Source organism: Bufo bufo, chromosome 5 (assembly GCF_905171765.1).
Source record: "Bufo bufo chromosome 5, aBufBuf1.1, whole genome shotgun sequence".
NCBI classification, from domain to species: Eukaryota; Metazoa; Chordata; class Amphibia; order Anura; family Bufonidae; genus Bufo; species Bufo bufo.
In genome coordinates, this window is record NC_053393.1 from 407,434,359 (window position 1) to 407,506,447 (window position 72,089).

The following is a 72,089-nucleotide window of genomic DNA, read 5'->3' on the forward strand; positions in this document are numbered from 1 at the left end:
CATCGCGCTGCCTTCCATGCCATCGGGTCCCCCCTACAGCCGCATGGGGACCCGATGGCACCGCCGCCCGCCCGCCGCATAAGGTAAAACCGCAGGTCTGAATTGACCTGCGGTTTGTGGCGATAACAGGTTCCCTTTTAATTCATGACTTAAAAGATGCATTGAATTGTTTGTAAAAATTATATTCCTATATAGGCAAGGTAGACAAAGAGCCATGTGTTGTATCACTAATAAACAAATGTGAATGAAGATTTGTGGCTTTCAAACTCCTATTACTTAATTTTTTCAAATTGTCTATTTCAGCCCAGGGAATTACACTGAGATATAATTGCAAGCAATATAATATACTGAGTACCCATTTTAAGTTCATGATCCCTTGAGCCGTGAAAGTTGGAACAGCTGCAGCAGATTTTATGTCTACTGACTGCCAGGTCTACAATATCATTCAGCAATATACAGAATAATAAAGCAAAATCCATTGATGTACAGCCATATTGTTTTTCAATAAAGACTACTGGTGCGGCAAATGAGCTAGGGCTCTGCATTTTAGAACAGATTTCATATCAGAAGCTCCTTCACCACATTTTTAGATAATGAGGTGTAGGCTATAACTCATTTATTGAATCCTTTACTGTTCTTTTTTTTTTTTTTTTCTGGAACCCATACAGTCAGGTCTTGTTATGAGTTGTAAATATTTTAGTACTATCTGTGGTTGATTTACTATATTCTTTTCATTAGAGATGGCCTTGCGGTTCGCCCGGCGGTCATTTCGCTGGGAACTTTGCTCGTTCACGATTTGCCGTACATGAGAACATATAGCAATATTCGCACGAGCCATATTTTTTTGCATAGCTCCAAACTTTGACCCATGACACATCCATTAGGTGGGACAGGACAGCCAATTGAGATGTTTCAGCAGATGGACATACCCCCTACCTTATAAATAAACCCAATCTGGCCGCCATTTTACATTCTGTTTTTTGCCAGTGTAGGGAGAGGTTGCTGTGTGGAGCAGGAACAGACTGTTAGGGACACCAAACGCTAGCTAATAAGGCCACAAAAGTCCTTTAAGGACTGGTATAGGTGTGTTATCGATAGGTGTGACATACTTAGGGGTGTGATATACTTATAATGTACTTTCTAGCATAGAAAGTATATTATAGTGCATTTGTATTATGCAGAAGTTGTTCACGGTTCTGCTGCGATACTGCAGCTAGATAGAGGGACAATCACTATTGGAATAACTAATTGCAACTGGTGTGATATACCTGTTGCCCCCCCAAAAAAAAACTGATTGAGGGGTGTGATATACCTATAATATACCTTCTAACATAGAAAGTATATTATAGTGCATTTGTATTGTGCAGCAGTTGTGTGCGTTTCTGCTGAGATACCGCAGCTAGATAGAGGGACAAACGCTATTTGAAGTAACAAATTGCAAATGGTGTGATATACCTGTTAACGGAAAAAAAAATGATTGAGGGGTGTGATATACAGGTACCTATAATATACCTTCTAACATAGAAAGTATATTATAGTACATTTGTATTGTGCAGCAGTTGTGTGCAGTTCTGCTGAGATACCGCAGCTAGATAGAGGTACAAACAGTATTGGAATAACTAATCGCAACTGGTGTGATATACCTGTTGCCCCAAAAAAAACTGATTATGGGGTGCGATATACCTGCTTCGACAAAATATTGATTGACCGGTGTGATACACCTGTTTCCACAAAATACTGATAGAGGGTATTGATATACTGGCTTCCACCAAATATTGATTGAGGCCTGCGATACATCGGCTTCCACCGAATATTGATTAAGGGGTTTGATATACTAGCTTCCAGCAAATACTCATTAAGGGGTTCTATATACCTGTTTTCACAAAATACTGATAGAGGGGATTGATATACAGCTTCCACCAAATATTGATTGAGGCCTGCAATATACCTGCTTTCACAAATACTGCTCTTCTATAGGGACTTTGTCAAAGGGTCATTTTGAAAATGACAGGCAGAGGAAGAGGCAGCCCATTCCACAGGGGTTGTAGGGGTAGGGCGGGTGCACCAGGCCGGAGCCTAAGTGGGAAGTTGAAGAAGGTGCGTGCGATTATGTCAAATGACGCACCAGAGTTGGCTCATTCAGCCTTACGCTTCTACACCCTCCTCATCCTCTGTATCTGCACCCTTCTCCCTCTCTGCTGTGTGCACCCCCCAAAGACACCACCACCATAGCCCCTCCACTCGAGTCAGAGGAATTATTTTCCCATCCATTCCCAGTCCTTACCGATGCCAGCCATTCTTGGCATCGGATGAGGAAGAGGAAGTAGCAATGGCTGCCACCCAGCGGTCTGACAACAGTACCCAGATCAGCAAAAGGAGGGAGGTCACTGCTGTTTCAGCCTATTCCGAGATCTCTAATGTCAATGGTGGTGAAGGTGACGATGATGACATGTCGATGGATGTCATGTGGGTGCCCACAAGAGAGGAAGAGGAAGGGAGTTCAGAGGGAGAGACAGAGCAGCAGATAGGGGGTAGAAGGAGGAGAAGCAGGCAGGACTCGCAGTGCACAGGAGGCAAAAAGCAGACTGCAAATGTATCTGGAGCAAGACATCCACCCTGAGCGGTCACATCTGGTGCTCCCAGCATGCCGGCACATGGCTCTGCAGTGTGGGCTTTTTTTAACTGTCAACTGCTGACAACAGTGTTGTCATCTGCAGCCTGTGCTGTCAACGCATAAGTCATGGTAAGCCCAACACTCACTTATGGACGAATACCTTAAAAAGGCACCTGGCCTCCCGTCACCGAGCCCAGTTAGAGCAACACCATCAAAACCCCTCTACAGCAAGTAGTTGAGGAGCCAACCCGGAAGGAGGCCATTTTAGATTTAGTATTCACAAATGGGAATTTGGTATATGATATTACTGTAGGGGAAAGCTTGGGATCTAGTGATCACCAGTCAGTGTGGTTTACTATAAGTACAGTGACTGAGTTACACCACACAAAAACAAAAGTTTTAGATTTTAGAAAAACTGACTTTTCTAAAATTAGATTAGTGGTATACGAGTCCCTATCAGATTGGAACAGTTTCATTGGAGTCCAGGAGAAATGGGACTACTTAAAAGAGGCACTATTGAAGGCAACAGAAAATTGCATTAGGCTTGTCAGTAAAAGCAAAAAAAGGAAAAGACCACTGTGGTACTCAGCAGAAGTGGCCAAAATCATTAAAAACAAAAAGATAGCATTTAGAAATTATAAAAAAAAAAAAAAAAACACGAGGATGACAGGCTAATTTACAAGATTAGGCAGAGAGAGGCCAAACAAGTTATAAGAGCTTCTAAAGCACAGGCAGAAGAGAAATTAGCTCAGTCAGGGAAAAAAGGCGATAAGGCATTCTTCAGATACATAAATGAAAAAAGGAAACTAAAACAAGGAATTACAAAATTAAAAACAAAAGAAGGAAGGTATATGGAAGAAGATAAAGAACTAGCTGACTGCCTCAATGAATACTTCTGTTCAGTCTTTACGAAGGAAAATGAAGGAAAAGGACCTCAGTTAGGAAAGAAGACTAATGAATCTTTTGATGCATGTGTCTTTACAGAGGAAGAGGTTCTAAGTCAGCTGTCTAAAATCAATACAAATAAGTAACAGGGGCCTGATGGGATACACCCAAAGCTATTAAAAGAGCTCAGCGGTGAACTAGCAAAACCATTAACAGATTTATTTAACCAATCACTGGCAACAGGAGTCGTCCCAGAAGATTAGAAATTAGCAAATGTTGTGCCGATTCACAAGAAAGGTAGTAGGGAGGAATCGGGCAACTATAGGCCAGTAAGCCTGACATCAATAGTGGGGAAATTAATGGAAACCATACTTAAGGAGAGGATTGTGGAACATCTAAAATCCCATGGATTGAAAGATGAAAAACAGCATGGGTTTACTTCGGGGAGATCATGTCAAACTAATCTTATAGATTTTTTTGATTAGGTGACTAAAACAATAGATGGCGGTTGTGCAGTAGACATAGCTTATCTAGACTTCAGTAAGCTTCAGTAGGCTTTCGATACTGTCCCACACAGAAGGCTTATCAATAAATTGCAGTCTTTGGGCTTGGACTCCCATATTGTTGAATGGATTAGGCAGTGGCTGAGGGACAGGCGACAGAGGGTTGTAGTCAATGGAGTATATTCAGACTAAGGTCTTGTTACCAGTGGGGTACCTCAGGGATCTGTTCTGGGACCCATATTGTTTAATATCTTTATCAGCGAAATTGCAGAAGGCCTCGATGGTAAGGTGTGTCTTTTTGCTGATGACACAAAGATTTGTAACAGGGTTGATGTTCCTGGAGGGATACACCAAATGGAAAAGGATTTAGGAAAACTAGAGGAATGGTCAAAAATCTGGCAACTAAAATTTAATGTGGATAAGTGCAAAATAATGCACCTGGGGCGTAAAAACCCAAGAGCAGAATATAAAATTAGTGATACAGTCCTAACCTCAGTATCTGAGGAAAGAGATTTAGGGGTAATTATTTCAGAAGACTTAAAGGTAGGCAGACAATGTCATAGAGCAGCAGGAAATGCTAGCAGAATGCTTGGGTGTATAGGGAGAGGCATTACTAGTAGAAAGAGGGAGGTGCTCATGCCGCTCTACAGAGCACTAGTGAGACCTCATTTGGAGTATTGTGCTCAGTACTGGAGACCATATCTCCAGAAGGATATTGATACTTTGGAGAGAGTTCAGAGAAGAGCTACTAAACTGGTACATGGATTGCAGGATAAAACTTACCAGGAAAGATTAAAGGACCTTAACATGTATAGCTTGGAAGAAAGACGAGACAGAGGGGATATGATAGAAACTTTTAAATACATAAAGGGAATCAACAAGGTAAAAGAGGAGAGAATATTTAAAAGAAGAAAAACTGCTACAAGAGGACATAGTTTTAAATTAGAGGGGCAAAGGTTTAAAAGTAATATCAGGAAGTATTACTTTACTGAGAGAGTAGTGGATGCATGGAATAGCCTTCCTGCAGAAGTGGTAGCTGCAAATACAGTGAAGGAGTTTAAGCATGCATGGGATAGGCATAAGCCCATCCTTCATATAAGATAGGGCCAGGGGCTATCCATAGTACTCAGTATATTGGGCAGACTAGATGGGCCAAATGGTTCTTATCTGCCGACACATTCTATGTTTCTAAGAACCCACAAAGCCACACTCTCGGCGCTCAACATCCTGCGTTTTTTCCTTCTCCTCTCTCCTCCCATTTGTCCTCCACTTCATCTTCCACCGTGCAGTCATCGCGTTCATCTGGCAAAAGGCAGGCTTCCGTGGCCCAAATGTTCTAACGCAAAAAGTTTATGACGCCGGATAACCCTCTTGCCCAATGGCTGACCGCTGGCTTGTCGGAACTGCTAGCCCCCCAGCTACTACCATATAAACTGGTGGACTCGGGGGCCTTTAGAAAATTTGTGGCCATTGGCACACCGCAATAGAAGGTCCCCGGAAGGAAATATTTCTCTCAGAAAGGCATCCTAGATCTATATTGCCACGTTAAGTGGCAAGTGAATGTATATCTAGCACACAGTGTCGGTGCCAAGATACATCCAACCACAGACACATTGTCTAGCAAACATGGGCAGGGAAGGTACATAACTTTTACTGCCCACTGGGTGAACCTTCTGACGGCTGTCAAGCATGCAACCTGTGGCACCCGTGTGGATTTGGTGTTACCGCCACGGATTGCATGCAGGCCTGCCTCTTATTCTCCTCCTACATCCTCTGTCTCCTCCTCGGCTGACTCCTCCTTTTCCACTGCTAAAGCTTCTTCATCTGCACCACCAAGCTCCCCAGAACCTATTTGACGTGCCAGGTGAGACGTTGCCATGCTCTGCTGTGGCTGTTGTGCCTGGAAGCCAAGTGCCACACCGGTCCTGCACTGCTTTCAGCTCTGCGGTCACAGGCCGATCAGTGGCTAACCCCGCTCAATTTTACAGTTGGTAAAGTTGTGTGTGACAACTGTGTCAATCTGCTGAGTGCTCTGAAACAGGGCAAAATGACACACGCGCCATGCATGGCACACGTCCTGAACTTAGTCGAGCAGCGATTCGTTGCCAAATACCCCGGGGTCCAGGACGTCTTGCGGCAAGCCAGGAAAATCTCTGGCCATTTCAGAAAATCTTACACGGCCATGGCTCGCCTTGCTGACGTTCAGCGGCTACACCATCTGCCCGTCAGACATCGGATTTGTGACAGCCCGACGTGCTGGATCTCCACCTTGTATATGCTTGATAGGCTGCTCCAGCAGCAATGTGCTGTTGAGGCCTCCTGCACACGAACGCGTGCTTCCCGTTGCCGTATTGCGGACCACATTTGCGCAATACACCAGTGCCATTCCGTGGGTATTCCGCATCACAAATGCAGACCCATTCAATCCGCAGATACGAAGATGCGGATTGGTACGGAACGGAAGCACGGAATGGAACCCTACGGAAGCACTACGGAGGGCTTCCGTGGGGTTTTGTCCCGTACTTCCGTTCCGCAAAAAAATAGATCATGCCCTTTATTTTTGCGGAAAGGCCGGATCGCGGACCCATTCAAGTGAATGGGTCCGCGATCCGCTGCGGCTGCCCCACGGACTGTGTTCGTGCATTGCAGCCCGCAATTTGCGGGCCGCAGCACGACCACGGGGTGCACACTTTCGTGTGCAAGGGGCCTAATTCTGCGGCAGGACAGGTTCTGGGGAGCTTGGTTTCTTTTCACTGCGTCAGTGGCTGATCATGCGCGATGCATGCAGACTTCGGCGGCCATTTGATGAGATCACCAAACTGGTCAGCCGGTCGCAGCCAGGGTGCCCTCAGTGACATTGTGCCTTATGAGTTCTTTCTGGAGCGTGCATTGCTTTGTGTCATTGATCAAGCCATCGAGGAGCAGGAGCTGGAAGATGAGGAAGTAACAATGCTGAATTAATTCCCAGGGGGGGCTACTCCATCTGAGACAAGTCAGCAGGAGTCTGAAGAGGAGTCAAAGGAGGATGGTGCCTGGGTGGAGGAGGAGGAGGAGGTGGAGCTACAAGAGCAGGTTTTAAACTTTTGGCGGATCCCTGGTGTTGTCCGTGGATGGGAAGAGGAGACCGAGGATGACATTCTCCTGGTCGATGAGCAGGAGTCAGGGCGCTCCACCGCTTCCAATTTAGTGAAAATGGGGGCCTTCATGCTTCAATGTTTAAAGAGAGACCCCCGTATTAAAAGCATAAAGGGCAAGGACCAGTACTGGGTGGCAATGTACTTAGACCCTCGGTACAAACACAAAATGGCAGACATGTTATCAGCATCACAGAGGGATGTCAGAATGCAGCATTTCCAGGCCTTGCTGCGAGAGATGCTGCATTCTGCTGTTGCGGGCCCTAACAGAGGAATTTCCACCCACAGAGAAACAGTTGCGGGTACCAATCCTACCACGCATGGAAAAAGAGGGCGGTTTGAAGATGTTGGTCATTACAGATATAAGATCATTCTTTCAGCCAACCCATCGACAGCCGCCCTCTGGATCCAGCCTCAGGGAATGCCTAGAGCGACAGGTGTCCGACTACATCGGGTTAACGACCGATGTGGACGCTCTGAGAAGCGAGGAACCCCTGGACTAATGGGTGTGCAGGCTTGACCTGTGGCCAAAGCTGGCACAATTTGCCATGGAACTCTTGGCTTGCCCCTCGTCGAGTGTCCTGTCCGAAATGTCGTTCAGCGCAGCAGGGGGGATTGTGACCGATAAGCGCACTCGCCTAGCTCACGACAGTGTGGACTACCTCACATTTCTAAAAATTAATGAGGCATGTATCTCAGAGGAATTCAACACCTCTGACGACCACGTTTAATTGAATTTCCTCATGCCAGTCCACACATATCCGCCACCACCCAGAACAATGAATGGTCACTGTCTTATGTAAATACAGCAGCATAAAAGGCCTTTTCTGTCCGGTGAATGCCTAATGTTTGGGGCCTGTACTCCACTGGCCTGCAGTAAAATTTATATCTATTGACCTTCTAATATACCCCCAGCCACATAATCACTTGATCTTTTCTGTACGATGAATGCATAATTTCTGGGGCCTGTAATCTAATCGGCCAACAGTAAAATTGTTATACGTTGACCGCCTAATGTACCTCCAGCCACATAATCACTTGTTCTTTTCTGTCCGGTGAATGCCTAATGTTTGGGGCCTGTATTCCACTGGCCTGCAGTAAATTTTATATCCAATGACCGTCTAATATACCTCCAGCCTCATAATCACTTGATCTTTTCTGTACTGTTACTGCCTCATGTTTAGGGCCTGTACTACAGTGGGCTACAGTAAAATTGTTGTTTAGTGACCGCAAAATTTACCTCGAGCCACATAATCACAATTTCTTTTATGTCAGGTAAATGCCTAATTTTTAGGGCCCGCACTCTCGTGGCCTAAAATCTATTTTTTATAGGCTGCAGCAGTGCCCATTTTTGAGAATTTCCCTTTACGACGCATAAAAATGACCCATGATTAAAATATATATTTTTTGTGGGAATTTGTCATTGATCCCCCTCTTATATGTCACTGTCCATGTTGTGGGAGTATTTGTGCACTTCTAGTAAGTATTTGGTGGCTGCAAATATGACCTGTATGTTTTACAGGTTCGCCTGCCATTAAAGTGAATAGGGCCCACGGCGAACTTGTGGTTCTCGAACATTTGATTGCGTTTGTGATAAATGGCATTTTCTAATGTGAGACAATCCCTTTAAAAGGGCCTAGGGTAGCACTATAGACCGCCCCTTTGTGCCAGTGACGTCACTGGGCACTGGGATAACTGCTAGGTGGAAGCCTCTGCCTAGAATAGTGAGGAAGTAAACAAAACAGACGTTGCCCTGTGCGATGCAGTGCAGGGCAAGTAGGAGCATTGGAGCAAGAAATGCTCCGATGCTCCACTCATACAAGCTAAATGAGTGAACATGAGGTTATGTCTGGGTTCAGCTCTGAACCCGGACAACCCCTTTAACATATCTGCCATTTAAATACAGTGGCTACATAATCTAATTGTGATGCTGGCTAGTTTTGCAGATCCCTGTGACTTCACTGTTACTTATACTGCTACTACATTAACCCATAGATGCCATTGTCAATAGCTGCATTTAGGGGTTTAGATGGAGGCATAGAGTGCCATCTGTCACCCATTGGCCTCCAAAAAATGGAATTGCGACAGTTCCTGTGTATTGTAATGGCAAATGCAGGCCTAGCAAATTACCCTAGTCTTACCATGGCTGTGTGGCTATTAGGGTGTGGCAAAGGCATGACCTAAAAGATTGCCTGTCAGTTTCTTACAGATGTGGCAGCATCTTTTTCCTGTTTGGCTGAATTATAGTCAATAGTCACAAACGGTCGGGACCCGAGTGGAAAAATCTGCAGCTCGTGGAGCGAGAGAGGGTGAGTCTTATGTAAAAGAGCTTTCTTCCATAGGTTAGCACCATGACATAATTAGATCAAATGCCCGGAGAACCCCTTTAATGTAGTGTTTAACATTATAAAGGTTGTTAGGTGTGAAGTATATCATTTCAGTTAGATGAGTAAAACTTAATTCCAAATATTTGAGATTATAAATTTTTCAATGTTGATTATGTGGAAAACAACTTTGTAAATGTTGAGCTAAATAAATTTAAGAAAATGGATCAGAATTGTGTTTTGAAGCATGCTTTCAAAAAAATTCAAGACAAATTTAAAAAATAATAGTTGTTTTCATGTTTTTCATCAAAGTATGGCTTATTTTTCACTATGATGAATCTTTTACAGGGAGATAATATACTGTATAAAACGAGATGCAAACCAGACAACAAAAAAGAGTATTCCCAGTAAATATATTTTAAAGTAATGTAAAGCAACTACAATGTCAGTAAAGAATTATATGTTATATTTTTTCCTGTAGAATTCATCCTACCACACTGGACATGGGAAAGATAAGGAGAGAGTTGTCTCAGGAGAATAGAAAATAAATTATAGACAAACATTTTAAAGGTAAAGGCTATAAGACCATCTCCAAAAAACTTGATGTTCCTGTTACTAGATTTGCACATATTATTCAGAAGTTTAAGGTCTGTCGGACTGTAGCCAACCTACCTGGATGTGGCCACAATAGGATAATTGATAACAAATTAAAGAGTCGGATAATACAAATGGTAACCAAAGAGCCCAGAACAACTTCCAAAGAGATTAGAGGTGAACTCTAAGGTCAAGGTACACCAGTGTCAGATCGCACCATCCATCGCTGTCTTAGCCAAATGAACTTAATGGAAGACGACCAAGGAGGAAACCACTGTCTAAAGCAAATCATCAAAAAGTGAGACTGGAACTTGCCAAAGTGCATACTGACAAGCCACAAAGCATCTGGGAGAATGTCCTTTAGACAGGTGAGACAAAACTGGAGCTTTTTGGCAAGTCACATTAACTCTATGTTCACAGATGCAAAAATGAAGCATACAAAAAAGAACATTGTACCTACTATGAAACATGGAGGAGGCTTGGTTATGTTTTGGGGATGCTTTGCTGCATCTGGAGTAGAGTGTCTTGAATTTGTGCAGGGTACAATGAAATCTCAAGACTATCAAGGCATTCAGGAGCACAATGTGCTGCCTAGTGTAAGAAAGCTTGATCTCATTTGCAGGTCATGGGTCCTCCAACAGGATAATGACCCAAAACACACAGCAAAAAACATTCAAGAATGGCTAAGAGCAAAGCATTGGACTATTCGTATATGGCCTTCTATAAGTCTAAATCTTATTTAACATCTGTGGAAAGAGCTGAAACATTCAGTCTTGAAAAGACACCCTTCAAACCTGAGACAGCTGTAGCAGTTTGCTCTCGGGTTGTGGGCCGAAATACCTGTGGACAGGTGCAGAAGTCTCATTGAGAGTTACAGAAATCACTTGATTGCAGTGATTGCCTCAAAAGTTTGTGCAATAATATATAAAGTTAAAGATACCAGTGTTTTTGTCCAGGCCAGTTTCATTAGTTTGTTTTGTACATTATTCTGTTGAAAACAATTAAAAAACAATGTCTTATTTTTATTAGCAGATTTTCAGTAAATATTCATTATTACATTTGTTAGTTTTGAGTTATTTCTTTGAATATTGTGAGTTTTTATTTATTTAACAGAAGGTACCAACTAGAGATAAGCGAATCGAATCAGACGAAGTGTAATTCGATCCAAATTTCAGGAAAAATTTGATTTGCAACGAATGAGAATTTCATCGCGCTTTGTGGTAACAAATCACAATTTTTCCTAAAATGGTGGCTACATTGGCGGCTACACTTGTGAGGACATGGGGCAAGGAACTCTGGGAAAGCGGGCTGACCCATAATGCCATGCATGCAGCCAATGAGCAGCCAGCCAGCCCTGTGATGTCACAGCCCTATAAATATGGCGGACATCTTAGTGTCAGACATTTTACAGTGTTCTAACTGTAGGGACAGACGTGAGAAAGCGCTAGGGACAGCAATAGGAAAAGCCTCATTGTGAAACTAAAAAAACTGAAAAAACGATTTATAAGTGCAGGGAATGGATAGAGAGGAATCCTGTCACTGCATCTTAGTGCAGGGAGAGACGTCAGAAAGTGCTAGGAACGGTGCCAAAAAAGTGATTTACAAGTGCAGGGAAAGGATAGGGAGGAATCATTTCAAAGCATCTTAGTGCAGGGGGAGATGTCTGAAGTCGCTGGGGACACTGCTACAAAAACCTCATTGTGAAAAAAAAAATGCAATTTACAAGTGCAGGGAAACATTATTTGGTGATCCAAATAGCCATTATACAGCTCTGGCATTCCGGCAATTTGTTCTTGTTATTGGGATGCAAGTCCTATGTTGAAAAGCCTTTAGTGGCTTATATTTGTGGAAAAAGAAACATATATACGCATTTTACTTCTGCAGTTATTTGTGTTGAAAAAGTTTAGTGGCCTATTTCAGTACAAAAAGGAAAAAATATACACACTTCACTGTTGCATTTAATTGTGGTGAAAGAGTTTAGTGACTTATTTCAGTACAAAAAGGAAAAATATATATGCATTTCACTTCTGCAGTTATATGTGGTGAAAGCGTTCAGTGTCCTATTTCAGTACTCCTATTTCAGTACAAAAAGGAAAAAAATGTACGCACTTCGCTGTTGCATTTATTTGTGGTGAAAGACTTTAGTGGCCTATTTCAGTATAAAACTAAAAATATATACACATTTCACTTCTGCAGTTATATGTGGTGAAAGACTTTAGTGGACAATTTCAGTACAGAAAGAAAAAGAAATGCACTTCACTGTTGCAGTTATTTGTGGCCAATGCGTTTAGTGGCCTATTTCATTACAAAAAGAAAAATATATTCTCAGTTCACGTCGGCGGTTATATGTGTTGAAAGCGTTTAGTGGCCTATTTCAGTACAAAAAGAAACATATATTCTCAGTTCACGTCATTGGTTATTTGTGTTGAAAGCGTTTAGTGGCCTATTTCAGTACAAAAAGAAACATATATTCTCAGTTCACGTCGGCAGTTCTATGTGTTATTTTGTATTTCAGTACAAAAAAATATAAAATTCTCAATTCACTTTGGCTGTTATTTGTGTTGAAAGCATTTAGTGGCCTATTTCAGTAAAAAAGAAAAATACATTCTCAGTTCACTTTGGCGGATATATGTGTTGAAAGCGTTTAGTGGCCTATTTCAGTACAAAAAGAAAAATATATTCTCAGTTCACTTTGGCGGTTATGTGTTGAAAGCATTTAGTGGCCTATTTCAGTACAAAAAGAAAAATATATTCTATATTGGCGGTTATATGTGTTGAAATCATGGCTTGGAGACAGAAGGATTGCAGCAGTGAGAGGTCGGGAGCCAAAAATGCCCGGGGCAGACCGCCTGCTTCTCAGCATCCTACCTGTCCGGGAAGTAATGGTGCAGGGGTTCACGGAAGCATTGGCGGTAGCAGTCAGTCAGTGAGGCAGTTATATGTGTTATTTTGTATTTCAGTACAAAAAGAAAAATATATTCTCAGTTCACTTTGGCGGTTATTTGTGTTGAAAGCGTTTAGTGGCCTATTTTGGTACAAACAGATAAATACATTCTCAGTTCATGTCGGCAGTTATATGTGTTGAAAGCGTTTAGTGGCCTATTTCAGTACATAAAGAAAAATATATTCTCAGTTCATGTCGGCGGTTATATGTGTTGAAAGCATGGCTGGGAGTCAGCAGGGTGGCAGCAGTGAGAGGTCGGGAGCCAAACGTGCCCGGGGTAGACTGCCTGCTTCTCAGCAGCCTACCTGCCGGGAAGTAGTGGTGCAGGGGTTCAAGGAAGCATTGGCAGTAGCAGTCATTCAGTGAGGCAGTTATATGTGTTATATTGTATTTCAGTACAAAAAGAAAAATATATTCTCAGTTCACTTTGGGGGTTATTTGTGTTGAAAGCATTTAGTGGACTATTTCAGTACAAAACGAAAAATATATTCTCAGTTCACGTCGGCGGTTATATGTGTTGAAAGCATGGCTGGGAGTCAGCAGGGTGGCAGCAGTGGGAGGTCAGGAGCCAAACGTGCCCGGGGTAGACCGCCTGCTTCTCAGCTGCCTACCTGCCCGGGAAGTAGTGGTACAGGGGTTCACGGAAGCAGCGGCGCTAGCAGTCAGTCAGTGAAGCAGTTATATGTGAAATTTTGCATTTCAGTACAAAAAGAAAAATACATTCTCAGTTCACTTCGGCGGTTTTATATGTTGAAAGCATGACTGGGAGTCAGCAGGGTGGCAGCAGTGGGAGGTTGGGAGCCAAATGTGCCCAGGGTAGACCACCTGCTTCGCAGAAGCCTACCTGCCCGTATGTAGTGGTGCAGGGGTTCACGGAAGCAGCGGCAGTAGCAATCAGTCAATGCGGACTGTTGGGGGGAAAATCACCTACTCGGCTGTGTGGCAGTTTTTTGTTAAGCCGCCGGAGGAGGCTTACATGGCCATATGTAGAATATGTGGGCAGAAGGTGAAGCGTGGCCAAGGTGCCAATGTTGACACCAAGGCCCTGCATCAACATATGCAGCGTCACCATATGTGGTAGCCTGATGCTGCTTCTGCTGCTGCTGCCATTTCCACACTATGTCACCCTGCCACTCTGCGGTATCCTGATGCTGCTGCTGCTAGTGCCATCTCCACACTATGTTACTTTGCCACTCTGTGGTATCCTCCTGCTGCTGCCATCTCCATGCTGTGTCACCTTGCCACTCTGTGGTATCTTCCCGCTGCCATATCCACCCTATATCACCTTGCCACTCTGTGGCATCCTCCTCCTTCTGCTGCCATATCCACACTATGTCACCTTGCCACTCTGTGGTATCTTCCTTATGCCGCTGCTGCTACTACCATCTCCACACTATGTCACCTTGCCACTCTGTGGTATCCTGATGCTGCTACTGCCATCTCCACACTTGGTCACCTTGCCACTCTGTGGTATCCTCTTGATGCTGCTGCTGAGCAACTGTCATCTCAACACTGTCACCTTGCCACTCTGTGGTATCCTGATGCTGCTGCTGCTGACATCTCCACACTATGTCACCTTGCTACTCTGTAGTATCCTGATGCTAGTACTGCCATCTCCACACTATGTTACCTTGCCACTCCGTGGTATCCTGATGCTGCTACTGCCATCTCCACGCTATGTCAGCTTGCCATCGGTGGCCACCTTCTGATGCTGCTGCTGCCGCCACCTCCAGACTCAGACTCGGTCATTGTGCCACTCTGTGGTCTACTTATGCTGCTGCCAACTCCAGACTCTGTTATTGTGTCACTCGGTGGCCTCCTCATACTGCTGTCAATTCCAGACTCAGTCATTGTGCCACTCAGTGACCTCCTCATACTGCTGCCAACTCCAGACTCTGTCAGTGTGCCACTCGGTGGCCTCCTCATAATGCTGACACCTCCACACTTTGATGTGGTGCCACTCTATGGCCTCCTCATGCTGCTGCAACCTCCACAATCTCTCGTTGTCGTGCTACTCTGGCCTCCTCATGCTGCTGACACCTCCACACTATGGGCCAGATTTATCATTACGCTTACATCTTACTCCATTTTTACATATGTCCAAAGTCACTTTTGACTAAGTCAGATTTATTAATGGTCCTTTAATACTGGGATAAATGTGGTTTGACGGTAGCAGTTTATCCTTCAGTACGCGACTTTACAAAAGTCGCACGTCTGTACGAAAACGTTGCATGTTCTATTAAAAAGTCGCATAAGATAAGCATGGTCCTCACTAGAGTGAAATTACGCAATTTTTTGGCGACTTTTTAAATTGTTGCAATAGTATATCTGTCTAGAGATTAATTTACATAAGAAAACATGCCCACTTTCAGAAAACTGCCGTGCATAGCGCAATTTGTTTTTACTTTTTCACTGTATTATTTTGACTTGAGCTAATGAAAAAACTGTCCCTTTGTCTTCGTGCCACTCAGTGGCCTCCTCATGCTGCTGCCACCTCCACAATCTCTTGTCGTCGTACTCAGTCATTGTGCCATTGGGTGGCCTCCTCATACTGCCGCCAACTCCAGACTCTGTCATTGTGCCACTCGGTAACTAGAGATGGCCTTGCGGTTCGCCCGGCGGTCGTTTCGCGGCGAACTTTGCGTATTCGCGATTCGCCGAACATGTGAACATATGGAGAAATTTGCGCCCGCCATATTCTTTTACATTGTGAAGAACTTTGACCCATGACACATCCATCAGGTGGTACAGGACAGCCAATTAAGACGTTTCAGCACATACCCCCTACCTTATAAATAAACCTCATCTGGCCACCATTTTACATTCAGTGTTTTGCCAGTGTAGGGAGAGGTTGCAGTGTGGGGCAAGGACAGGCTGTTAGGGACACCAAACGCTAGCTAATAGGGCCACAAAAGTCCTTTTAAGGACTGGTATAGGTGTGCTATCGATAGGTGTGATACACAGAGGGGTGCGATATACTTATAATATACTTTTATAATGAGTCAAAAACACATAGATCTATATAGTGATCAGCTGGAAGTCAGGGGCTTACTAGGGCCATTTTTATATAGGGTAAGGTTCCGGACAGGGTCGCTCTTATCAGGGTGGGTGTTCTGTGGTTAGGCTATCAGGGCCAGAATAGCACACCCCTGTAGGGCAATATCAGGGATTAAATGGCCAAAGAGAAAAGGGGAGAAGGCGCTCATAGGTGGTGGTTGACAAGATATGTTGTTATTTGTTCCTAGCCAGGGTGAGTGGTTGCTACTCACCTTGGTTAGGTTGTACTTTCGGTAGTATAGTTCTGGTGGAGGTAAAATCGTGGGGTGATGTGGGTTGGTGCAGCCGATTAACGTCCAAGTTGACCATGGGTGGGAGCCAAGCCGCCACTTTGGTGCGAATTGTGGTGTATGGGGAGGGGGCTCGTCTGCACTGGGTTCATGCAGTGAGCGGGTGGACACAAGGCGCAATTCACAACCCAGTTGAGGATACAAAGTATTTTTTATAAACTGGGTTGTGAATTGCGCCTTGTGTCCACCCACTCACTGCATGAACCCAGGGCAATATCAGGGACAGTTTTTTGCCCACCCTGTCCTTCAATACCACATCATCATCTAGTTCAGGGATAGATGTTTTTTGCTTTCCCTCCGGGATTTATGGATATGCACTGGAACCCCCCGGATTGTGGTAGGACATATGGTTTCTGATTTGGTGCCGCCGAGCACTTGATTTAGTGCCACCAAGCACTTGTTATTGACTACCACATCTATGCTTTTTGCTTAACTTTAATAATTTTATTTATTTTCATTTTGAGGGATATCTTTTCCATTCACATGTCCGCAAAATGGGTCCGCATCTGTTCTGCAATTTTGCGGAACGGGTGCAGACCCATTCATTTTCAATGGGGCCGGAATGTGCTGTCCGCATCCGCATTTCCGGATCTGCACTTCCCCATTAGTGCTTCCGTTTCCGGAAAAAAATAGAACATGTCCTATTCTTGTTCACAATTGCAGACAAGATTAGGCATTTTCTATTATAGTGCCGGTGATGTGCGGTCCGCAAATTGCGGAATGCACATTGCCGGTGTCCGTGTTTTGAGGATTCGCAAAACATTTACGGACGTGTGAATGGACCCTCATAGTAACATTATTAAAGGTTAAATTTTATCTTTGTTTATTCTAATGGATTGCCTTCCTTGTACAATATTATAATATACTTTCTATGTTAGAAAGTATATTATAGTGCATTTGTATTGTGCGGCAGTTGTGTGCGGTTCTGCTGCGATACTGCAGGTATATAGAGGGACAAGTGTTATTGGAACAAATAATTTCTACTGGTGTGATATACCAGTCATCCCCCAAAAATACTGATTGAAGCAGGGTGTTATATACCAATATACTTTCTTTATAGTGCATTTGGGTACTGTTTAGTACATTTGCGCTTGCGCGTACGCGAAAATTATATTGCCGATATTTTGCATTGAAAAAAATAATACAGGGAGTGCAGAATTATTAGGCAAGTTGTATTTTTGAGGATTAATTTTATTATTGAACAACAACCATGTTCTCAATGAACCCAAAAAACTCATTAATATCAAAGCTGAATATTTTTGGAAGTAGTTTTTAGTTTGTTTTTAGTTTTAGCTATTTTAGGGGGATATCTGTGTGTGCAGGTGACTATTACTGTGCAAAATTATTAGGCAACTTAACAAAAAACAAATATATACCCATTTCAATTATTTATTTTTACCAGTGAAACCAATATAACATCTCAACATTCACAAATATACATTTCTGACATTCAAAAACAAAACAAAAACAAATCAGTGACCAATATAGCCACCTTTCTTTGCAAGGATACTCAAAAGCCTGCCATCCATGGATTCTGTCAGTGTTTTGATCTGTTCACCATCAACATTGCGTGCAGCAGCAACCACAGCCTCCCAGACACTGTTCAGAGAGGTGTACTGTTTTCCCTCCTTGTAAATCTCACATTTGATGATGGACCACAGGTTCTCAATGGGGTTCAGATCAGGTGAACAAGGAGGCCATGTCATTAGATTTTCTTCTTTTATACCCTTTCTTGCCAGCCACGCTGTGGAGTACTTGGACGCGTGTGATGGAGCATTGTCCTGCATGAAAATCATGTTTTTCTTGAAGGATGCAGACTTCTTCCTGTACCACTGCTTGAAGAAGGTGTCTTCCAGAAACTGGCAGTAGGACTGGGAGTTGAGCTTGACTCCATCCTCAACCCGAAAAGGCCCCACAAGCTCATCTTTGATGATACCAGCCCAAACCAGTACTCCACCTCCACCTTGCTGGCGTCTGAGTCGGACTGGAGCTCTCTGCCCTTTACCAATCCAGCCACGGGCCCATCCATCTGGCCCATCAAGACTCACTCTTATTTCATCAGTCCATAAAACCTTAGAAAAATCAGTCTTGAGATATTTCTTGCCCTAGTCTTGAAGTTTCAGCTTGTGTGTCTTTTTCAGTGGTGGTCGTCTTTCAGCCTTTCTTACCTTGGCCATGTCTCTGAGTATTGCACACCTTGTGCTTTTGGGCACTCCAGTGATGTTGCAGCTCTGAAATATGGCCAAACTGGTGGCAAGTGGCATCTTGGCAGCTGCACGCTTGACTTTTCTCAGTTCATGGGCAGTTATTTTGCGCCTTGGTTTTTCCATACGCTTCTTGCGACCCTGTTGACTATTTTGAATGAAACACTTGATTGTTCGATGATCACGCTTCAGAAGCTTTGCAATTTTAAGAGTGCTGCATCCCTCTGCAAGATATCTCACTATTTTTGACTTTTCTGAGCCTGTCAAGTCCTTCTTTTGACCCATTTTGCCAAAGGAAAGGAAGTTGCCTAATAATTATGCACACTTAATATAGGGTGTTGATGTCATTAGACCACACCCCTTCTCATTACAGAGATGCACATCACCTAATATGCTTAATTGGTAGTAGGCTTTCGAGCCTATACAACTTGGAGTAAGACAACATGCATAAAGAGGATGATGTGGTCAAAATACTCATTTGCCTAATAATTCTGCACGCAGTGTAAATGGAGATCGCAGATTCGAATAATACATCTGGTATGTCACTGGCCATGTTGTGGGACTATATGTGCACAGTAATTATTTCTTGACTGCATATATGAGCTGAAGGTTTTTCAGATTCACCTGCCATTAAAATTAATGGGACCCGCCGCAAACTTGCGGTTCGCAAACATTTGATCGCGATTGCAATCTCGAACCGTCCCTGCAGATGTTCGTCCATCACTATCGGTAACCTCCTCATACTGCTGCCAACTCCTGACTTGGTCATTGTACCACTCGGTGGCCTCCTCATACTTCTGCCAACTCCAGACTTGGTCATTGTACCACTCGGTGGCCTCCTCATACTTCTGCCAACTCCAGACTCTGTCTTTGTGCCACTCTGTGGCCTCCTCATACTGTTTCCACCACCACAATTGCTCATTGTCGTGCTACTCTGGCCTCCTCATGCTGCTGCCACCTCAACAATCTCTCATCATCATGCCAATTTGTCGCCTCCTGATGCTGCCGCCACCTCCACAGCTGTTCCCACCCTCCCGACTTCATGACTGGGCCACTATTTTGCCTTTCGGCCTGGCTGACATCATGATTTACTTGACCTTTCTTATTATCTGTCAGAAGGAAGCAAAAATGGGACGCACAACGGATCCTGTCTGTGTAGCAGCTGTAAGTCCCATCCCATCAGAATTGGCGAATTATTTGGTAGCCAAAAGCAGGAGTGGGTACAAAATACAGAAGACATGCAAATATTCCATTCACGTGTCATCTCTTCTTTAGATGCACTCCTGTTTCTTTTGGGCATTAGCAATACTGATGGATTATTGAGCAAATGCTGACTGCTCCACAGACAGGATAAATTTTTTCTGGGTTATTGTTCTGACGAATCAGAGTAAGGGCAAATTAATCAGTGATGTCAACACAAACTTACTGCTGACACCCTCTTCACTCTGTCCGGGGGGCTCTACTTGTATGCACGTTTAATAGAACAGGTTCTGTAGACATCTATGTGGAATCAGCTGGTGACGGTGTAAAAGGAGTGCGCTTCTACTTGGCGCTAACATTGACCTGTAAGGCTGAGTTCATACTTGAGTTATTTGGTCAGTTTTAGCCTGTGACTGCTCTAATAAGTGAAGTGTGCAGTGATTCTTAGAGCGACGCCTGTCATCTGCATGTCATACGGACTCACAGTATTATTTCACTACCAAAGAAGGCTCCCTATGTGTGTTACTACAAGGCACAGTGTTCTACACCACTATATAGGCTCTCAGCAGCCAGGAATCAGTCGTTTTTAACATAATTTGCCACAAATATATTCGGATCAAACCAAATTTTTCCAGAGAAATTTGGCGAACCGGCAAATCAATTTTTTTTTAAATTTGTTCATCTAGTACCAACAATTTCGTCTAGGTGATCTAATCTGTCTTTAAAATACACTTTCATCTCATCGATAGATTTTATTTTGTCTTGTCCCCAATGAGGCTCACAATATACACTCTCACACTTTAGGACTAAGGTTATTGGAAAAACTATTGGCATGTTTTTGGGGTGTGGGAGGAAAATGGAGTACCCACATGATACCAATAACTGACAAAAGAGGCAAATATATGCTGTATAGTATATTTTTTATTTCATTTAAAGGAATGAGATATAACAAGACTGACCTAAACATGGCTCATAGTCAACACTGACCACCTGCAAGAAATTAAACATGGAGGTATTGAAATGGACTTCAACTGTCAAGATGACCTATTTGGCACAATAGGGTTTTCAAAGAAAGCAGGAAGAGCTTAGGGAAAGGGGTTGGGGTCACCACAACCTGATGAAGTGCAGTGTAATGAACAGGAAACAGTGCTGGCATGGAGCACCATCTCCTCTTCAAACCAAGACCCCCGCTGATCAGATATTGATGACCTATCCTGATTACAGGCAGTAGCATATTATAAATTTTAATAGCCGTTAGACAGGTGCACTCTTGTCTTAGTGGCCGCTAAAAATGGTCCCATTTATTGATAGGCTGAATAGGATTTTAACATAAAGATTTATGACAAATTAATTAGTAAGGAATCAAGTTTCTGGTGATGCTGACGAATCAAATTTTTCAAAACTTCGCTTATCTCTAGTCATCAATAAACAGCTGGTAAACCCCTTTATAGTGCTTCATCTGAAGAATGAAGCAGCAGATAATTAACTGAAAGGTATCATTACATTCAGCTGAGCTAGTCCTGCAAGGCGCTGCACCTGGTCTAACAGTGAATTTCCTGGTGACAGACCCCCTTTATTTAAAAAAATACTATATAGTAAAACTGATATATTGCATGTTTAGTGTTACTATATATACACTGCTTTAATCAATAAGCCTGGTTCAGAATAAAGGCTATGAAAAGTGGTGTTAATATATGCAATTACTATTTCTTCTTTCCATGCTCATGAGCATTTCCATGTATTTATTTCCTTTTAGAGTATTCTAGAAATGAACTCATGCAGACAGCAATACATAAAGAAGCTCATGATTTTAAAAGACAGCCTCTGATGTTAATGCTGGAATAAGTATCAGATGATTGGAGGCTGAATCTGTGTTGTACATCAGAGATTTGCATCTTAAACTGGAATGTAATATAAAGATGTCGACTTACTTTGATGGTGGAAATGTAGTACTTCTCCTCTCACTCTGCCATACTGTTCATGTAATACTTTAATTTGTCAATAAATGGAAAGGCTGTCACAAAGGGTAATCACAACAGATTTATTAAAAGTTATTAAAATTCAGTACTTCAGCAAGCTTTAACAAAATCACTTTCATGAACCCTCACTGAAAACCAAGTATACATCTCATGTTATTAAAGTCCCCTGACAGGAAATAAATTGGCAGTGTTTTCTAAAATGATTTCAATTTCATTCTATAATATGATGGCATATTGAAACAGAAAAATTGTATGAGTTGATGATGCAAGAGAATATTTACTAAGGTGGAAAACATAAAAAGGTAAATGTAAAAAAATAAAGAATTCATTAAGTCAAATGTCATGAAATACTAATTCATTTTATTATTGTAAGGTCTATGAATCTTCCTATATAATAGGGTAATTTTATATATTATAGGTATTTCTCAGCTCACCCGCAGTCAGTGTATTCCATGCACGGAGCTCCCGGACCAAGACATCTTGTAATAAGTCATCCAGCACTGGCGTTCACTTTTATTCAAGAATAAAAGTACAGAAACTCTAGCCAATAAAGGTTGACATGTTTAGACATTAAGCCCTAATAATAACCTGCTGTTGGCCTTCTTTTTTAAACTACTATGCCTCTTATAACGTATATATTCACATATGTCTGCATAATCAGTTTAATTAACTTGTTCTGTGTCAAACTGTCAGAATTGAAAAAAATCAATTACAAAAATAAAAGAAACCAAGTTTAAATGCGATTTAAATGATCACCTTACGGATAAGGTGTATACTAGGAGAGAACGAAAATGGATTAGGCCCGAAACAATCTTAACAAAAAAATGAAGGGTGTTGAGTAGAGTGGAGCGAACACCTGGATGTTCGGGTTCGAGAAGTTCGGCCGAACTTCACGGAAATGTTCGGGTTCGGGATCCGAACCCGAACCGAACTTCGTCCCGAACCCGAACCCCATTGAAGTCAATGGGGACCCGAACTTTTGGACACTAAAAAGGCTGTAAAACAGCCCAGGAAAGAGCTAGAGGGCTGCAAAAGGCAGCAACATGTAGGTAAATCCCCTGCAAACAAATGTGGATAGGGAAATGAATTAAAATAAAAATTTAAAAAATAAAAATGACCCAATATCAATTGGACAGAGGTCCCATAGCAGAGAATCTGGCTTCACGTCAGCAGAGAATCAGTCTCTTCATGCCATAGCAAAGAATCTGGCTTCATGTCAGCACAGAATCAGTCTCTTCATGCCATAGCAGAGAATCTGGCTTCATGTCAGCACAGAATCAGTCTTCATGTCATAGCAGAGAATCAGGCTTCACGTCACCCACCACTGGAACAGGCCACTGTCACACATTTAGGCCCCGGCACCCAGACAGAGGAGAGAGGTCCTGTAACAGAGAATCTGGCCTTATGTCAGCACAGAATCTGTCTTCATGTCATAGCAGAGAATCAGGCATCACGTCACCCACTGTCACGGAACCATGAACCAGACGTACAACAAGAGATAAGTGAAAATAAGAAGGCTTTATTGAAAATAAAGCTGTAAAGCAAAGTCCAAACGGATGGTGAAACCGAGCAGAGTCTTTGCGAAGCCAGAGGTCAGGAACCAGAAGGGTAGTCAGACGAAGCCAGGATCAGGAACCAGCAGGGTAGTCAGACGAAGCCAGGATCAGGAACCAGCAGGGTAGTCAGACGAAGCCAGGATCAGGAACCAGAAGCAGCAGCAGTCTTAGAAGCATGTGAACACAAGAGGACCAAGCAAGGAACTGAAGCCACAGACCTCCTATATATATGAGCTAGGCATCCAGCTCCTCCCAGTGGGAAGGAGGAGCCGCAGGGTGGAAGGCTACAAGAAACCCAGAAACCAAGATGGCCGCCAGCACATGTCAAACGAAGGAGAACAGCAAGAAGGTAAGACCATGACAGTACCTCCCCCTCAAGGGCCCCTCCTCCGCGGAGCACAAAACGGTTTCTGAGGGAAGCGTGCGTGGAAGGCTCGGAGCAAGGCAGGAGCATGGACATCTGCGGAGGGAACCCAGGAACGCTCCTCTGGACCATAACCACGCCAATGGACCAAAAACTGCAACCGACCGCGGACCAGGCGTGAGTCCAGGATATTGCTCACCTCATATTCCTCACGATTGCCCACTTGGACCGGACGAGGCCGAGGAACCGAGGAAGTGAAACGATTACACACCAGTGGCTTCAACAGGGAGACATGAAACACGTTGGAGATCCGCATGCCAGGATGAAGCGCAAGGGCATAGGCTACAGGGTTTACCCTGCGAAGCACTCGGAAGGGACCAACAAAGCGAGGCGCCAGCTTGGGAGTGGGCACTCGAAGGTTGAGGTTGCGGGTGGACAACCATACACGGTCTCCGACCTGGTAGGAAGGAGCAGGCGCTCGTCTGCGATCAGCCTGGAGTCTCTGGCGCTGCGCAGAGACCTCAAGGGACTTCTGGATCTGTACCCAAGAAGCACGTAGGACGGAAAGGTGATCCTCCACAGCCGGAATATCCTGGGGAGAGAATACCTCCGGTAACACGGCAGGTTGGAACCCATAATTGGCCATGAAGGGAGACGTCCCAGAGGAAGAGTTCACCGCCGTGTTCCTGGCAAACTCAGCCCAAGGCAGGAGGTCAACCCAATTGTCTTGGTGATCGGAGACATAGCAACGAAGGAATTGCTCCAAGGCCTGATTGGATCGTTCTGCGGCCCCATTGGACTGAGGGTGGTAGGCCGAGGAGAAGGAGAGATGAATCCCCAACTGGGAGCAAAAGGCGCGCCAGAACCTGGACACAAACTGACTCCCCCGATCCGACACAATCTCCTTGGGCAAACCGTGCAACCGGAAGACCTCCCTGGCAAAAATCGTGGCCAACTCTTGTGCAGAGGGTAACTTCTTGAGAGGAACACAGTGGCACATTTTGGAAAACCGATCCACAATCATGAGAATGACCGTATGGCCTCGGGATGCAGGGAGGTCCACAATGAAATCCATCCCCAGGTGTGACCATGGGCGCTCCCCGGTGGCTATGGGTTGCAGAAGGCCCAACGGAAGGTGCCGAGGGGACTTACTCTGGGCACAAACGGAGCATGCCGCTACATATGCGGCGATGTCGGAACGTAGGGAAGGCCACCAGAACAGACGTGAAACAGCCCAGGACAGCTGATTCTTTCCAGGATGCCCCGCGGTCTTGGAGTTATGGTAGGTTCGCAACAACCGAGTGCGCAACTCCTCAGGCACAAAACATCTGCCGTTGGGTTTCCCAGAGGGAGCACCAGATTGAGCCGCCAAAATCTGCTCACCCAGGGGAGAGGTCAGGCTGGTGCGAATGGCGGCCAGGATCTGATTCGGAGGTATGACCGAAGTCGGAATCGACTCCTCCCTGGACAGCTCGGAGTACTGCCGTGATAAGGCATCCGCCCTGATGTTCTTGGAACCGGGTAGGTAGGAGACCACGTAATTAAAACGTGACAAGAACAGAGCCCATCTGGCCTGACGTGGTGTCAATCTCTTGGCCTCAGAAAGGTAGGTCAGATTCTTGTGGTCCGTCAGGATGAGAACCGGAACCACCGAACCCTCGAGCAAGTGCCTCCATTCTTTAAGGGCCTGCACGATGGCCAATAACTCCCTGTCACCAATCTGATAGTTGCACTCCGCGGAAGACAGTTTCCGGGAGTAAAACCCACAAGGAAGCAGAGGACCCTCTGGTGTTCTACGCTGAGACAGAAGGGCGCCTACTCCCGTCTCAGACGCGTCCACCTCGAGGACAAAGGGCAACCCAGGGTTGGGATGCGACAGAATCGGAGCCGACACAAAGGCGGACTTTAGGGCCTCAAAAGCTCGGATGGCCTCGAGCGGCCAGACCTGGGAATTACTGCCCTTCCTGGTCAGATCCGTGAGAGGCTTGGCCAGCATGGAAAAGTCCCTGATGAACTTCCGATAATAATTGGCGAAGCCCAAAAAGCACTGCAGGGAACGAAGACCACTGGGCTGGGGCCACTGTAAGACAGCCGAAACCTTCTCAGGATCCATGGAGAACCCCTCAGCGGAAATGATGTAACCTAAGAAGGTTACCTGGGATCGGTGAAATTCGCATTTCTCAAGCTTACCGAACAGCTTGTTCTCTCGTAACCGTTGCAACACTCGTCTGACATCCAGAATGTGGGCCTCCATGGATTCAGAATATACCAAGATGTCATCCAAATAGACCACCACACACTGCTGCAACAGGTCACGGAAAACATCGTTGATGAATTCCTGAAAGACTGCGGGCGCATTGCACAACCCAAAGGGCATAACCAAGGATTCATAATGACCGGTCCTGGTGTTAAACGCGGTCTTCCACTCATCGCCCGCCTTGATCCTTACCAGGTTATATGCCGCCCTCAGGTCGAGTTTGGTAAAGACCGTGGCCCCTTTAAGGCGATCGAACAGCTCGGAAATCAAGGGTATCGGGTAAGCGTTCTTGATCGTGATGCGATTGAGACCCCTGTAATCGATGCAAGGCCTCAACTCACCGCCCTTCTTTTTCACAAAGAAAAATCCAGCCCCTGCCGGGGACGAAGATTTGCGAATGTGTCCGCGTGAAAGCGCCTCCCTCACGTACTCCTCCATGGCCTCATTCTCTGCTACCGACAGTGGATAGACTTTGCCACGAGGAGGAACGGCACCAGATTGTAACTCTATGGCACAATCGTATGGGCGGTGCGGAGGTAGGGCAACCGCGCGCACCTTATCGAATACATCCCGGTACTCCTCGTATTCAGGAGGCAACAGAGAGTCCGAGGAAGTACACAGCAACTTGACAGACCCATGGATGCAACTAGCCCCACACTGCGGTGACCACGAGAGGATCTCGACCGATCTCCAATCGAAAGTCGGATTATGCTTCTGGAGCCAGGGGTACCCCAAGACCACCGAGTAGTGTGGAGACGAAATAACCTGGAGGCAGACCGACTCTCTGTGAACGGCACCAATGGCTATCCCCACTGGAAGGGTCTCATGAGTCACGTGTGGCGGCAGAAGGGGTCTGCCGTCTATCGCCTCAAGAGCCAGTGGGGAACCTCGAGCCTGCAGAGGAATGGAATTGGCGGCAGCGAACACACTATCAATGAACAAACCACCAGCACCAGAGTCCACCAACGCCTGGGTCATCACCGAGCCCCCGACCCAGGAGAGGACAACAGTGATCAGTGGTTTGTCAACACGGGAAACCGGGGACGAGGAGACTCCACCCAAGATCTGCCCCCGACAGGATCTCAGGTACGAGCGTTTTCCCGGACGGTTCGGACATGCCAACCGAAAATGCCCACCGAGACCACAGTACATGCATCGGCCCTCGCGTCTCCGGAGTACCCTCTCCCCCTCGGACAGGCGAGCAAACCCCAGCTGCATGGGTTCACCCCCAGACAAGTCATCCCCAGGAGGCGTGGGAGGAGAGGGAGGCACGGGTGGGACAGCAAACGTAGGCACCAATCTGTTAGAAGACCTCCGCAGGTTCTCCTAAAAGGAAGGTCTCTCCCTGAGTCTGGTGTCAATCAAAATCAGGAAAGAAATAAGAGACTCGAGCTCAACTGGTAGGTCCTTAGCTGCAACCTCATCCTTCAAGGCATCCGAGAGACCATGAGAGAAAGCAGTGACCAGAGCCTCATTATTCCAGCCCACCTCTGCTGCCAGGGTACGAAACTCAATGGCGTATTCAGCTACGGATCGTGAACCCTGTCTGATGGACATAAGGAGCTTCGCAGCAGAGGCAGCACGAGCCGGCACATCGAATACCTTCCGAAGAGAAGCAACAAAACCGGAAAACTCGGCAACCACCGGATTGTTGTTCTCCCATAAAGGGCTGGCCCAGGCCAAGGCCTTGTCCGAGAGCAGCGAGATCAAGAAGCCCACCTTTGATCTCTCAGTGGGAAAGGCATGTGGCAGCAACTCGAAATAAATGCCCACCTGGTTAAGGAAACCTCGGCACTGAGTTGGCTCTCCCCCAAAGCGCTGTGGAAGAGGGGCAGAACCGGTCATACCCCGAAACACCGCAGGCGCAACAACAGGTGTCGGGGTAGACTCTGGCGCAACAACCGGAGCGGCAGTAGGAGCGAGCCCAGGAGCGACAACCGACCCATCGGCAACGGGAGCGAAATGAGCCGTGCATTCAAGCAGGGTTTGCAACGCCACAGCGAACTGACCCAACAGGTGATCCTGCTGATCAAGTCTGGCAACCAGCGTGGGTAGCGAGGATGGCCCTGTACCGTCAGAATTCATGGCTTGGTCCTAATGTCACGGAACCATGAACCAGACGTACAACAAGAGATAAGTGAAAATAAGAAGGCTTTATTTAAAATAAAGCTGCAAAGCAAAGTCCAAACGGATGGTGAAACCGAGCAGAGTCTTTGCGAAGCCAGAGGTCAGGAACCAGAAGGGTAGTCAGACGAAGCCAGGATCAGGAACCAGCAGGGTAGTCAGACGAAGCCAGGATCAGGAACCAGCAGGGTAGTCAGACGAAGCCAGGATCAGGAACCAGAAGCAGCAGCAGTCTTAGAAGCATGTGAACACAAGAGGACCAAGCAAGGAACTGAAGCCACAGACCTCCTATATATATGAGCTAGGCATCCAGCTCCTCCCAGTGGGAAGGAGGAGCCGCAGGGTGAAAGGCTACAAGAAACCCAGAAACCAAGATGGCCGCCAGCACATGTCAAACGAAGGAGAACAGCAAGAAGGTAAGACCATGACACCCACCACTGGAACAGGCCACTGTCACACATTTAGGCCCCGGCACCCAGACAGAGGAGAGAGATCCTGTAACAGAGAATCTGGCCTTATGTCAGCACAGAATCTGTCTTCATGTCATAGCAGAGAATCAGGCTTCACGTCACCCACCACTGGAACAGGCCACTGTCAAACATTTAAGCCCAGGCAGAGGAGAGAGGTCCCGTAACAGAGAATCTGGCCTTATGTCAGCGCAGAATCAGTCTTCATGTCATAGCAGAGAATCAGGCTTCACGTCACCCACCACTGGAACAGGCCACTGTCACATATTTAGGCCCAGGCACCCAGGCAGAGGAGAGAGGTCGCGTAACAGAGAATCTGGCTTCATGTCAGCACAGAATAAGTCTTCATGTCATAGCAGAGAATCAGGCATCACCTCACCCACCACTGGAACAGGCCACTGTCACACATTTAGGCCCCGGCACCCAGACAGAGGAGAGAGGTCCTGTAACAGAGAATCTGGTCTTATGTCAGCACAGAATCTGTCTTCATGTCATAGCAGAGAATCAGGCATCACGTCACCCACCACTGGAACAGGCCACTGTCACACATTTAGGCCCCGGCACCCAGACAGAGGAGAGAGGTCCTGTAACAGAGAATCTGGCCTTATGTCAGCACAGAATCTGTCTTCATGACATAGCAGAGAATCAGGCATCACGTCACCCACCACTGGAACAGGCCACTGTCACACATTTAGGCCCAGGCACCCAGGCAGAGGAGAGAGGTCCCATAACAGAGAATCTGGCCTTATGTCAGCGCAGAATCAGTCTTCATGTCATAGCAGAGAATCAGGCTTCACGTCACCCACCACTGGAACAGGCCACTGTCACATATTTAGGCCCAGGCACCCAGGCAGAGGAGAGAGGTCGCGTAACAGAGAATCTGGCCTTATGTCAGCGCAGAATCAGTCTTCATGTCATAGCAGAGAATCAGGCTTCACGTCACCCACCACTGGAACAGGCCACTGTCACATATTTAGGCCCAGGCACCCAGGCAGAGGAGAGAGGTCGCGTAACAGAGAATCTGGCCTTATGTCAGCGCAGAATCAGTCTTCATGTCATAGCAGAGAATCAGGCTTCACGTCACCCACCACTGGAACAGGCCACTGTAACACATTTAGGCCCCGGCACCCAGACAGAGGAGAGGTTCATTCAACTTTGGGTTGCCCCGCAATATAATGGTAAAATGAAATTAAAAATAGTATTGAATGAGGAAGTGCCCTGGAGTAGAATAATATATTGTTAAGGGGAGGTAGTTAATATCTAATCTGCACAAGGGATGGACAGGTCCTGTGGTATCCATGCCTGGTTCATTTTTATGAACGTCAGCTTGTCCACATTGGCTGTAGACAGGCGGCTGCGTTTGTCTGTAAAGACGCCCCCCTGCCGTGCTGAATACACGTTCAGACAAAACGCTGGCCGCCGGGCAGGTCAGCACCTCCAAGGCATAAAAGGCTAGCTCTGGCCACGTGGACAATTTGGAGACCCAGAAGTTGAATGGGGCCGAACCATCAGTCAGTACGTGGAGGGGTGTGCACAGGTACTGTTCCACCATGTTAGTGAAATGTTGCCTCCTGCTAACACGTTCCGTATCAGGTGGTGGTGCACTTAGCTGTGGCGTGTTGACAAAACTTTTCCACATCTCTGCCATGCTAACCCTGCCCTCAGAGGAGCTGGCCGTGACACAGCTGCGTTGGCGACCTCTTGCTCCTCCTCTGCCTTCGCCTTGGGCTTCCACTGGTTCCCCTGTGACATTTGGGAATGCTCTCAGTAGCGCGTCTACCAACGTGCGCTTGTACTCACGCATCTTCCTATCACGCTCCAGTGTAGGAAGTAAGGTGGGCACATTGTCTTTGTACCGGGGATCCAGCAGGGTGGCAACCCAGTAGTCCGCACACGTTAAAATGTGGGCAACTCTGCTGTCGTTGTGCAGGCACTGCAGCATGTAGTCGCTCATGTGTGCCAGGCTGCCCAGAGTTAAGGACAAGCTGTCCTCTGTGGGAGGCGTATCGTCATCGTCCTGTGTTTCCCCCCAGCCACGCACCAGTGATGGGCCCGAGCTGCTTTGGGTGCCACCCCGCTGTGAACATGCTTCATCCTCATCCTCCTCCACCTCGTCCTCCTCGTCCTCCAGTAGTGGGCCCTGTCTGGCCACATTTGTACCTGGCCTCTGGTGTTGTAAAAAACCTCCCTCTGAGTCACTTCGAAGAGACTGGCCTGAAAGTGCTAAAAATGACCCCTCTTCCTCCTCTTCCTCCTGGGCCACCTCCTCTTCCATCATCGCCCTAAGTGTTTTCTCAAGGAGACATAGAAGTGGTATTGTAACGCTGATAACGGCGTCATCGCCACTGGCCATGTTGGTGGAGTACTCGAAACAGCGCAACAGGGCACACAGGTCTCGCATGGAGGCCCAGTCATTGGTGGTGAAGTGTGTCTGATCCACAGTGCGACTGACCCGTGCGTGCTGCAGCTGAAACTCCACTATGGCCTGCTGCTGCTCGCACAGTCTGTCCAGCATATGCAAGGTGGAGTTCCACCTGGTGGGTACGTCGCATATGAAGCGGTGAGCGGGAAGGCGGAAGTTATGCTGTAGCACAGACAGGCGAGCAGCGGCAGGGTGTGAATGCCGGAAGCGCGAACAGACGGCCCGCACTTTATGCAGCAGCTCTGACATGTCGGGGTAGTTGCGAATGAACTTCTGCACCACCAAATTCAGCACATGCGCCAGGCAAGGGATGTGCGTCAAACCGGCTAGTCCCAGAGCTGCAACGAGATTTCGCCCATTATCGCACACCACCAGGCCGGGCTTGAGGCTCACCGGCAGCAACCACTCGTCGGTCTGTTGTTCTATACCCCGCCACAACTCCTGTGCGGTGTGGTGCCTGTCCCCCAAACATATGAGTTTCAGAATGGCCTGCTGACGTTTACCCCGTGCTATGATGAAGTTGGTGGTGAAGGTGTGTGGCTGACTGGATGAGCAGGTGGAAGAAGAGGAGGAGGAAGCTGAGTAGGAGGAGGAGGAGACAGGAGGCAAAGAATGTTGCCCTGCGATCCTTGGCGGCGGAAGGACGTGCGCCAAACAGCTCTCCGCCTGGGGCCCAGCCGCCACTACATTTACCCAGTGTGCAGTTAGGGAGATATAGCGTCCCTGGCCGTGCTTGCTTGTCCACGTATCTGTGGTTAGGTGGACCTTGCCACAGATGGCATTGCGCAGTGCACACTTGATTTTATCGGAAACTTGTTTGTGCAGGGAAGGCACGGCTCTCTTGGAGAAGTAGTGGCGGCTGGGAACAACATACTGTGGGACAGCAAGTGACATGAGCTGTTTGAAGCTGTGTGTGTCCACCAGCCTAAATGACAGCATTTCATAGGCCAGTAGTTTAGAAATGCTGGCATTGAGGGCCAGGGATCGAGGGTGGCTAGGTGGGAATTTACGCTTTCTCTCAAATGTTTGTGAGATGGAGAGCTGAACGCTGCCGTGTGACATGGTTGAGATGCTTGGTGTTGCAGGTGGTGGTGTTGGTGGTACATCCCATGTTTGCTGGGCGGCAGGTGCCAACTTTCTCCAGAGGCAGAGGAAGAGGCCGAGGCGGCGGCAGCAGCAGCAGAGGAGGCCGAGGCGGCGGCAGCAGCAGAAGAGGCCGAGGCGGCAGCAGCAGAAGAGGCAGCAGGGGGAGCCTGAGTGACTTCCTTGTTTTTAAGGTGTTTACTCCACTGCAGTTCATGCTTTGCATGCAGGTGCCTGGTCATGCAGGTTGTGCTAAGGTTCAGAACGTTAATGCCTCGCTTCAGGCTCTGATGGCACAGCGTGCAAACCACTCGGGTCTTGTCGTCAGCACATTGTTTGAAGAAGTGCCATGCCAGGGAACTCCTTGAAGCTGCCTTTGGTGTGCTCGGTCCCAGATGGCGGCGGTCAGTAGCAGGCGGAGTCTCTTGGCGGCGGGTGTTCTGATTTTGCCCACTGCTCCCTCTTTTGCTACGCTGTTGGCTCGGTCTCACCACTGCCTCTTCCTCCGAACTCTGAAAGTCAGTGGCACGACCTTCATTCCATGTGGGGTCTAGGACCTCATCGTCCCCTGCATCGTCTTCCACCCAGTCTTGACCCCTGACCTCCTGTTCAGTCTGCACACTGCAGAAAGACGCAGCAGTTGGCACCTGTGTTTCGTCATCATCAGAGACGTGCTGAGGTGGTATTCCCATGTCCTCATCATCAGGAAACATAAGTGGTTGTGCGTTAGTTCATTCTATCTCTTCCAACCCTGGTGAAGAGCTAGGTGGATGCCCTTGGGAAACCCTGGCAGCAGAGTCTTCAAACAGCATAAGAGACTGCTGCATAACTCGAGGCTCAGACAGTTTCCCTGATATGCATGGGGGTGATGTGACAGACTGATGGGCTTGGTTTTCATGCGCCATCTGTGCGCTTTCTGCAGAAGACTGGGTGGGAGATAATGTGAATGTGCTGGATGCACTGTCGGCCACCCAATTGACTAATGCCTGTACCTGCTCAGGCCTTACCATCCTTAGAGCGGCATTGGGCCCCACCAAATATCCCTGTAAATTCTGGCGGCTACTGGGACCTGAGGTAGTTGGTACACTAGGACGTGTGGCTGTGGCAGAACGGCCACGTCCTCTCCCAGCACCAGAGGGTCCACTAACACCACCACGACCATGTCCATGTCCGCGTCCGCGTCCCTTATTAGATGTTTTCCTCATTGTTCCCGTTCACCACAATTTTGAGAATGGCAAATTTGGGAATAGTTTTTCAACCCAGAAAAAAAAATGTGCTTTTACGGTCACTACAAATAACTTGACCAGCTAAAACAGTACAGATTTGCTTGAATAGAAATGTGAGACCTGTTTTTCTTTGCACTGTGGGACAGGTTAAGGTTTAATCTCAGAATCAGACTTCTATCTGCACGGTAGCGTGTGTCTTAGGTTTTTCTGAATGACACTATCAGTACCTTCAATGTAAGATATCCTTTTTGGGATAGATTTCAAGTAGGCCTCATATACCAGAAACTAGTTATTTTGAGAATGGCAAATTTGGGAATAGTTTTTCAACCCAGAAAAAAAAGTGTGCTTTTACGGTCACTACAAATAACTTGACCAGCTAAAACAGTACAGTTTTGCTTGAATAGAAATGTGAGACCTGTTTTTTTTTGCACTGTGTGACAGGTTAAGGTTTAATCTCAGAATCAGACTTCTATCTGCACGGTAGCGTGTGTCTTAGGTTTTTCTGAATGACACTATCAGTACCTTCAATGTAAGATATCCTTTTTGGGATAGATTTCAAGTAGGCCTCAAATACCAGAAACTAGTTATTTTGAGAATGGCAAATTTGGGAATAGTTTTTCAACCCAGAAAAAAAAAAGGGCTTTTACGGTCGCTACAAATAACTTGACAAGCTAAAACAGTACAGATTTGCTTGAATAGAAATGTGAGACCTGTTTTTTTTTGCACTGTGTGACAGGTTAAGGTTTAATCTCAGAATCAGACTTCTATCTGCACGGTAGCGTGTGTCTTAGGTTTTTCTGAATGACACTATCAGTACCTTCAATGTAAGATATCCTTTTTGGGATAGATTTCAAGTAGGCCTCATATACCAGAAACTAGTTATTTTGAGAATGGCAAATTTGGGAATAGTTTTTCAACCCAGAAAAAAAAGTGTGCTTTTACCATCACTACAAATAACTTGACCAGCTAAAACAGTACAGATTTGCTTGAATAGAAATGTGAGACCTGGTTTTTTTTGCACTGTGTGACAGGTTAAGGTTTAATCTCAGAATCAGACTTCTATCTGCACGGTAGCGTGTGTCTTAGGTTTTTCTGAATGACACTATCAGTACCTTCAATGTAAGATATCCTTTTTGGGATAGATTTCAAGTAGGCCTCAAATACCAGAAACTAGTTATTTTGAGAATGGCAAATTTGGGAATGGTTTTTCAACCCAGAAAAAAAAAGGGCTTTTACGGTCGCTACAAATAACTTGACAAGCTAAAACAGTACAGATTTGCTTGAATAGAAATGTGAGACCTGTTTTTTTTTTGCACTGCGTGAAAGGTTAAGGTTTAATCTCAGAATCAGACTTCTATATGCATGGTAGCGTGTGTCTTAGGTTTTTCTGAATGACACTATCAGTACCTTCAATGTAAGATATCCTTTTTGGGATAGATTTCAAGTAGGCCTCAGATACCAGAAACTAGTTATTTTGAGAATGGCAAATTTGGGAATAGTTTTTCAACCCAGAAAAAAAAAAGGGCTTTTACGGTCGCTACAAATAACTTGACCAGCTAAAACAGTACAGATTTGCTTGAATAGAAATGTGAGACCTGTTTTTTTTTGCACTGTGTGACAGGTTAAGGTTTAATCTCAGAATCAGACTTCTATCTGCACGGTAGCGTGTGTCTTAGGTTTTTCTGAATGACACTATCAGTACCTTCAATGTAAGATATCCTTTTTGGGATAGATTTCAAGTAGGCCTCAAATACCAGAAACTAGTTATTTTGAGAATGGCAAATTTGGGAATAGTTTTTCAACCCAGAAAAAAAAAAAGGGCTTTTACGGTCGCTACAAATAACTTGACCATCTAAAACAGTACAGATTTGCTTGAATAGAAATGTGAGACCTGTTTTTTTTTGCACTGTGTGACAGGTTAAGGTTTAATCTCAGAATCAGACTTCTATCTGCACGGTAGCGTGTGTCTTAGGTTTTTCTGTATGACACTATCAGTACCTTCAATGTAAGATATCCTTTTTGGGATAGATTTCAAGTAGGCCTCCAATACCAGAAACTAGTTATTTTGAGAATGGCAAATTTGGGAATAGTTTTTCAAACCAGAAATTAAATGTGCTTTTACGGTCACTACAAATAACTTGACAAGCTAAAACAGTACAGATTTGCTTGAATAGAAATGTGAGACCTGTTTTTCTTTGCACTGTGTGACAGGTTAAGGTTTAATCTCAGAATCAGACTTCTATCTGCACGGTAGCGTGTGTCTTAGGTTTTTCTGAATGACACTATCAGTACCTTCAATGTAAGATATCCTTTTTGGGATAGCTTTCAAGTAGGCCTCAAATACCAGAAACTAGTTATTTTGAGAATGGCAAATTTGGGAATAGTTTTTCAACCCAGAACAAAAAGTGTGCTTTTACGGTCACTACAAATATCTTGACCAGCTAAAACAGTACAGATTTGGTTGAATAGAAATGTCAGGTCTATTTTTTAGGCGCTGGGTGACAGGCTCAACTTGCCCCTGATGTAGTATATGGCCAAAAAATAACCACACTGTTGATGGTTAAATGCACTTGGGTGACACTGGCTCAGCCTGCACCAGATGTAGTATATGGCCAAAAAATAATCAGACTGTTGATGGTTAAATGCACTTCGGTGACACAGGCTCAGCCTGCAGCTGATGTAGTATATGGCCAAAAAATAACCAGACTGTTGATGGTTAAATGCACTTCGGTGACACAGGCTCAGCCTGCAGCTGATGTAGGATATAGCACAAAATAACCACACTATTGATGGTTAAATACACTTGGTGATAGCTTGTGCTGGCGCACCACAAGTCACAAAATGGCCGCCGATCACCCCAGAAAAAAAGTGATCTAAAAACGCTCGGGGCAGCCTCAAAAAAGTGAGCAAGTCAATACTAGCACTTCAATGATCCACAGCTGCAGATCGATCACAGAATGAAGTCTTTTGGAGGAGTTAATCACTGCCTAATCTCGCCCTAACGTCGCAGCTGCAACCTCTCCCTATGCTTCAATCAGCAGAGTGACGTGCAGCGCAACGTGATCCAAGCTTATATAGAGGCTGGGTCACATGCTGCACTGGCCAATCACAGCCATGCCAATAGTAGGCAAGGCTGTGATGGCCTCTTGGGGCAAGTAGTATGACGCTTGTTGATTGGCTGCTTTGCAGCCTTTCAAAAAGCGCCAAGAAAGCGCCGAACACCGAAACCCGAACACAGACTTTTACGAAAATGTTCGGGTCCGTGTCACGGACACCCCAAAATTCGGTACGAACCCGAACTATACAGTTCGGGTTCGCTCATCCCTAGTGTTGAGCGAATAGAAGCATCTGAAGTCGAATTCGATCTGAAGTTTAGGAAAAATTCGATTTGCAATGAATAGTGGCTAGACGTGTTACAAAGTGAAAGGAAGAAGCCTGGGAATGCGAGATCACCCATAATGCTGTGTAGACAGTCAATGAGCAGTTAGCCAGCCCGTGTGATGTTACAGCCCTTTAAAAGCCTCATCCCGTGCGGTCTCCACCATTTCACTTTGAGCTAAGCATAAGGAGAGACGTTATAAGCGCTAGGGACAGAGTTGCTAAAAGCTTTTAATTGTGGAATATTGGATAGAGAGACTGTGCAGGGACAGTGTAGGGAGATCGTAGGGAGAGTTTTTATACACTGCAGGGAGATTATAGGGAGACTGCAAGGGACAGTGCAGGGACTGTAATCTGAAGCTGAAGGGATCCATAGGAGACAGCACAGTTTGCATCAATTCTTGTTTAGGGCAAAGAGCTATCTGATTGATCAGTGTCATCCTTGCTTAATCAATAAACAATTCTATTAAGCTTTGATTCTAAAATTGGGGTGAATAAGCTGTCTAAATTTACTGTTATTGGGGTGTCCATCTTATTTAATAGATAAACAATTCTATTAAACCTTGATTCTCAAACTGGGGCGAATAAGCTTTCTAATTTTACTGTTTTTTGGGTGGCCACCTTTTGTAATGAATGAACAATTACATTACGCCGTGATTCTTAAACTGGGGGGAATAAGCTTTCTAATTTTACTGTTTTTTGGGTGGCCACCTTTTGTAATGAATGAACAATTACATTACGCCGTGATTCTTAAACTGGGGTGAATAAGCTTTCTAATTTTACTTTTTTTGGGATGTCCACCTTGTTTAATAGATAAGCTATTCTATTGGGCCTTTTTTCTCAAATTGAGTTAAATAAGCTGTCTACTTGTACTGTTATTGCGGTGTCCACATTGTTTAATAGATAAACAATTCTATTAGGCCTTGAGTCTCAAATTGAGGTGAATAAGCTGTCTAGTTCTACTGTTACTGATGTGTCCACCTTGTTTAATAGATAAGCAATTTTATTGGGCCTTGATTCTCAAATTCTGGTGACTAAGGCTACTTTCACACTAGCGTTCAGAGCGGATCCGTCTGATGTTTCATCAGACGGATCCGCTCTGATAATGCAGACGTTTGCATCAGAACGGATCCGTCTGCATTATAACTTAGAAAATTTTCTAAGTCTGAAAGTAGCCTGAGCGGATACGTTCAGACTTTACATTGAAAGTCAATGGGGAACGGATCCGCTTGAAGATTGAGCCATATGGTGTCATCTTCAAGCGGATCCGTCCCCATTGACTTCCATTATAAGTCTGGACGGATACGCTCGCCTCTGCACGGCCAGGCGGACACCCGAACGCTGCAAGCAGCGTTCAGGTGTCCGCTCACTGAGCGGAGCGGAGGCTGAGCGCTGGCAGGCGGATGCATTCTCAGTGGATCCGCCTCCACTGAGAATGCATTGGGGCCGGACGGCTGCGTTCAGGACCGCTCGTGAGCCCCTTCAAACGGAGCTCACGAGCGGACACCTGAACGCAGGTGTGAAAGTAGCCTAAGCTGTCTAGTTAGAAACATAGAAACATAGAAACATAGAAACATAGAATGTGTCGGCAGATAAGAACCATTTGGCCCATCTAGTCTGCCCAATATACTGAGTACTATGGATAGCCCCTGGCCCTATCTTATATGAAGGATAGCCTTATGCCTATCCCATGCATGCTTAAACCCCTTCACTGTATTTGCAGCTACCACTTCTGCAGGAAGGCTATTCCATGCATCCACTACTCTCTCAGTAAAGTAATACTTCCTTATATTACTTTTAAACCTTCGCCCCTCTAATTTAAAACTGTGTCCTCTTGTGGTAGTTTTTCTTCTTTTAAATATGCTCTCCTCCTTTACCGAGTTGATTCCCTTTATGTATTTAAAAGTTTCTATCATATCCCCTCTGTCTCTTCTTTCTTCCAAGCTATACATATTAAGGTCCTTTAACCTTTCCTGGTAAGTTTTATCCTGCAATCCATGTACTAGTTTAGTAGCTCTTCTCGGAACTCTCTCTAGAGTATCTATATCCTTCTGGAGATATGGCCTCCAGTACTGCGCACAATACTCCAAGTGAGGTCTCACCAGTGTTCTGTACAGCGGCATAAGCACTTCACTCTTTCTACTGCTTATACCTCTCCCTATACATCCAAGCATTCTGCTGGCATTTCGTGCTGCTCTATTACATTGTCTTCCCACCTTTAAGTCTTCTGAAATAATTACTCCTAAATCCCTTTCCTCAGATACTGAGGTCAGGACTGTGTCAAATATTCTATATTCTGCCCTTGGGTTTTTACGCCCCAGGTGCATTATCTTGCACTTATCCACATTAAATTTCAGTTTCCAGAGTTCTGACCATTCTTCTAGTTTTCCTAAATCATTTTCCATTTGGCGTTTCCCTCCAGGAACATCAACCCTGTTACATATCTTTGTGTCATCAGCAAAAAGACAAACCTTACCATCGAGGCCTTTTGCAATATCACTTATGAAGATATTAAACAAAATCGGTCCCAGTACAGATCCCTGTGGAACCCCACTGGTAATATGACCTTGTTTTGAATGTTCTCCATTGACTACAACCCTCTGTTGTCTGTCACTCAGCCACTGCCTAATCCACTCAACAATATGGGAGTCCATGCTCAATGACTGCAGTTTATAGATAAGTCTTCTATGTGGGACAGTGTCAAAAGCCTTACTAAAATCTAGATATGCGATGTCTACTGCACCTCCACCGTCTATTATTTTATTCACCCAGTCAAAAAAATCTATAAGATTTGTTTGACATGATCTCCCTGAAGTAAACCCATGTTGTTTTTCATCTTGCAATCCATGGGATTTTAGATGTTCCACAATCCTATCCTTTAATAGGGTTTCCATTAATTTGCCTACTATTGATGTCAGACTCACTGGTCTATAGTTGCTCTATTCCTCCCTACTACCTTTCTTGTGAATGGGCACGACATTTGCCAATTTCCAATCTTCCGGGACGACTCCTGTTACTAATGATTGGTTAAATAAATCTGTTAACGGTTTTGCCAGCTCACCACTAAGCTCTTTTAATAATTTTGGGTGTATCTCATCAGGCCCCTGTGACTTATTTGTCTTCACCTTAGACAGCAAACTTAGAACATCTTCCTCTGTAAAGATACATGCATCAAACGATTTATTAGTCATTCTTTCTAGTGGAGGTCCTTCTCCTTTTTCTTTTGTAAAAACTGAACAGAAGTATTCATTAAGGCCGTCGGCTAGCCCTTTATTCTCTTCTACATACCTTCCGTCCTTTGTTTTTAATTTAGTTATTCCTTGTTTTAATTTCCTTTTTTCATTTATATATCTGAAGAATGTCATATCCCCTTTTTTCATAGACTGAGCTAGTTTTTCTTCTGCCTGCGCTTTAGAAGTTCTTATAACTTGCTTGGCCTCTCTCTGCCTAATCTTGTAGATTTCCTTATCTTCATTGCTCTGGGTTTTTTTATAATTACAAAATGCTAGCTTTTTATTTTTAATGATTTGGGCCACTTCTGCTGAGTACCACAGTGGTCTCCTCCTTTTTTTGCTTTTACTGACAAGTCTAATGCAATTTTCTGTTGCCTTCAATAATGCACCTTTTAAGTAGTCCCATTTCTCCTGGACTCCATGTAATCCGTTCCAGTCTGATAAGGACTCATTTATGACTAATTTTATTTTTGAAAAGTCTGTTTTTCTAAAATCTAAAACTTTGTTTTTTGTGTGGTGGGACTCTTTCACAGTTCTTATATTAAACCACACTGACTGGTGATCACTAGATCCCAAGGTTTCGCCTACAATGACATCATATACCGAATCCCCATTTGTGAATACCAAATCCAAAATGGCCTCCCTCCGGGTTGGCTCCTCAACCACTTGTTGTAGAGATAACCCCAGTAGGGAATTTAGAATATCTGTACTCCTGGTAGAACTTGCTATTTTGGTTTTCCAGTTTATATCTGGAAGATTGAAATCTCCCATAATGATAACTTCTCCTTTCATTGTCATTTTAGCTATTTCTTCAACTAGTAGATCATCTAGTTCTTTAACTTGACCAGGTGGTCTATATATCACACCTACACGAGTTACTGCATGGTTAGCAAACTGCAACGTAACCCAAACTGACTCTATGTTGGCCTCACCACTACTGATATTGGGGTGTCTACCTGCTTTAATAGATAAGCAATTCTCTTAGGCCTTTATTCTCAAATTGGGATGAATAAGCTTTCTAATTTTTCTCTTTTCGGGTGTCTTCCTTGTTTTATGCATAAGCAATTAAATTAGGCCTTGATTCTCAAATTGGGGTAAAAAAGCTTTCTAATTTTACTGTTATTGGGATGTCCACCTTATTTAATACATAAGCAATTCTATTAGGCCTTGATTCTAAAAATTGGGGTGAATAAGCTGTCTAGTTTTTCTGATAAGAATAAGCTGTCTGCTTACTAGATAAGTAATTCTATTACGCTTTGATTATAAAATACAGTGAATAAGCTGTCTGCTTATACTGTAACTGGGGTGTCCACTTTGTTTAATAGATAAGCAATTCTATTAGGCATTGGTCGTCAAATTGGGGTGAATAAGCTGTCTGGTTCTACTGTTATTGGGGTGTTTACCTTATTTATTACATAAGCATTTCTATTAGGCCTTGATTCTCAAATTGGGGTGAATAACCTGTCTACTTATACTGTCATTGGGGTGTCCACCTTGATTAATAGATAAACAACTGGCTCTCAAATTAGGGTGAATAAGTTGTCTATTTCTGTTAGTGGGGTGTCCACATTGACATTGAATAACTTATTTTACATATACAGTTAGTGTTATTGTACAGTATGTCCAACAGAGAGTTGCCAGGGCCCTCCAAAGGAACGAGCAGTAGCAAAAATGTTGCTGCAGCTGGCAGAAGTAGCAGCATAAGAAGGGGGAAGGGGTTGGTAGCAGCAGCTGCAGCAACAGGCTAAAGCTGCCACTGTCGTCTAGTTGTCCTGTTTTGGCAACCAATCCCGCTGTCCTGGAATTCTTGACACCATCTTCCACATCATCTTAACTGACCTCAGACACCTACAGCCAGGAGTCTGTGGGTTCCTCTGACACCACACTTAGTTGTCATGGCCCAGGAACAAGCTCTGTGCCCCTACCTGTTCTGAACCTGCTTCTTTCTTTTGCTGCTCCTTCTGACAAGCAAGTAATGTATGCTGCCGGCTCTGCTCCACTCTTCAATGAGGAAGATATTTTTGAGGACAGTCAGCAGCTACTAGTCAGCCCAATTTTAAAAAAAGAGGTCCGATGTTTCCTCTTGTAGACATGCAAGTAGTGACAATGACAGTAGCATGGGAGCAGGTGTTGCAAGCAGTAAGGGATGCAGCCATGAGACTGGTGAGGGTGACATAAGTGATGAACAGACAGTAGTGGACAATGGAGTACCCGATCGCACGTGGGAGCTGGGTAAAGAGGGTGCTTTATCATCATCATCAGGGGGTGAGGGTGGTAGCTTGCCTGTGAGATGGGGGCAGGGTGGCAGCATGCGGCTGAGCCATCAGGGTGCAAGCGTGTCCGTGAGCCAGCAGGTTGGCAGCAGTTTTAGATCTGGAGCCAAACGTGCCCGGGAAACAACTAGCATGCATGGCTTCATAGAGACAGCGACAGGCAGTCAGCACGAATTCATGGGGGTAAAATGCCATACCCGCCGGTGTGGGAATTTTTCAGCAAGTTGCTTGAGGACATCAGTGTGGCTATATGTAGGATCTGTTGGCAAAAGAAGCACAGCCAGGCTGCCAATGTTGGCACTACAGCCCTGCTTCAACACATGGAACTTCACCATAATGTGGCCTGGGAAAACCGTGGTGCTAACGTAGTGGTACAGCCTGACGCATCTCCCAGCAGCCCGCACCCCTTCTCCAAGAGTCAAGGCTCCACCACTTCAGCAGAAGCAAGCTGTGTTTCCTTCCAATCGTGTATTGGTCTTGATGCTCCTCCTCCTCGTGACGCATTTCACCAGCAATCGTTCACTGAGTCTATTGCAAAGAAACAACAGTATGCATGCACTCATCCAACGCCACAGAAGCTGAAGTGCTCCTGGCCAAGTTGCTGGTACTACAGTCCCTCCCTTTCCATGTGGTTGACTGCACATTTCAGAGAACTGATGGCTTGTGCCGATCCAAGGTGGAGAGTCCCAAGCTGTCACTACTCTAAAAAAGCTGTACCAGCCCTGTGGGCCTGTCCTTAAGCCTGTCAGTGTCCGGTAAAGTTCTTGGCAGCACCAGCACCAACATGTGGAGCTGTAACTATGGTCAAAGACAATATATATCCTTTTACGGCCCACTAGGTAAATGAAGGTCCTGCCCAGGCACACCAGCAACTTGGCCAGGTGATAGCAATGCCGCCTCAGTGTTGTCATGCTGAGATTCCAGTGCCAATGTCCTCCTCTGCCTCAACATCCTCCATCTTTTCCTCAGACTCCACTGTAGGCACAATTCTGAGTGGTCTTGCAGCATACCACCTATGCAGAGCATGGCAGTATCACACTGTTCTGCACCTGGCCAGCCTGGGCGAATGGAGTCACACCAGGGAGCAACTGCTCCAAGTCCTTCATCAAGAAAGCTAATTATGGCTGTCTTCTTGCCAACTAAAGATCGAAACCATGGTCACCGATAACGGGAAGACCATTCTGTCGGTGCTGCTTTAAGGAGAGTGCTGCGTCAAGTATGGATTATTCACTTGATTCTTAATTAGTTATGGCTGAGGAGGGTGTGGACACTCCGGGGAGTCATAATACCAAGCGTTAGACAAAAATGTCAAGATGGGCCTAACTCATAGAAAACATGAAAGGGGAAACAAAAAGATAAAGAAATGATGCAATTGAATATAACTGAATCGGATACCAGTTGTGGACAATCAAAAAAACAGCAAAGGAGAGCAGGGTGGAACCACCACTTCGGGAAACATATTCAAAGTGAAAATCAAGGAAACACAAGTAACAGATGCAGTTGTTAATCTATCTAGTTACATCTTGACAGATGCACAGCTCAGCTTGTTACATATAAATAAGGGACTTTCATTTGCACCTGTCTTACTTTGATATTTTTTTGATATTTTTCAGATCATATTGGATATTTGACAGTGAAGAGACACTTTAGATCTATGGCGGAAAATGATATGTTGGTAGAAGGAGTTAATAGTGATGAGGATCAAGCTAATAGCAGGTTATTAGATGTAAGAATCCATACAAATACGGACTCCGTTGACTTTAATGGCAGGCGAACCTGAAAAAAAATTCTGGTCATATTTGCAGCCACAAAATACTTATTAGACGTGCACAAATAGTCCCACAAAATGGACAGTGACATACCACAGGGCGATCAATAGCAAAAATTCCCACAAAAAATATGTATTTTAATCAGGGGCCCTTTTTTATGCGTCTTAAAGGGAAACTGTCAAAAATGTGCCCTGCTGGAGCCTAGAAAAATTGTATTTTAGGCCACGCGAGTACAGGCCCCAAAAATTAGGCATTCACCTGACAGAAAAGAACAAGTGATTATGTGGCTGGAGGTATGCTAGACTGTCACTGGATAACAATTTTACTGTAGGCCAGTACAGTGAGAAAACAAGCAGTCATAATCAAACAAAAAGTCACCTTGCGGTGTTGGTGTTAATTCACACTATGAGGCAATTCTGCCTCAAAGAGCATAGCAGCACCAACCTGTTGTAACGACAAACAGGTAGCAAGCCTTCATCCAAACACAAGGCTCCCAGATCCGAACACAGAGACCTCGCTTCTGAGCCCAGCTGCCTATTTAAGGAGAGCTAGGTGCTCCCAAAACCCAGACCGGCACTTAAAATCCGGTCCGGTATTTGACCTCACCTGGCTGTAAATCAGCCCAGCAGCACATGCTGGGAGAAAAATACCTGTTTTCCCAGACAAAACCTCTTACTGTGTCACATGCTTCTCTCCCCCCCTCTTGTTCAACCCTTAGGGGGGAACGCACGCCAAACAGTGTACCTGGGACAGGGCATCCGTGTTTCCCTGTAACTGGCCTGCCCTGTGTTCCACCGAAAACGTAAAGCTTTGTAGGGAGAGAAACCATCGGGTGACCCGGGATTTTCTGTCCTTGGCCTGGTTCATCCACTTGAGAGGGGAGTGGTCAGTCACCAGGCGGAATTTTCTCCCCAATAAATAATAGCAGAGAATTCTAGTGCCCACTTGATAGCCAGGCACTCTCTCTCCACTATACTGTACGGGGTCTCGGCTGGGGTGAGCTTACGGCTGAGGAAGACAATGGGTTGCTCCTCCCCGTTGACCTCCTGAGACAGTACAGCACCTAGGCCTAATTCTGAGGCATCGGTCTGTACTTTAAACTCCTATATATCACTCCTGAGGTTTTCTGTATACTTGCGTCCACAAAATTACTGCTTGAGGGTGATATACCAGTCTCAACTAACAACTGATTGAGGTTTGCCATATATCAGCTTCCACAAAATAGTGATAGAGGTTTTCCATATACCTGAATCCACAAAATTACTGCTTGAGGGTGATATACCAGCTTCAACTAACAACTGATTTAGGCCTTTCATATATCAGCTTCCACAAAATAGTAATAAACGTTTTCCATATACCTGCATCCACAAAATTACTGCTTGAGGGTGATATACCAGCTTTAACTAACAACCGATTGAGGCCTGCCATATATCAGCTTCCACAAATACTGCTCTTCTCTAGGGACTTTGGCACAGGGTCATTTTGAAAATGACAGGCAGAGAAAGAGGCAGGCCGTTTCGCAGGGATGGTAGGGGTCGGGCAGGTGCACCAGGCTGGAGCCTAAGTGGGAAGTTGGAGAAGGTGCGTGCATTATGTCAAAGGACGCACCAGAGTTGGTTGAGTGGCTCACTCAGCCTTCCGCTTCTGCTGTGTGCACCCCCAAAGACACCACCACCATAGCCCCTCCACTCGAGTCAGAGGAATTATTTTCCAATCCATTCCCAGACCTTACCGATGCACAGCCATTCTTGGCATCGGATGAGGAAGAGGAGGCAGCAACGGCCGCCACCCAGCGGTCTGACAACAGTACCCAGATCAGCCCAAGGAGGGTGGTCTCCGCTGTTTCTGCCTACTGCGAGATCTCTAATGTCAGTGGTGGTGAAGTTGAAGATGATGACTGTAGATGGATGTCACGTGGGTGCCCACAAGAGAGGAAGAGGAGGGTAGTTCAGAGGGAAAGATGGAGCAGCAAATAGGGAGGAGAAGGATGAGAAGCAGGCAGAACTCGCAGTGCACAGGAGGCAAAAAGCAGAATGCAAATGTATCTTGACCGAGCCATCCACAATGCATGGTAATATCTTGCGCTCCCAGAATGCCTGCACATGGCTCCGCAGTGTGAGCTTTATTTAACGTGTCAGCTGCTGACAATAGTGTTGCCATCTGCAGCCTGTGCTGTCAACGCATAAGTCGCGGCAAGCCCAACACTCACCTAGGGACGACCGCCTTAAGAAGGCACCTGGCCTCCCATCACCGAGCCCAGTGGAAGAAACGCTGTCAGAACCCACAAAGCCACACTTGCGGCGCTCCACGTCCTGCCTATTCTCCTTCTCCTGTCTCCTCCTATTTGTCCTTAACTCCACCTTCCACTGTGCCGTCATCGCGTTCATCTGGCACAAGGCAGGCTTCTGTGGCCTAAATGTTCAAGCGTTGAAAAAATGATGACGCCGGATAATCCTCTTACCCAACTACTGCCATATAAATTGGTGGACTCGGAGGCCGTTAGAAAATTTATGGCCATTGGCACACCTCAATGGCAGGTCCCTGAAAAGAAATATTTCTCCCAGAAGAGCATCGCGGAACTATATGGCCACGTTCAGCAGCAATGTAATATATCTCTGGCACACAGTGTCAGTGCCAAGATACATCTGACCACAGACACGTGGTCTAGCAAACACGGGCAGGGAATTTACATAACTTTTACTGCCCACTGGGTGAACCTTCTGACGGCCATCAAGCATGTAACCCGTGGAACCCGTGTGGATGTATTTGGTGTTACCACCATGGATTGCATGCAAGCCGACCTCTAATTCTTCTCCTACTCCATCCTCCATCTCCTCCTCGGCTGACTCCTCCTTTTCCACTGCTGCCGCCTCTTCCGCTGCATCCCCCAAGCTTCCTAGAACCTATTCGACGTGCCAGGTGAGACATTGCCATGCTGTGCTGCGGCTGTTGAGCCTGGAAGCCAATAGCCACAACGGTCCTGCACTGCTTTCAGCTCTGTGGTCACAGGCCGATCAGTGGCTAACCCTGCTCAATTTGACAGTTTTTAAAGTGGTGTGCGACAACTGTGCCAATCTGCTGAGCGAGCTAAAACAAGGCAAAATGACACAAGTGCCGTGCATGGCACACGTCCTGTACTTAGTCGTGCAGCGATTCGTTGCCAAATACCCCGGGGTCCAGGACGTCTTGCGGCAGGCCAGGAAAATGTCTGGCCATTTTAGAAGATTTTACACGGCCATGGCTCGCCTTGATGACGTACAGCAGCGACACCACTTGCCCGTCAGACGTCAGATTTGAGACTGCCCTATGCGCTGGAACTCCACCTTGTATTTGCTTGATAGGCTGCTCCAGCAGAAACGTGCCGTTAACAACTACCTGTATAAACTCTGCGGCAGGACAGGTTCTGGTGTCATTCATCAAGCCGTCGTGGAGCTGGAGCTGGAAGATTAAGAAGTCACAATGCTGAATGAATTCCCGTGGGGGCTACTCCATCTGAGACAAGTCAGTAGGAGTCTGAAGAGGAGTCAGAGGAGGATGGTGACTGCTGGGGGGAGGAGGAGAAGGAACAAGAAGAGCAGTCTTTAAACTTTTCAGGGGATCCCTGGTGTTGTCCGTGGCTAGGAGGAGGAGACCGAGGAAGAAAATCTCCTAGGCGATGAGCAGATACAAGGGTGCTCCACCACTTCCAATTTAGTGCAAATGGGGGCCTTCATGCTCCAGTGTTTGAAGAGAGACCGCCGTATAAAAAGCATAAAGGGCAAGGACCAATACTGGGTGGCAACGTATTTAGACCCCCGGTACAAGCACAAAATAGCAGACATGTTACCAGCATCATAGAGGGCTGTAAGAATGCAGCATTTCCAGGCCTTGCTGCGAGAGATGCTGCATTCTGCTGTTGTGGGCGCTGGCAGAGAAATTTCCACCCACAGAGAAACAGTTACGGGTACCAATCCTACAGCGCATGGAAAAAGAGGGAGGTTTGAAGATGTGTTGGTTACTTCGGATATGAGATCATTCTTGTAGCCAACCCAACGACAGCCGCCCTCTGGATCCAGCCTCAGGGAATGCCTAGACCGACAGGTGTCCAACTACATCGGGTTAATGGCCGATGTGGATGCTCTGAGAAGCGAGGAACCCCTGGACTACTGGGTGTGCAGGCTTGACCTGTGGCCAGAGCTGGCACAATTTGCCATGGAACTCTTCGCTTGCCCCTCGTTGAGTGTCCTGTCCAAAACGACCTTCAGCGCAGCAGGGGGATCGTGACCGATAAGCGCACTCGCCTAGCTCACGACAGTATGGAGTACCTAAAAATTTGTAAAATGAATGAGGCATGGATTTCTGAGGAATTCAACACCTGTGATGTCCATGTGTAATTGAATTTCCTCATGCTAGTCTACACATATCCGCCACCACCCAGAAAAAAGAATGGTCCTTGCCTTATGTATATACAGCGGCATAAAAGGCCTTTTCTGTCAGGTGAATGCCTAATTTTTGGGGCCTATACTGGCCGACAGTTACATATTTATACTGTGACCGCATAATGTACCTCCAGCCACAGAATCCAAAGTTCTTTGCTGTCAGGTGAATGCCTATTGCCTAATTTTTGGGGCCTGTAATGGCCAACAGTTACATATTTATCCTGTGACCACCTAATGTACCTCCATCCACAGAATCCAAAGTTCTTTGCTGTCAGGTGAATGCCTATTGCCTAATTTTTGGGGCCTGTACTGGCCGACAGTTACATTTTTTTATCTTTAGCCACATAATCACACCCTTGTCTCACTCCTCTGCCTTTCATTATGGTGGCGTGTGAACCGCATTCAACATAAGGACCTTCTAATGTCACAGGGTCATGTGACTGTGCCCCTCACCCCGAACTGTGACCCCTTATACCCTGCATTGTGCCCTCTTACCACACCCTGTGCAGTGCCTCTAGTCATTCCCTGTACTGTGCCCTCTTATATCCTTTTATCCGGGTCACGGTATGGCGGTGTTATCCGGTCACTAAACAGAGGTGTTATCCGGTCAATGTATGACCGTGGTATCCAATAACTGGATGGCCATAACTGTATACCTTTCCCTGGCCACGCCATCCTTTTTTAGACCTGGCATGAGCGGGAAAAATATTCAGATTGCGGTGCTAAGGAACTTTGCGCCACAATCTGTGTCAGAAATACGCCTAACATGGACATATTTCTATATAATAAATGACCACCTAATTGTATTATTATTCGGGGGTAGGGCTAATATCTTTATCTTTTATATATATAAAAATGAGTTTCTGTCTGTCTGTCTAGACGTCTGTATGGATGTTTTTTATGCGTGACCAAACTACTGGACCGATCTTCACCAAATTTGGCACACAGGTACATCAGGTGTTCGGGTAGGTTTTAGACCGGGTCTCAACTCTCTAGGACATATCCTGAGATATTCCCAAAAAATGACCCACATTAGCCAATACAAGCCTGCAAGTCTTTCTCTTTAAATCCCAACTTCTATAAACACAGTTTTACTCCAGGTTTCCATAACAAGCCATTTTTCTTTACTGCATAAAGGGGCGGGCACAGTGGAGGTCACTGTTAAAGGGGCGGTCACTGTGAAAGTCACTGTTAAAGGGGCAGTTACTGTTAAAGGGGAAGTCACTGTGAAAGTCAATGTTAAAGAGGCGGTCATTGCGAAAGTCACTGTTAAAGGGGTGGTCACTGTGAAAGTCACTGTTAAAGGGGCGGTCACTGTGAAAGTCACTGTTAAAGGGGCGGTCATTGTGAAAGTCACTTTTACAGGGGCGGTCACTGTTAAAAGTCACTGTTAAAGGGGTGGTCACTGTGAAAGTCACTGTTAAAGGGGCCATCACTGTGAAAGTCACTGTTAAAGGGGCAGCCATTGTGATAGTCACTGTTAAAGGGGCGGTCACTGTTAATGAAGCGTCCACTGTGAAAGTCACTGTTAAAGGGGCGGTCACTGTTAAGGGGCGGTCAATTTGAAAGTCACTGTTAAAGGGGAGGTAACTGAAAGTCACTGTTAAAGGGGCGGTCACTGTGAAAGTCACTGTTAAAGGGGCGGTCATTGTGAAAGTCACTGTTAAAGGGGCGGTCACTGTGAAAGTCACTGTTAAAAGCGCGGTCACTGTTAAGGGGCGGTCAATTTGAAAGTCACTGTTAAAGGGGAGGTAACTGAAAGTCACTGTTAAAGGGACGGTCACTGTGAAAGTCACTGTTAAAGGGGCGGTCACTGTGAAAGTCACTGTTAAAGGGGCGGTCACTGTGAAAGTCACAGTTAAAGGAGCGGTCACTGTGAAAGTCACAGTTAAAGGGGCGGTCACTGTGAAAGTCACAGTTAAAGGGGCGGTCACTGTTAAAGGTGCGGTAACTGTAAAAGTCACTGTTAAAGGGGCGGTCACTGTGAAAGTCACTGTTAAGGGGCGGTCAATTTGAAAGTCACTGTTAAAGGGGAGGTAACTGAAAGTCACTGTTAAAGGGCCGGTCACTGTGAAAGTCACTGTTAAAGGGGCGGTCACTGTGAAAGTCACTGTTAAAGGTGCGGTAACTGTAAAAGTCACTGTTAAAGGGGCGGTCACTGTGAAATTTGCTGTTAAAGGGGCAGTCACTGTGATAGTCACTGTTAAAGGGGCGGTCACTGTTAATGGAGCGTCCACTGTGAAAGTCACTGTTAAAGGGGAGGTCACTGTTAATGGGGAATTTCTTTCAACATTCAGCATTTCATCTGACAGTTTATTTTCCTCAGTGAATACATTGGAGAAAAAAATATTTAACAGCCTTGCTTTCTCCTCGTCGCTCTCTGCGACTCCCCCCTCATTACTCTTTAAAGGGCCGACACCTTCAGATTTATACTTTTTAAAGGGTTTCTACCACTTCGTTTTCACATAATTAGCTTTCAGACACTAGCGATCCGCTAGTGTCTGCTCTCCCAAACAATCCTAATATAACTGTTTATTGTCCTGCCATTTCGCTAAAAATCGAACTTATATAGATATGCTAATGAGCCTCTAGGTGCTATGGGGGCGTCATTAGCACCTAGAGGCTCGGTCTACCTTCACAAAATGCCGCCGCCCAGCGCGTCCCTCCAGCCCGCCCATCCCCTTCGGAATGCGATCAAGCGGACGAATTCTCGCGCATGCGCCGTGCGCGTCTGTATTCGGCGCATGCGCAGTGAATGTCTGACAGCTTCCCTGCTCAGACATCTCCACTACGCCTGCGCCGATGACGTCATAGTGCTCCGAGGAACAGGCGCAGTGGAGATGTCTGTGCAGGGAAGCGGTCAGACATTCACTGCGCATGCGCCGAATACAGACGTGCATGGCGCATGCGCGAGAATTCGTCCGCTTGATCGCATTCTGGAGGAGATGGGCGGGCTGGAGGGACGCGCTGGGTGGCGGCATTTTATGAAGGTAGACCGAGCCTCTAGGTGCTAATGACGCCCCCATGGCACCTAGAGGCTCATTAGCATATCTATATAAGTTTGATTTTTTGCGAAACGGCAGGACAATAAACAGTTATATTAGGATTGTTTGGGAGAGCAGACACTAGCGGATCGCTAGTGTCTGAAAGCTAATTATGTGAAAACGAAGTGGTAGAAACCCTTTAACATTTATATAATTGAAGAACATTTTAGGGTTAGTTTTACTCTCTTTGGCAATTAATCTCTCGGTCTCTAGTTTGGCCGCTTTTATTTGTTTTTTACATGTTCTATTTTTTTGTGCTTCCATGCTACCCTCCTGTTTTAGTGTTTTATATGCTTTCTTTTTGTCATTTATTGCTTTCTTTACAGTTCTGTTTATCCACATTGGTTTCTTTTTGTTCCTTAACCTTTTATTCCCATACGGTATGTACCTCTCACAATGAGATTTTAGGATGATTTTAAAGATATCCCATTTTGTGGCTGTATTTTTAGTTTTGAGGACTTTATCCCATTTAGTTAGGCCTATGGCCTCTCTTAGTTGGCTAAATTTAGCTTTTTTGAAGTTTGGTATTTTTGTTCCTCCCTGTAGAAACGCTCTTTTGAATGATAATTGGAAGTTTATTACTTTATGGTCACTATTTCCCAGGTGTCCCCCAACCTGCACGTCTGTTGTTCTGTCAGGTCTATTGGTTAATACTATGTCCAGTATGGCCGTCCCTCTAGTCGGGTCCTGAACCAGTTGGGAGAGGTAATTGTCTTTGGTTATTGCCAAGAACCTGTTTCCTTTATGAGATATACAAGTTTCAGTTTCCCAGTCTATAACTGGGTAGTTGAAGTCCCCCATAATAACCACCTCATTATGATTTGCCGCCTTGTCTATCTCATTTAGTAGTAGATTTTCTGTGGACTCTGGTATATTAGGTAGTTTATAGTAAACTCCTATTAGTCATTTATCGTTGTTTTTAGCTCCATGTATCTCTACCCACAGTGACTCCACATGTTCATGTCCCTCACTTATATCTTCACGGAGTGTGGGCTTTAGACAGGACTTTACATAAAGACAGACCCCTCCCCCTCTCCGGTTTTGACGATCCTTTCTAAACAGACTGTAACCTTGTACATTAACCGCCCAGTCATAGCTATCATCCAGCCATGTCTCAGTTATTCCCACTATGTCATAGTCCTCCTCACACATCACTAATTCCAGTTCACCAGTTTTATTAGTCAGGCTTCTGGCATTAGTATACATACATTTGAGAGGTTTATGTATATTTTTAACCCTACACCTTTCCTTCTGAACTGTTCTAGTCCCTCCTTCCATTCCTCCCCCAGTCCCACTACCTTGCCCCCGATCTTTATCTGCACTATCTTCCCATCCTTTAATGTAATTACCCTCCCCCAGTCCCTAGTTTAAACACTCCTCCAACCTTATAGCCATCTTCTTCCCCAACACAGCTGCCCCTTCCCCATTGAGGTGCAGTCCGCCCCTACGATAGAGCCTGTAGCCGATAGAGAAGTCGGCCCAGTTCTCCAGGAACCCAAACCCCTCCTTCCTACACCAATTCTTGAGCCACTTGTTTATTTCCCTAATCTCCCGCTGCCTTTCTTGTGTGGCCCATGGTACAGGTAGTATTTCGGAAAATACTACCTTTGAGGTCCTTGCCCTAAGCTTTTGACCTAAATCCCTGAAATCATTTTTAAGGACTCTCCACCTACCCCTAACTTTGTCATTGGTTCCGATATGGACCATGACCGCTGGATCTTCTCCAGCCCCTCCCATTAATCTGTCAACCCGATCCGCGATGTGTCGAACTCTAGCGCCAGGAAGACAGCACACTGTTCGGCGATCATGGTCTTTGTGACAGATTTCCCTATCTCTTCCCCTAATAATTGAGTCTCCCACTACCAGCACCTGTCTGGCCTGCCCTGCTCTCCTGGTTTCCTGCTTACCGGAGCTGACATTCCCCTGACTGGCAGAGGAAGTGTCCGGCTGCGGCAGTGCCGTCCCTGGACTGATATCCCCCTCATCTGCCAAACGTGCAAACTTGTTGGGGTGTGTCAGATCAGAGCTAGCCTCCCTGGCATTCTTCCCTCTACCCCGCTTTCTAACTGTTACCCAGCTAGCTACCTCACTTTCCTCAGCCTCCTCTCTGTCACCCTCCCCCTCATCTACTCCAAAGAGTGCTTGCTCGGTGAGAAGCAAACTCTTTTGCAAATTGTCAATGCCTCTCAGTGTTGCAACTTGCCAATTTAGAGACTCGATTTGCGATTCCAAACGGGTAATTTGCTCACATCTTGAACAAAGATATACACCCTTGAACGGCTGTTTCAGGACTGCATACATCATGCAAGATGTGCACTGGACTGCGTTGTCAATTGTGCAACACATACTAAATGGGGATTACACCACAAAAGCGAAAAATACAATATAATGTAGTACTAAGAAACTGGCTAATTGCAGTCCCCCACTGAAGTCCCTGAATCTAAAGTCACTTAATCTTAAGTCACACACTTACGCAACCACACTTAATCAACCCTGCGTCGCGGTCAAACTCGCGTTATATATCTCCTTATATAAATATAAATGCAGCTCACTACACCAACCTGGTTTGTTTTCCCTCTGGATTCAAAAAGGTCATTAGTATAGACAAAATCTGTCTCAAATAGCGCCATATAGCAATTTGCGTATGGCAGTGCGTCGTTCGATCCCATCGCGGTCCCACGCCGCTGTTGATAAAAAGAATCCTGAAATAAAAAGTAATTTTGTTCAAGAACAATCCTCAATAACGTCAGAAAAAAGTCACGTTCTGCATTTTTATAGTGACTTGATGCTAAAAGTGTATGAATTGCTTTCAAACCTTTCTCATGTGATATGGATGTGTATAAATTGCATACATCAAAGGTAACAAGTATATCATCTTTGTCTGAGTTCAAGGATTTGATTTCTTGTAAAAAATGCTCAGTATCACGTAAATACGAGGGAGACAATTTAGTAAATGGTGTGAAAAATTTTTCCTGAAAAACTGCCATAGGTGAGAGGATGGAATCAGTGGATGCCACAATGGGACGGCTAGGCGGATTAGTAATAGACTTGTGGATTTTCGGTAACATATAAAAAACCGGAGTAATTGGATGTTGGTTAACCAGGAAGCCGCCCAATGTGGCATCAATGACGCCGTCCTCTATGGCACAGCAATCTGGATAATTTCTTTAATGCGATATACTGGATCATTCTGCAAAAGCTGGTATGTATCTATATCACTTAATTGAGACAAAATTTCTGAAACATAATAAGTTTTATCAAGAACCACCAAAGCACCCCCTTTGTCCGCTGGCTTAAATACAAGGGACTTATCCTCCAGTAACTGGTCAAAAGCACGTTTCTCCTCCAAAGGTAAATTAGATTGTATGCGCATGTTGCCAGTCTTACATTGTTGCAACAATGTCTCAACATCGCGTTGTACCAAATTTATGAAAGTTTCAATAGGATGATATGAACGTGGTGGTGAGAATGTGCTCCTTATCTTCAAATCAAACATTTTGGCTGTTAGGGAACCAGTTCGAATGGCGGAATGAACAGGCTGAGAAACAATAGAATCTGAAGAAAAATGGGCCTTTAAAAGTATATTCCGATAGAAACGTTTTAAATCAGTGTCTAAACTGAAAGTATCAAGACTTCCAGTGGGGCTGAATGATAAACCCTTCTGTAATAAGTTCATGTCAGCCGGACTCAGATTCTTAGAGGACAAATTGAATACTAAGTTTTTGTCCTTACCTGGGACCTCGTGATCCGCGGAGCATCTACCTCGCCTATGATGGCGCCCGGCTCGCCTTGTCTTGGCTTGCGTGGTCTTCGGCCTAAAAAAGGCGCACAATATCCAGCAGAAATATCGCTCCCAGAGCCTGAGGAAGCCGAGCCCGCCTGCCGGTCTCTCATACGAGAGAATGGAACCGCTATACCTTTCGCGTCCTGCCACCTGTAGACTCGATGATGCAGATAATCCTCTGTGTCTCGAAGAAACTTGGATCGCTTTGTAGCTTCGATCCTGGTACGTAAGTCGCTGCATTGTTTGTCGAGTTTATCTCGTAGTGCAGTGAGTTCTTCCGGCTTCAGGCAGTGGTTCAGCTGTTGCTTAATGTTATCAATGCTCTTTTGGCGTTCGTCACTGGCGACGGTAAGATGCTCTAGGGTAAGTACGATTAGAACCAGCGAGCACTTATCTAGTATTTGGGCAAAGCGGGTACAATAGTCCAAATTATCGCCGAATAAAGTAGGTTGCAGTTTAACCTGGAGTCCCCGAGGTATTTTTTCAGTACGATGATATTCTGCCAATGTTGCGGCATGTAGTTCCAAAGAGATGAGGTGTTTTGCTTCCTTTTCCAGATCCCTGCTTTTAAGTTCACTTGAAGGAATTTTCAAGAAATCAGATGGGGCGGTGATCTGTGCCACAATGTCTTTCGCCGCATCCTTCGTATAAGCAAAAGTATTCATTTGATAGTAGAATATTCGTGTGCTGGTACCTGAAGGCCGTAACTAGTATAATAATCACAGGTCAGCACTGCTGTTTGAAGTTGCACCGCTACTTCAAAGAGCAGTGCTTACCTGTGATTATTATACTAGTTATATCCAGGTTGTCACGGATGCGGAGATACCTAATATGTATACTTTTTTTTATTTATGTAAGTTTTAGACAATTATTTCATTTTTGAAGCAAAAAAAAATCTGGTTTTAGTGTTTCTATAGTCTGAGAGCCATAATTTTTTCAGTTTTTGGGCGATTACTTTGGATAGGGTATGATTTTTGCGGGATGAGATGACAGTTTTATTGGCACTATTTTGGGGTGCGTGTGACTTTTTGATCGCTTGCTATTACACTTTTTGTGATGTAAGGTGACAAAAAATGGTTTATTTAGCACAGTTTTTTTTTAGTTTTTTTTACGGTGTTCATCTGAGGGGTTAGGTCATGTGATACCAAATATGTATACTTTTTTTTTATTTATGTAAGTTTTACACAATAACAGCTTTTTTAAAACAAAAAATGATGTTTTAGTGTCTCCATATTCTGAGCCATAGTTTTTTTATTTCTTACAGGCTCGTCACCGGAAGGCTTCGCGATGCCTTCCTTAGACATCGCGCTGCCTTCCATGCCATCGGGTCCCCCCCCACAGCCGCATGGGGAACGATGGCACCGCCCGCCGCTCCCGGAACCGCAGGTAAAAGTCGCAAACCACAGGTCTGAATTGACCTGCGGTTTGCGGAGATCTCCGATACGGGGGGTCACAAATGATTTCAGCTGGCATCCTGTTCCTATTTACCTCCGCCTCGCCGCAATCTACTTTTAAACTTAGGACATACCGGTACATCCTGAGTCCTTAAGGACTCGGCAAACATGGTGTACCGGTATGTCCTAAGTCCCTAAGGGGTTAAAGGGACACTGACAGGCCCAATAAGCATATTTAGCTATATATATGCAGGCATAGGTCTTCTAATGTGTATTAAAAACATATAAGTATAACCCCTGTCCACCTTATAAATACAGCAAAATCATGTTTGATAACCTGATGTAATCGCTCTTCTTTCTGCCCAAGAGGCGGCGTTTCAGCTCCACATGGGCGCACACACGCACCCCAACCGCCGATTTCAAGCGCCACCCAGCTCATCAATATTCACTTCTCTGGGCGGCTTCTGCTGTCCCCGACGTTCCGAGATCCCGCGCATGCCCAATAGAAAGATCTCGGAACGTCTGGGACAGCAGAAGCCGTCCATTGAATTGAATATTGATGAGCTGGGCGGTGCTGGAAAACGGCGGTTGGGGCGCGTGTGTGCGCCCATGTGGAGCTGAAACGCCGCCCCTTGGGCAGAAAGAAGAGCGATTACATCAGGTTATCAAGCATGATTTTGCTGTATTTATAAGGTGGACAGGGGTTATACTTGTTATCTCTATGGCATTAACAGCATTTTCATCAAATGAACATTTCTACATATAATCAAGAGTTGTACACAAGAATGCAATCAGAATCTATGTAATTTTAGGGGTACAAATTTTTGACATCATATGTATTTTTCCAGCTGCCAAATTACATTTTGCCATTGGTTCTAACAATGTCTCCATATCATGGTCCATACCGATGCATTTAGGTAGACAGACAATTGACAATTTTTTAAAAGCCTTTTACACAGAAAGTGCAGAAACTTCGTAATAATGCTCTTATGGTAAATAAATGTACCAGATGTGTTTCAATTAATAGGTGAAGATCACATACAAATTCTAATTCTTATTGTCATGGTTACCTTATAGAGTTGATTATTCACTTGTTATATTTATATCATCAAAGTCTAAACTACATTTTTGATTTGAATTGAGAGTTCAGCTTTGACCTTTTCAGCTACACATCCCTCATTCATGCTCCATTGCAGTAGTGTAGAACATTGAAGATAAAGAAAGGAGCTGTTGTATTACAGGGCTACATTCTTGGCAGTAATTTATAGATATATCTGACCAAGTGAATCCTAGTTCAATAGACTCATATATTTTTTTTTATAAAACAATTACAGTATGCTATTTAGCCACTGACTGAACATTATACACATCATTGGTGTAACCTAAGACAAATGAAAAATATATATTTGCAGTGTCCAGGGACATAAAACATAGTGTAAAGGAACCATTGGCTTGAAGGTGACTTTTCCAAACCATGGATTATCAGGTGCTGTCCATGAGACAAGGAAAATATATTGGTAGTTTCTATTCACTGGTTTACTAGACCACAAACACATTGCTCAGTAATGTCTTCTTGACTCATTACACATACAGTGGACTTCAAAAAGGATCGCTTCCTAAGGAACTCTAATGTTGCTTCTTACATTAATATTTTATAATCCAACAGCTAAAATGTAATTTTAAAGCCTTGTAAACTTTAAGTAATAATAATTCTATAGGATAGCATAGAATTAGCATTATAAAGATAATAATGTTCAGAAAATAGTAATTCTTTATATGTTGTGAAAATTATCTTTTCTATAGGTTTCATTTATTAATACAATTTGTTTAACGTATATAAATGTGGCGCACCTTCTCCGTTAGGGTTTTCCAGAGAGAATTTAAAAAAGGTTAAAAATAAAAAAGAAGCATTACTTGCCTCCACCAATCCCCTGCCACTACCATTCCAGTGCTGCTGTGGTCCCCACAGCTCTTCACTTGCTGTTCTGGTACGGAATCAATGAAGGTGAGTAATATTTTTTTTTATTTCTAACATTTATTTCTAATACTTTCTGGCTATTATTTATACTCTCCCCAGGAAACCCCTCTAATAATATTTTAAAAATATCTCTACCTTTAGGACCTGTGCACATGCAATTTTTATTTGGATTGGCCTGAAATCCCTAGCAAAAGAGAAGAGAAGGGAGGGCTGCTATAGATGGGAACAGACAGACTGCTGCTAGTTTGCGAGTGACTTACTGCAACATTTCAGTTCATCACTAGATCCATAAAGGCTTTAGTGATGAGCCAAACCACTGTGTGTATTTATTTGTATAGGTCCTTGAGACAAGCTCTCTTTGGCATTGCACCCGCTATCTTCTATTTGATTATATATTGTATACCTTATAAAAGTGGTTTATAATCATTTTAATATGTGTTTACCAGAATTCACTTCCTTCTTATTTTGTACAGTTAATCAGCATAACAGTTGTTAAAATATAGTCTTTTCAATTTTTTTTATTTAGTTTTTATGTTCCTTTTCTTATTAGCTTTCAAGTTTACTTATACTTTTCTTTTAGTTTGTCTATGATATCAGATATACCATCAAATACATAAATGAGATAAATGAGCACTCCCTATACCTAGATGAAGCTTTTGCTTGCATTGTTTAGCTGGCAGTCATTCTCAATGCAATGTGAAAAGAAAAGACCCATACACACACCTTAACCCCTTCCTGACCGCCCTTTATGAATTTACATTGGGAGTTGGGTATTTAAATACGGCGCCTTCTCGCGAGTTTAGTGGGCACCATAGCCCCCGGTTTCCTGCTGTCTTAAACAACAGAAGCCCAGGGGCTAATGTATATTATTGACAATAACATTGATTGCACACATTTAACCCCTCAGATAAAAAAAACAAGGAGTGCATGCTCCCAGATGTGCAACGGCTCTCACTAGTGGGGATAGGGGGAGATGGATAGTGTCTGCGGCAGCCTCCCTCCTGAATGAGCCGTGGCTGCCTCAGTTAGGTTCCCATGGAAACCTTGACTGTGGCAGGGGTCCATAGGAACATAGTAAAATCTCATATACTCAATTGCTAATACATTGGGGACTATGAGAGAAAAAAATACTTTTTTCCAAAGTTTTTTTTTTTCAATATTAAAACGCAAGAAAAACTATATTCCTTGATATCATTCAAATCATACTGACCTAAGGAATGACAGTAACAAGTCAGTTTTACCACATAGGAAACACTGTAAAACAAAACCCATAAACTGCGTCGGAATTGTGTGTTTTTTTTAATTCCACCCCAATTTAAACATTTTTTCCAGCTTCCCACTATATCATATGCAACAGTAAAGGGTGTCATTAGAAAATACAACTTGTCCTGCAAAAAACAAACCCACATACAGCTACATGAATGGAAAAATTAAAAAGTTATGACTCTAGGAAGATTTGTAGCAAGAAATGAAAAAGAAATTATGGAAAATGGCCTGATCTTGAAGGGGTAAAAATATTTATTATAATTTCAGATATTTAAAGCATATATAAGCAAAACTTCGTGGCACTCTGCCGTCCGTTTGCCGCTGGAAGTCGGGTTCCCAACCCCGTTTCAATAAGAATATAAAAACTCCAGCAATTGCGTTGCAAAAAAGGAATCTTTTAATAGACATTTGCGGCTGTGTACAATTCGTGACGTTTCGGCCACACATTGGCCTTCATCAGACTACAGCAAAAAGGAAAAGAAAGAATAAAAATAAAGTGAACAATGTAATCACATCTTACATATAAATATTTGCATAGTGTGCCATGGCAAGTGACATGGAATAAGACACAGGTATAAAGCAATAATTGAGGTCCAGAGGGTTCTGTAATCTTGTCCACCTGTCGGTCAGTGGCCGGACATATCCTCAGTGCAGGTACTGTGATCCGGTCCCATCTCCAATGAGAACATGTTAAGGCAGCGGTCCCCAACCGCCGGGCCGCGGCCCAGGACCGGGCTGTGGAAGATTGTTAGCCGGGCCGCGGCGATCAGGGCAGTCTTTAACTCTGTACTAATGAAGCGCTTCTATTATGGAAGCGCTTTATTAGTACAGAAGGACCAGGGAGCGGTGAAGGATCTGTACTCACCGTTTCCTGGTCCTCGGCTCGGCTATCGGCTTATGGGCTGGCTGACGTGGGGGGCTTATGAGCTGGCTGACATGGGGGGCTTATGGGCTGGCTGACATAGGGGGCTTATGGGCTGGCTGACATGGGAGGCTTATGAGCTGGCTGACATGGGGGGCTTATGGGCTGGCTGACATGGGGGGCTTATGAGCTGGCTGACATGGGGGGCTTATGGGCTGGCTGACATGGGCTTATGGGCTGGCTGACATGGGTGGCTTATGGGCTGGCTGACATGGGGGGCTTATGAGCTGGCTGACATGGGGGGCTTATGGGCTGGCTGACATGGGGGGCTTATGGGCTGGCTGACATGAGGAGCTAATGGGGGGGGCTTATGGCTGACATGAAGGGCTAATGGAGGCTTATGGCTGACATGAGGGGTTAATGGGGGGCTTATGGCTGACATGAAGGGCTAATGGGGGCTTATGGCTGACATGAGGGGCTAATGGGGGGCTTATGGCTGACATGAGGGGCTTATGGGGGGCTTATGGCTGACATGAAGGGCTAATGGGGGGGCTTATGGCTGACATGAAGGGCTAATGGGGGCTTATGGCTGACATGAGGGGCTAATGTGGGCTTATGGCTGACATGAGGAGCTAATAGGGGCTTATGGCTGACATGAGGGGCTAATGGGGGCTTATGGCTGACATGAGGGGCTAATGGGGGGGGCTTATGGCTGACATGAGGGGCTAATGAGGGGCTTATGGATGACATGAAGGGCTAATGGGGGCTTATGGCTGACATGAGGGGCTAATGGGGGGCTTATGGCTGACATGAAGGGTTAATGGAAGGCTTATGGCTGACATGAAGGGCTAATGGGGGCTTATGGCTGACATGAGGGGCTAATGGGGGGCTTATGGTTGACATGGGGGGCTTATGGCTGACATGAGTGGCTAATGGGGGGCTTATGGCTGACATGGGGGGGCTTATGGCTGACATGAGGGGCTAATGGGGGCTTATGGCTGATATGAAGGGCTAATGGGGGCTTATGGCTGACATGAGGGGCTAATGGGGGGCTTATGGCTGACATGAAGGGCTAATGGGGGGCTTATGGCTGACATGAAGGGCTAATGGGGGGCTTATGGCTGACATGAAGGGCTAATGGGGGCTTATGGCTGACATGAGGGGCTAATAGGGGGCTTATGGCTGACATGGGGGGCTTATGGCTGACATGAGGGGCTAATGGGGGCTTATGGCTGACATGAGGGGCTAATGGGGGGCTTATGGCTGACATTGGGGGGGGGTTTATGGCTGACATTGGGGGGGGGGGGGGTGTATGGCTGACATTGGGGGCTGATAGATGGCTAAAGGTTTGGTGGTTGATCTGAGCCATTGGGGGTCTAATCTGAGGTCTGATTAACATTGGGGGTCTGATTGCTGGTTTGACCTGAGGTGTAATGAAAAATATTTTTTTCTTATTGTTCTCCTCTAAAACCTACTGTAGGTGCATCTTATAGGGCGAAAAATACGGTACAGTGCAGCAGAGACCAGTGCAGCAGAGACCAGTGCAGCAGAGACCAGTGCAGCAGAGACCAGTGCAGCAGAGACCATAGTCAGTTTATATAGTCATTATATAGTGTTATATATTTTAATATGCACATTTGTGTTTTGTTATGCGCGTGAATCAGTCGGTCCCGCCCACCCCCTAAGCCCCGCCCCAGAACTCCGTAAAACCCCCCCCCCCCCCCCCAACCGGTCACTGGGAAAATTGTCTTGCATGAAAACGGTCCTTGGTGCAAAAAAGGTTGGGGACCACTGTGTTAAGGGGTATAATGTTCATATAAACAGAAGTCCATAGTGTACTTAAATAATCCGTGAGCTTCAGCAGCGTTACAGGAGTGAAGAGCATACATTCTCATGATAAAATGGTTCAGGTAGAACTCAGGTTAGATATCCCTAAAGCATATTTAAAGCAGTAAGATGTATTAATGCAATGTGCTTTGGGGAATATTTCATTATTAGCAACATTTTAAATTATTTAAATTGAAACTCAAATATCTTCTTTTTGTTCTGTTCAGATTCTATTTGCTATTGTCAGGTTGCCTCACTTTTATTATCTCAACCTGTACTAACATGAATGAGGATATATGCACATAAAGTGTGTTTTCACTGAGCCTTCAAACTGTGCCCCAACAATTTGTTTTCTCTGTGGGCCTTTCATGCTCATTCTGAGTGAAACAATACCTTGCATTTGATTCCCATTAAAACTAACATTTCACAGCATTTCCTCTATAAATGTGCTGTTCCTTTATCACGCTATGATTTTATGTCTGTATTAGAAATGTTGCTTTAGAAGAGAAAACATAATAGACTTAAACTTTATAAAGGACCCAAGAAAAACATTTTCATAGAAAATAAAATAAAGGCATTGAGTGATTTTTATGCAATAATGCAAACATGTATTATCAATTTTTGTTGAATTTTTCACACCACTGTTTGCCTATATTTTCTGAGAAATTATAAGGAATTCTACCAATACAGAAATTATACTAGGTGGACTTGTGGGTGATATTGCATTCTTAAGGGTTCCATGCATTATCAATTTGAAATGTAACTATGAGAATATTTCAAAGAAATTGGTTGATTTTGGAGCTGCATTTTATTACTTTGGAAAATACTATAAAACTAGTCCCTAGATAAATGAGGTTACCATTACAACCTACCTTATAAACATAAGATATTGACTTTAGAATGCGATATGAACAGATATCAAATAAATATGCTTTGACATTAGGGAACAGATGGAAATTGCTAAATCTAAAGCTGCCTTGAATGAAGAGGATTTTAATACCTTTAGGGAGAAACAGAATAAATTTTTGATCAAGTTCAAAAAGGATATAGAGGAAACTAAGAGACATAAGTGGTACAGAGACCAACAGGATTGTCTAATGGGTAGAGTTTACACTTGGAATTAAAATCAGGAGCCACAAACGAGATCTCAAAGAAACAAAAAAAAAAGAACAAAGCACATAATGAGACACAGAGAGGTAACAGTATGCAAAAATGGAGCACGTAGGAACGTAGGATTAGTCCAAACAATTCTATGCATGAAGCCGGAAATAGGTGAAACACAGAGTTAGGCTTTGTGAACAGTGCTTTGTTGTGATTTTAACCCTTTCACCCCAGGAGTTTTTTTTTTTTTTTGAGTGTTCGTTTTGTGCCCCCTGCCTTGCCAGAGCCATAACTTTTTTATTTGTCTGTTCACATAGCCATATGAGGGCTTTTTTTTTGCAGAACAAGTTTGAATTTCCAATGCCACCATTTAATATTGCATATGATGTAGTGGGAAGCGAGGAAAAAAAATTCCAAATGGGGTGAAATTTAAAAAAAAACATTTCCACCACATTTTTACCGGTTTTTTTCAGGCAAGTTCAATGCGCAATAAAACTGACCAGTTACTTTTATTTTACAGGTCAGTATGAATCTGGCGATACCTCATATGTATAGTTTTTCTTGCGTTTTGATAGTGATAAAAAAACTAAACAGTGGGAAAAAAAAATCAGTTTTATTTTTTTGTCGACACATTTTGACCCTTATAACTTTTTTGTAATTATGTGCATGGAGCTGTATGGGGGCTCATTTTTTGCGGGCGATTCGAACATTTTTATGATACCATTCTGGGGTGTGTACGACTATTTGATCACTTTTTATTGAATTTTTTTTGTAGACAATTAAGCAACTAAAAACAGCGACTATGCCATTTGGACGCTTTTTTCCGTTTTGCTGTTTGCCGTATGCGGAATATATTTTTATATTATTGGTGTTTTCGCACATCGCAACACCCATGATGTGGATTTTTTTTATTTTGTTAGTTCTTTTATTTTTATTTTGGGAAAAGGGAGGTGATTTGAATTTTTATGTTTTTTTATTTATTTTTAAAACTTTTTTTAAATTTTTTTTTATACTTCCCAGAGGGAAATAAAAAAATCACTCATCTGATTGCTATTATCATAGACTCCATGGAATCTATGATGATTTTACTAGTTTCCTATGGAGATCTATTACAGGCAAGGGCTCCATAGGTGTCACGGACGTTCCCGTGGCAGGTACTAGGAGATCGGAGAGACTGGCAACTTGTGGGTTAAATTGACCCACTGTGGATCGTATTGTGTCTGTGTTTTGGTGAATGCCACACCCCTTGCTTCAGCTGTTGCTTGTTGGTAATTTACCTTTCCCATAAGTAGACGCTTCATGGTTATCCTCTGTGGTGCTTCTGGAGTTGCCAGTTTTCTAATTTCAGATACGTCTCGTCTTTTCTTATTGTTTTGTGTTTGTTATATTCCCTGTTGTTGTATCTGGGCCTGAGACAGAGAGCGGAGATCTATTATTCCGAATTTATGAGGTGGTCTACGGATACTCTCAGGACGTTCTATTACATAACGTACCGTATTCCTTTGACTCTTTGGGTGAAGTGCCCCCTGAGCTTATACCTGGGGATGAACCCATGCAATTACGGGGAGCGACTCCGGGATCTGCTTGCAAAAGTAGGAGTCGCAAGCAGGGAGTATGTTTTTTCTGCCATCAAAGAGGACATTTTGTCATATGTCAAAGCATTCAGCGGGAAAAAGAGAAACAAAAAGGGCCATCTAAATCCCATCTGACTATCGGAGGTGTGAGAGGGGAGTCAGAGAATGTGCATTTGTCCCTTGCTGGTAGTACCCGATTTCTCCTGACTGCCAAGGTGGTGCTAGAGTCAAAAACTGTGGAAATTGAAGTATTTATCGACAGCGGGGTCGGGGTGAACCTGATTGATGCTCAGTTTGTCCGTAAGCACGGGTTATCACCAAGTACATTAAAAAAAGACATACCTGTATTTGCTATTAATTCTGCCCCTCTTACTGAGAGATGCTTGTCGCAAGTTTTGCATGACATCAGATTAACCACTTTAGGACCACAGGTTTATACCCCCCTAGTGACCAGGCCCTTTTTTACAAATTGGCACTTCACAACTTTAACGGTTTATTGCACAGTCATGCAACTTGGCACCCAAATGAATTTTACCTCCTTTTCTTCTCACAATATACAGCTTTCTTTTGGTGGTATTTGATTGCTGCTAAGATTTTTCGTTTTTCTGATATAAATCAAAATAGACCGCAATTTTCTAAAAAAAAAAGTGAATTTTTAACTTTCTCTGGTTAAATTGTTCAAATACAATTATATTTCTATGCAAGTTTGTGTCAGAATTTATTGTGCTACATGTCTTTGATAAAAAAAAATCCAATAAGTGTATATTTATTGGTTTGCGCAAAAGTTATAGCGTTTACAAACTATGGTACAAAAATGTGAATTTCCGCATTTTGAAGCAGCTCTGACTTTCTGAGCACCTGTCATGTTTCTTGAGGTGCTAGAATGCCAGGATAGTATAAATACCCCCCAAATTACCCCATTTTAGAAAGAAGACACCCCAAATTATTCGCGGAGGTGCATGGTGAGTTTATGTAGGATAAAAATTTTTTTCACAAGTTAGCGGTATATGACACTTTCTGAGAAAAAAAAATAATAATAAAGTTTCCATTTCTGCTAACTTCTGGCAAAAAAATAAAAAATCTCCCACGGACTCACTATGCCCCTCAGTGAATACCTTGGGGTGTCTACTTTCCGAAATAAGTCATTTGTGGGGTGTGTTTACTGTTCTGGCATTTTGGGCGGGGCTAAATTGTGAGCAACTCTGTAAAGCCTAAAGGTACTCGTTGGACTTTCGGCCCCTTTACGCACCTAGGCTGCAAAAAAGTGTCACAAATGTGGTATCGCCGTACTCAGAAGAAGTAGGGCAATGTGTTTTGGGGTGTATTTTTACATATACCCATGCTGGGTGAGAGAGATATCTCTGTAAATTGACAACTTTGTATAACATTTTTTTTTAAGTTGTCATTTACAGAGATATTTCTCACACACAGTATGGGTATATGTAAAAATACACCTTAAAACACATTGCCCTCCTTCTTCTGAGTACGGCGATACCACATGTGTGACACTTTTTTGCAGCCTAGGTGCACAAAGGGGCCCAAATTCCAATAAGTACCTTTAGGATTTCACAGTGCATTTTTTACGCATTTGGATTCCAAACTCCTTCTCACGCTTTAGGGCCCCTAAAATGCCAGGGCAGTATAAATACCCCACAAGTGACCCCATTTTGGGAAGATGACACCCTAAGGTATTCCGTGAGGGGCATGGCGAGTTCATAGAAGATTTTATTTTTTTTGGCACAAGTTACATGAACTCGCCATGCCCCTCACGAAATACCTTAGGGTGTCTTTTTTCCAAAATGGGGTCACTTGTGGGGTATTTATACTGCCCTGGCATTTTAGGGGCCCTAAAGCGTGAGAAGTAGTTTGGAATCCAAATGTGTAAAAAATGCCCTGTGAAATACTAAAGGTACTCATTGGAATTTGGGCCCCTTTGCGCACCTGGGCTGCAAAAAGTTGTCACACATGTGGTATCGCCGTACTCAGAAGAAGTAGGGCAATGTGTTTTGGGGTGTATTTTTACATATACCCATACTGTGTGTGAGAAATATCTCTGTAAATTGACAACTTTGTATAATTTTTTTTTTAAAGTTGTCATTTACAGAGATATTTCTCACACACAGGATGGGTATGTGTGAAAAGACACCCCAAAACACATTGCCCTACTTCTTTTGAGTACGGAAATACCACATGTGTGACACTTTTTTGCAGCATAAGTGCGCAAAGGGGCCCAAATTCCAATGAGTACCTTTTAGGAGGGCATTTTTAGACATTTGGATTCCAGACTTCTTCTCACGCTTTAGGGCCCCTAAAATGCCAGGGCAGTATAAATACCCCACATGTGACCCCATTTTGGAAATAAGACACCACAAGGTATTCCGTGAGGGGCATGGCGAGATCATAGAAGATTTTTTTTTTTGGCACAAGTTAGCAGAAATTGATTTTATTTTATTTTTTTCTCACAAAGTCTCCCTTTCTGCTAACTTGGGACAAAAAGTTCAATATTTCATGGACTCAATATGCCCCTCAGCGAATACCTTGGGGTGTCTTCTTTCCAAAATGGGGTCATTTGTGGGGTGTTTGTACTGCCCTGGCATTTGAGGGTCTCCACAATCATTACATGTATGGCCAGCATTAGGAGTTTCTGCTATTCTCCTTATATTGAGCATACGGGTAATGAGATTTTTTTTTCCGTTCAGCCTCTGGGCTGAAAGAAAAAATGAATGGCACAGATTTCTTCATTCGCATCGATCAATGTGGATGAAAAAATCTCTGCCAAAAAATGTGCAAAAAAAAAAGAGGGGAAAGGCGTCTGCCAGGACATAGGAGCTCCGCCCAACATCCAAACCCACTCAGCTCGTATGCCCTGGCAAACCCGATTTCTCCATTCACATCAATCGATGTGGATGAATAAATCATTGCCAGAATTTATATATATTTTTTTCATACAAAGTGTTTGCCAAAGCATATGAACACCGCCCCTCAGCTCATAAGCCTCGGCAAACGTATCTTTGCAGAGGAGAAATCTGATCTTGCAGCGCCGCATACATCGACTTTTGTGTAATCTGACAGCAGCGCAATGCTTCTGTCAGAATGCACATCAGTGCTGCAGCTGGTTGATCGCTTGGTCCACCTCGAAGGTAAAAAAAAAAAAAATCAGGCAGCAACGCAATAAATTTATTAACATTAACTTTATATAACATTTGAAACAAAACATTAACTTTTATAAACCTTATTGAACATTTGAAACAGAACATTAACTTTTTTGCTTACCTGTGATTTTTTTTCTTTTTACCTTTAGAGGATAAACATCTCCTTCCCCATGGGACAATGTGCAAAGCGCAAATCGCCCAGAGATGTGGCGAAGTACATTATGCACTTTGTCCCAGGTGAAAGGAGAGGTTTGTGGCAGCTCTGTGTGAAAGGGCCCTAAGACCCCTGTGTGCCTGTCCTGTGTCACGCAATCCCTACACTAATAGTGTACCTGTGTGTGGTACTTGCAGAAACACTCCCCTATGCATAGGGCAGGCTGGTCAGGACAGTCAGGACAAAAAACGGTGGTGTCACGCCTTATTCCAGCCCTGCTACAGACACAACATCTTTTTCTTGGGGAACACTGAGTTGGGGTACCAGGATAGACACTCGGGAAGTGTCTGGCATGTAGCCGGCTCACTACATCAGAGACTTGGGGCACGGACCCTCCTGGATACAGGAGTTCCGAAATGATCTCTTCCTGGAATTTTAGGAAGGATCCTGTTCTCCCAGCCTTACTGTAGAGAACAAAACTATTATAGACAGCCAATTGAATTAAATAAACAGACACCTTCCGATACCAGCGTCTGGTGCGGCGGGACACTAAATAGGGAACCTACATCTGGTCATTGAAGTCCACCCCTCCCATGTGAAGGTTATAGTCGTGGACAGAGAGGGGTTTCTCAATGACTCCAGTTGCCCTTTCAATTTCTACTGTCGTGTCTGCGTGAATGGTGGACAGAAGGTAAACGTCCCTCTTGTCCCTCCACTTCACCGCGAGCAGTTCTTGGTCACACAAGGCAGCCCTCTCCCCCTGTGCAAGTCGGGTATTAATGAGCAGTTGGGGGAAGCCCCGGCGACTAGGTCGCGAGGTGCCACAGCATTGAATTCCGACTAGATGTAAGTGCCGAAAGAGGGTACCCCTTGTGGAGTAAGGGTGACACCAAGTCCCAGACAATCTTGCCACTGCTCCCAGGGGTAGTCAGCGCATCCGACTGGCTCCAGTTTTGAGTCTTTTCCCTCATAGACCCTAAAACGATATGTATAGCCTGTGGCCTTTTCACAGAGCTTATACAGTTTGACCCCATACCGGGCGCGCTTGCTGGGGATGTACTGTTTGATGCCAAGGCGCCCGGTAAAATGTACTAGGGACTTGTCTATGCAGATGTTCTGATTGGGGATATACGCATCTGCAAATCTGGATGACAAATGGTCTATGAGGGGCCGAATTTTGTGGAGCCGGTCATAAGCAGGGTGGCCTCTTGGATGACAGGTTTTATTGTCAGCGAAATGCATAAAGCGCATGATGACCTCAAAACGTGCCCTGTACATTGCAGCAGAGAACATGGGCATGTAATGTATTGGGTCTTTAGACCAATAGGACCGCAATACATTTTTTTTGGTTAGACCCATGCTGAGGATAAGGCCCAAAAAAAATGTAAATTCGGAAACTGTGACTGGTTTCCACCGGTAAGGCTGGGCATAGAAGCTTTCTGGATTGGCGGTTATATAGTCTGTGGCGTAGCGGTTGGTTTCTGCCACAACTAAGTCATAGAGATCCGTGGTGAAGAACAGCTCAAAAAACTCAAGGGCCGATCCTAAATGAGCTGTCTACATGCGAACTCCAGACTGGGCGGTGAAAGGGGCAATACGGGAGCGGCGGAGGCAGGGGATTGCTAATTAGTGTTTGCCAGTCAGGAGTTCACTGGTGAGTCGCCTGTTTAAATAAATGTAATTATTAAAGTTAAGCAAAAAGCATAGATGTGGTAGGCAATAACAAGTGCTCGGCGGCACTAAATCAGGTGCTCGGCGGCACCAAATCAGAAACCATATGTCCTACCAAAATCCGGGGGGTTCCAGTGCACATCGATGAATCCAGGAGGGAAAGCAAAAACACATCCATCCCTGGGCTAGATGATGATGTGGTTTTGAAGGACAGGGTGGGCAAAGAACTGTCCCTGATATTGCCCTACAAGGGGGTGCTATTCTGGCCCCGATAGCCTAACCACAGACCACCCACCCTGATAAGAGCGACCCCATCCGGAACCTTACCCTATATAAAAATGGCCCTAGTAAGCCCCTAGCCCCCAGACTTCCAGGTGATCACTATATAGATCTATGTGTTTTTGACTCATTATAAAAGTATATTATAAGTATATCGCACCCCTTTGTGTATCACACATATCGATAGCACACCTATACTAGTGCTTAAAATGAATTTTGTGGCCCTATTAGCTAGCGTTTGGTGTCCCTAACAGCCTGTCCCTGCTCCATACAGCAACGTCTCCCTACACTGGCAAAACACTGAATGTAAAATGGCGGCCAGATCAGGTTTATTTATAAGGTAGGGGGTATGTCCAAGTGCTGAAATGTCTCAATTGGCTGTCCTGTACCTCCTGATGGATGTGTCATGGGTCAAAGTTCTTCACAATGTAAAAGAATATGGCGGGCGCAAATTTCTCCATATGTTCGGCGAATTGCGAACACGCAAGTTTGCCGCGAAACGACCGCCAGGCCATCTCTACTGGGTAGCCTCCCTCTACCCTGACTTTGAGGTGAAGGTTTTAGAGGCTCAGGGAGACGTACCAGACTCATGTCCTGGGAAACTATTTGTGCCACCGTTTGCAGGAGCATCATTGTACGGTTCTTACAGGACATCCTGGGAGTAGGTCCACTGCCAACCTCATATCTCGAAGTTTCTGGTGGCCGGGGTGGCGTAAGTGTGTGAAGGACTATGTGTCAGCCTGTACTACCTGTGCATGTGCCAAGGTGACACATACTTATCCTTCTGGATCTTTACTTCCGTTACCCATTCCGTCCAGACCATGGACTCATGTATCCATGGACTTTATCACTGATCTACCTAATTCTTCAGGAAAGACAGTTATTCTGGTAGTAGTTGATCGCTTTAGTAAAATGGTACATTTTATTGCATTACCAGGCCTACCTAATGCTAAAACCCTTGCATAGGTATTTGTTGACAACATTGTGAAACTTCATGGCATTCCATCTAACGTGGTCTCAGATCGTGGGACTCAGTTTGTTTCCAGATTCTGGAAGGCGTTCTGTACTTGTCTGGGAATTCAACTGTCCTTTTCTTCGGCTTTTCATCCTCAGTCGAATGGACAGATAGAGCGCACTAATCAGAGTCTGGAGACTTACTTGAGATGTTTTGTATCTGAGAACCAGTAGGAGTGATCTTCCTTTTTGTCTTTGACAGAGTTTGCCATAAACAATCGTAGTCAGGAGTTCACTGGTGAGTCGCCTGTTTTGAGGCTTATGGATTTCACCCACAGTTTGGCACATTTTCTGGTTCTAATCCTTCTGGTATCCCTGAGGAATAACGTTTTTCGTCATCATTGTCATCGATATGGCGACAAATTCAAAATACCTTGAAAAATATGAGCAACAAATATAAACGTGTGGCTGACAGGAAACGTATGAATGATCCGGACCTGAGTTTGGGTGATTCTGTGTGGCTGTCCACAAGAAACATTAAGTTAAAGGTACCTTCCTAGAAGTTGGATCCAGGGTTTATCGGCCATTATTAATCCTGTAGCTTTTCATCTTGAGCTTCCTCAGGCCCCCAAAATTCATAATGTGTTCCATAGGTCTTTGTTGAAAAAATATATGGAACCTTTACAGCCATCTTCCTTGCCACCAGCTCCGGTCATGGTAGACGGTAATTTGAAATTCGAAATTGCAAAAA